Source organism: Carex rostrata, chromosome 7, assembly GCF_964058835.1.
Source record: "Carex rostrata chromosome 7, lpCarRost1.2, whole genome shotgun sequence".
NCBI classification, from domain to species: Eukaryota; Viridiplantae; Streptophyta; class Magnoliopsida; order Poales; family Cyperaceae; genus Carex; species Carex rostrata.
Window position 1 is genome coordinate 14,130,848 of NC_135924.1, and position 72,089 is coordinate 14,202,936.

The following is a 72,089-nucleotide window of genomic DNA, read 5'->3' on the forward strand; positions in this document are numbered from 1 at the left end:
CATAAGCATCATACTAATCCAACAATCAAACCCTAAGCATCATACAGAAATTAAAAAAGGGTCCATAACAAAACTTAGATAAAGTTGGACACAGTAATTACAATACAGATCAAGCAAACCACCCCCGACATGACAGGTCTATCACCACTCCAATTGCCTTATCTAAGTCACGCTCCCCGCACAGCCCCCTCACAAGTCATCAGGATCAAACCCTCTGGAAATCATATCACGTCGAATATCCATTGCTTTCTCAGTTTCACCTTTCTTGCATAGGTCATCTATAAGAGTGTTATAGGTCCCAACATCAGGTTCATGCCCTTTGGAAATCATGTCATCTAGGAAGTCCAATGCCTTTCCAATTTCACCATTCTTGCACAACCCATCAATAAGAATGTTGTAGGTCATATTATTAGGCTTACACCCTTTAGAAATCATATCATGTAGAATATCCGTTGCCTTTCCAATTTCACCATTCTTCCATAACCCATCAATAAGAGTGTTGTAGATCACAACATCAGGTTCATGCCCTTTGGAAATCATGTCATCTAGGAAGTCCAATGCCTTTCCAATTTCGCCATTCTTGCACAACCCATTTATAAGAATGCTGTAGGTCACAACATTAGGTTGTTCATACCCTTTGGAAATCATGTCATCTAGGAAGTCCAATGCCTTTCCAATTTCACCATTCCTGCACAACCCATTTATAAGAATATTATAGGTCATATTATCAGGCTTACACCCTTTAGAAATCATATCATGTAGAATATCTGTTGCCTTTCCAATTTCACCATTCCTGCACAACCCATTTTTATAAGGGTGTTGTATATCACAACATCAGGTTCATGCCCTTTGGAAATCATGTCATCTAGGAAGTCCAATGCCTTTCCAATTTCACCATTCCTGCACAACCCATTTATAAGAATATTATAGGTCACATTATTAGGCTTACACCCTTTAGAAATCATATCATGTAGAATATCTGTTGCCTTTCCAATTTCACCATTCTTGCACAACCCATTTATAAGAGTGTTGTAGATCACAACATCAGGTTCATGCCCTTTGGAAATCATGTCATCTATGAAGTCCAATGCCTCTCCAATTTCACCATTCCTGCACAACCCATTTATAAGAATACAATAGGTCATATTATTAGGCTCACACTCTTTAGAAATCATATCATGTAGAATATCCTTTGCCTCCTGAATTTTGCCTTTCATGCACAGATCATCTATTAGAGTGTTATACGAGTTTACATCGGGTACAGATCCTTCTCCTGCTTCCCCTTCTTGGCCAGAGATGGCATCTGCCTTCCCGCACCCCCGTCTCTCCTTCCACTGCTTCCCCTTCCAAAGTGGCTGACGTAGCCTCCCAATTTGACCAAAATGGTCGTCAAAATTGATGTTGCTGAGGAAGTTAGTAGATGTGGGTGGTGGAATTGATTTATTGGTCATTCTGTCGGGTTAAGATTTGGATTGGGGAAACACATGACTGACAAGGCAAAGGCTTCGGCGAGAAGCAAATGGGGATGGGGATGAGATTTGGGATTTGGGATTTGGAAGGTGAAGGTGGAAGTGAAGAGAAGGGGGCAAAAGATAAGACACGCACCATATGATTCATATTTCTTCTTAGTTGGTTTGGTCACAGTCTCTAACAAGGTTGAGCTTTGCTTGCAAGTGACAATTTTCCCTTCTATATTCAAATACCACTGACAAGAATAGCCCATAAGTAAGACAGATTGTAAGCAATAATGCAATTTAATTATCAAAATTGTGCAGCAATGTCATATTCCGGAGGAATATAAACCTTAACAAAGAGTTAATGAATCAGATTTATACGGCTAATAATCAAATGTCCTATAAAATTTTATGTCTCTGTCAAAGTAAACTAGCTACATCCATCTTTTTGGCAAGATACTGTGTGTATGGTAATTATAGAGATATTCTCACCACAGCCTACCTTGGGGTATGTATTAAACAACATCTAAACATAAATTACAATTGAACAATGAACCACTGATAGGAAGAACAAAGTATTGAGAAAAAGGGAAAACCAACAAACTGAAAAAAGAAAAAAGAAAAAAGAAAAAAAGAATACTCATCAAGCCAGGCAAAGCACAACACAGCACCAATGCCAATTATTTAAAAAAAGAAGAATAAAAAAGACTGGGTAATTTAATAAATTAAAAATATTATTAAAGACTGGCACCATATCGTCTCTTTTGATGAAATCTCGGAAATTTATTGAAGTTATTCAAGTACAGGTTCAGTTAAAATGATCGTAAGGAGAGAGAATCAATGAAGACCACACGTGCAAATGGAGGCATCCCAAGCAAAACAAATCAACGCGGTCAAAAAATTAATACAGACACCTTCAACTCTAATTATCTAGCTTTAATCAAAATTACGCACATTTATCAACTATAGAACAATCAGCCAAGAGGAAACAACCTTAAACCGCACTACAGGGAAGAAAATCGCATATTTCAGGCTCGATTTTCATACTGAAAGCTCGAAATAAAGGAACAACAACAAGGAAACAACGAGATATTAAACTTAGTACCTGATACTGATAGAGTAACAGTTCAAAATCAGAAGAAGAATCCGAGTGAGGCGAAATGCAGCGAGCAAGGGTTTAAAGGGAAAAGTATCCTCTGCGGAGTTTTTCCGTGCGGAGCTGTGGAACTTTTAATCTGGTCCGTTCGTTTCGAATCGGACGGACCAGATCAGATCTTGCCCGAATTTTAAAAAAATTCAAAATTTGATGAACCCTTAATCCAGTCCGTCCGATCCAAAACGAACGGACCAAATTAAAAGCGCCGCACAGCACCGCACAAAAAATCTCCGCAGAGGATAGCGTTTCCATTCTTCTCTCACTCCCATGTTTCTCATTTTGTTCTTATCGGTTCACTCTTTTTGTCACCCTCTTTAAACCCGAATGCGTATCCTCTGCATTAACTCAAAAAGGAAAGGAATCTTTTGAGTTAATGAATATCAACCGTTTGATTTTAAACGGAGCCAATCCGGCCAATGCTTATGATATAGGAGGCTCTTTAATATTAGTGCGGATTTAGTGTACACGAATCTCAAAACAGATCGGATGGTGAAGATTCCCTTTTGAGTTAATGCAGAGGATACGAATTTGAGAGAGAGAGACAACTTTGACATTTGGGCTCGTTGGGTATTTGGGCTGACAACAAACATGGGCTTTACTGAATACACTTTTCAGTTATCAATTTTCTGTTTTCAAGAATCAAGACTACAATTTCCAAATTTAAATTGGATTTATAATTATCGGTCTTATCCCGCCAGGCATCACCAGCCTGCTCCGTGTCCGTGTGCATCTAATTCTAATCTCGGTTTGATATTATATTGTTCTTACAATTAATCTCCCTTGATTTTTATGTTTCATTTTCTGTTTTAGAATTTCATCTTATTGTTTTTTTCGTCTGCATTACAAATTAAGCAGTCGTCATCCTTACTCTGTCTCCTTGTACTTTCTTTGCCATGCACCTCCTCCTCCTCTCTTCTTTTTAATTACCTTAATTATTAACTAAAGGAGTGAAAACTTTTAAATTTAAATAAAAGAAGGTCATATCATATGTGAATATATACTAAAATCCTCGTCAAGTATGGCTGTGCATCTCAATTGATTCTGTTATCCGAATAGATACAAACAATATATGCTTCACAACGCAATCACTCCCACTTAATTTTTTTACGTACACCTCACTATGCAAAATGAAAAAAGAAAAAAAAAATGATTGTACCAGGCATCATTACCAAGGACAAATATAATTAAGCCCTTTCAGATGAATGGTAGTTAATATGATTGATCAAAGAAATTAAGTTGGATTTGATTTTCAAAACAACTAGCTTCAGGATCGAGGCAAAACCTGACTGGAGACATCCATCAGTGTCAATCTGCTTCACCCTTCCTTGTTGGCACTGTAACATTTTAAATCAGACACCACAGTGGTACCCTGATGGATCAATGTTAAAGAAAAATTTCAAAATTCTTATAATATTACGTTTTTAAAGCAAAAATCCGAACTCTTGATGCACAAAATTTTCATCACATGGACTTTATTTTCTTATAATAGGATCGAAAATTTAAAAATTTCTTAAAATATTATGTTTCAACATTCTTTTGCACTTATTTATGTTAGAGATAAAATGGAGATATCCATTCTTGTAAGAAATTGACGCCAACCAGATCCTCATCAATGCCAATCAACGGAAACAAATCCTCAATTTAAAGCTATTTAGATACATTCGGTCTTTAAAAATATTAAACAGATAACAATGTAATTTGAAATGTATTACAGAAAGCAATTGAATGAATAAAAATTTATTTCCTAAAATCTACCTTCCTTCCCAATTTTATTTTATTCAATTTAATATATTTTTTTACTAGCAGGGTTATAATGAAAAATATATGCCCCCAAAGAGTACTTCCCAACTCTTGATGCACTGACATGTTCAATTTAAAATGCCAGGGACTAATTAAATTCATTATTTATTTTAGCTATGTTTGGCGCATATTTTAGATGAAAAATCATGCTCTTTTTCCACCCTTCTTTTGTCTAAATACCCTAATGTTTGTATAGAACTCGAAAAATGATTGTTTGGGCAAAAAAATTTCGTGTAGTTTAATTTTGGTTGAAATTCTTCAAATACTATTTGAAATTTCATGAAAATAAAAGAAAAACTTCGTATTCTTCACCATCAGTTAGGCCAAGTGTTTATAGCCTATGTCGTTTGTATTAGAAGAACACAGGAAAAAAGTTTATTTATGTTCATCAGAGATTAGAAATAAAGCATAACAACATACATAAATTCCAAAAAAAAAATAAAAATTCATAAGTTAGATTGAACTAAAGTTTAAACTCAGCCAACATATTTTGCTTGAAATAAAAGGAACCAAATTTTCTCAAACACCTTCACAATAGTATCATGATGTGCTCTTGAATTGAGAGATAGATAGAATATCAAAAGCTCCTCTAGATCCTTCATTTCTACAATGTTTTTCTCTACAATCATCTCCACCATGCTGTCCATGAAATCCTTCTCAGGATCGATAGAATATTTCACCACCATGGAGCTCTCTAACACCCATCTCATCTCCTTGGCTCTTGAATTGCACCTCGGCGAAATCGACCTCGCCTTGATTTTACCCCCTCTGTTTCTAGGCTTTGTCAGAATTGGCCTTAGATTCAGTTCTTGGCTTTTTGGTCCTCTTTCAAATATTATATCATGAGGTGATTTTCTATCAATTGAAGGCAATTTATGTAACATATCGAGTCGTTCTTTGCTTGGGAGGTATTGAGACGCTCTGTTTGGGGCATAGCTTTGCTTTTCTTCTGATTGTTTGGAGGTTTTTGTGCTGTTTCTTCTATCCCTTGTAGGATTTCTCATCTCTCTTAGTTTCTTCAGCCATGAGTTTAGCTTCATGTTAAACAGCCACATCTCTCTCTTTCTCTCTCTCTCTCTAGAGACACTTGTGGGTTCGAGCTTTCAATTCATGTGTATATAATAGGGGGAATTTCATGTATGATGCATGTATACCTCGTAAAAACCTAGGAAATTACGTATTTCCCTCTCTGATATTCATAATATCATATTTATCCTTTCAAATTTCAACAACTCACGAATTTATCTGTTTTAATGTTTCTTATGTTAAAATTCATTTTAAATTTTATGAAGTACCCATTTTTATCTTTATTAAATAAATAAAAACTAGTAGCATGTTTCAGAAAAATGCCGGTCTTCTTATGTTAAAATTGTTTTTCTATTTCTGATGCTTAAACAATCATATATCTAAATTAAGGTTCTAAATAATGATAATAGCACTATTGCTTTTAAGGTCCAAAAAAATTATAGCGCAGCATATATCTAAATCAAGGTTCATTAAAAAAGCTCACGCACCCATCCCTCCACTGCATATATTTGTTTGATGCACTTATTTATATTTTCCAATGGAAGCATCCAAAAAAGTATTTGGAGATTTTTTTTTTCATAACAAACTTCATTGTCTGGTAGCCTAACCTACTCTTTTCATCTTTATTTCTGACGCTTAAACAATTATATATCTAAATGACACAATTATATATCTAAATGGCACAATGTAACTGTCAGAAAGTAAATAAATGACTAATTTTCTCTCAAAAACCGTAGACTGACATTTTTCTTAAACATGTTACCTTTTTTTTTCATGAAGGATAAAATAAGTTTTAATAGAAAAGACATTAAAAATGATAAAAGACTATGGACAGTTTGTCTCTAAAAATACACACTATTTTTAACTACAAGATTTTTTTTTTCCTTACAGTGAACATTTCTTTAAATTGAAACAAACCATTTCTTATTCCAGTTCAAAACTAATTGTCGGTTGCTCTGTCACATTTTAAACTAAAATTTAAGTATATATTAAGAACTGCCAACATATGTCTTAAACTATTCAATAATTCACTCTTTCCTTTCAACAAAAATGAAAACATTTTTTTAGAATATATTGTATCCACACATCTGTAAACCAAAAAAATACACACTTAATAATTTTAAAGAAATGTTAATAATTTCAAACTCCAATAAATAAACACATCTTTAGTTAGAAATAAGCGCTTGAGAGGTGTTAGAGAGAGACGACCATGATGAAAATAACCATAATTAATTGGTCTTAATTAAATTGTCATTATTTCAAGTTTGTAGCTACAGTTATTCTACTATATTTTTGTTGTGAAATTTTAATGATTATTTGGTAATTTAGCATTTAATTTTTTTTAGCATCAAGTTATGTTTTACAGAGAAATAATAAGAAATAATAACATGGAGTTATCTTCCGCGAGAGTTGTGATAAATATTATATTTTTTTTCAGTCCTCTACAAAAGAGCATTTGTATATTGTGTTCTTAATGCTTCAATAATTTTTTGTGTTTCCAAAAACAAACTGTGTGGTATATCTTAGAAATACTTATTTTTTTCATAATGAATTGAGGGCTATTTGAAGGTTAAGGGAATTTCATGTATGCCTCTCAAAAATCTCAAAATTACATATTCATCTCTCTAGCTAAAATTCATAAATCATATTTACCCCTCTTAGATTTAAAAAACTCGCAAATTTATCCAATTTATTGCCTTTTCAATTAAAACTTATTTTAAATTTAGAAAGTAACATTTATACCTTTTATTAAAAAAAATAAAAAATTATACTATGTTTAAGAGACAAGTTCAATCGCTAATTGGCCGGTTGTGAGATCAAATGGTCATTTTCTTTTACTTGTGACATGCACGCAATCATACACCTAGATGCCACTGTGTATGTGTGATGAGTATAGAAATAAATCATTTGCTCTCAGAAACTGTCCAATTACAAGGTTGAATATATTTCTTACGCTTACTAATTTTTTTTAATAAATATCAAAACTGGAAAATTTATAAATTTAAGATGAGTTTTAATAGAAAAGATAATAAATTGCGTAGATTTGTGAGTTTTTAAATAGATGCATAAATATGATATTATAAATATTAGAGAAAAAAAAAACTTAATTCTGAGTTTTTTTTTAGCAGTATACAATAAATTCTCCCAAAAAAAGGTTCATAATGATATTGGAATAAGATCTCAACTAGTCTAAAATCCTTATTCCGGAACTAAAATTTGTGACCCAACACCCCAATTTAAACATACAAAAATAACATGTACTTATTAGTCATAAACAGTTTTGATTAATATATCAATGCAAAATATTTAATATCAATACAAAAGCTCACGCACCCATTCATACCACTGCATATATATTTGTTTGATGCGCTTATTTATTTTTATTTTTATTTTCAAATGGAAGCATCCAAAAAAGTATTTGGAGATTTTCTTTTTTTTTTCATAAAAAACTTTATTGTCTGGTAGCTTTGAAAACCTACCCTTTTTATCTTTACCAAATTAACTTGAATATTAAGCCACTATTTTGGTTACTTTTGCTTTATAACTCTCATCAACAAACTTGAATGTCGGTTACCGTTGAGAAAAAGAAAACAACTAATTTCCTTGTTTTTTATTTATGCATTAACCACATCAAATGACACGTATACATGCACTCCACAGTCCACACAGCTGCTAGCTAGCATCTTCCAAAGTTGTAACTGCCAAACACAAGACCCAAATACATTGGTAAAATTAATGTGGATGATGATATTAACACTATTTTTTTTAATAACACAATATTATTTAAATATTTTATTATATAGACAATTTTACCTTTCATCAAAGTGATACATCCTATCTCTAAAAAAAATTAAGGCACAGTAAAACTAAGCACGTTCCAACTATTTCCGAAAAGATTAAGGCATAGTAAAACTAAGCACGTTCTAACTATCTTCGAAAAAATTAAGGCATAAAACTAAGCACGTTCTAATCAAGAGATTTTAAGCCGTGTGAGTTAGGTGTGTATTTATTATGTGTCTAGACGAAACTGAATGCAAATTAGGTAGGTAATTTACTCTATCCTCTATGTATCGTTTAGTGCTGAATTCATGCATGGTCCCCTCTCTCAGTGAAACTTGAGGTATTTATAGACCAATACGTCAGTTTGGATCTTGTACGGCCCTTCGGCTGGGCTTTTCTCGCAGGCCGGGATAGTCGGTTCGAGTTTTGCATAGACAACTCGAACAGACCTAACTCGCAGACTGAAGAACTGATTGGAGCCGCGTACAGGCAACTCAAACAGACCTAAGTTGCGGGTTGTCAAGCAAATTTGAGCCGTGTACCATCAACCCGAACGGACCTGTTACTTGAGCTTGCTATTTGGACTTGCTATTTGAACTTGATATTTTGCTTGTGATGGTTTTTATAAGGCTTTTCAGTAGATGGCCCTATCATCAAGTATTTCATTTAGAAATTGATTCTTTCTCATATTTTATCATAGGATTTTCTTTCATTAAGAGTTATGTTTATAAAATATGTTACTTTTGTTTAACATCTATTTACTTCTCATATAATATTATTGTGTGATTTTTTTCCTTAAAAGTTACATTTATAAAATTAATTAGTAAATAGTTTGTTTTCATCACATCTTAAGATTTTAAAAAATACAACAGTGAAAGATTTAATTATACTAAGAAAAATTTAGCAACGCTGTATATATCAATTTATTTTACCCAACTCCACTAATTTTATTGACAATTTTCTTAAAATTCAAGTAACATTGTTTCAATTTGATTTATTAATTTATCTAACTATCCGAATTTTTTGAAAACTTATCACAATAATCTTAAGCGTATTCCTGAATTCGGTTAGTATTTTTATGATTTATCATTATAATTTTCTGATTTAAATTTAGTAATTAAATTAATGAAATTAGTATTATTCAGAAACAGCATTCCATTATATAATTAAATACAGAAAATTGAATGATAAGCTAGATGGTTTTAATTAATTAATTAATTAATTAAGTTCACGTAGATGTTCATCTATAATATAAATTGAAATTAAGTAACTAATTCAGTATTTTATACGAAGAGGTTTTGTGATGATATTAACTCAATTGTTAAATATTCCATTATATAGTTTCATCCAAGAGATATCATCATTAATTTGAAATTTATTTCTTTGATATTATTTCTGCAGAAAGTGATTCCTAGCTAGGTTGGCAGATGACATCACGGTACCTGAGTTGACATGCATGAGGTGATGAGGACTATTAAAGGGGCACTGTACGTGCAATCCAACGGGATTTGTCCGAATATTGATTGATTGGTGAGGATCCGGGCTCACCTAGCTACGACTAGCCAAACGTCTACGACTATATAGAAGTAGAACTGGTGACTGGTGAGGCTATTTGTGCCGCAGGGGCAGGCTAGCTAGCTAATTGTCGTCTTATCTATCTCTTATAACTAATTAATATCCACTTAATTTCAATGTTTAATGCAGAAATTAAGGACCAGCCTCTAATATAGATGTACCAGTCTCTAATATAATGCAAAAGGACCAGCCTCTCTGTATCAGCCTCTAGCTAATATAGCTGTACCAGCTTAAGACAGGTACAGGTACAGGTATAAAGAAGAAGAGGAATGGATAAGAATCCATTTAATAGAATGAATAAATTGGATTTATAAGGCTGGTATCCATGCTGGCACAACCATTTTGGATTTATAATTATAAGGCTAAAGGAATTTCTCTAGCAGTCAAAATTTTAAAACTCACAAATTTATTTGTTTTAACGTTTTTTATGTTAAAACTCATTTTAAATTTTATCAAGTATCCATTTTTGTCTTCATTAAATAAATAAAAGCTAGTAGCATATTTCACAAAAATGTCACTCTTCTAATTGATCGATTTTCAAAAGAAAATGAATTATTTTTCTATTTCTGACGATTAAACAATCATATATCTAAATCAAGGTTCTAAATAGCTATTATAGTGCTATAACTTTTAAGGTAAAAAAATGTTATAGTTCAGCATATATCTTGATTATCAAGGTTCAATATAAAAGCTCACACACCCATCTCACCATTACATATATTTGTTTGATGCGCTTATTTATTTTTATTTTTATTTTCCAATGGAAGCATCCAAAAAAGTATTTGGAGTTTTTTTTTTTATAACAAACTTTATTGTTTGGTAGCTTTGAAAACCTACCCTTTTTATCTTTACCAAACTTGAATTTAAGGCACTATTTTGGTTACTTTTGCTTTATAACTCTCGTCAACAAACTTGAATGTCGGTTACCGTTGAGAAAAAGAAAAAAAAAAACTAATTTCCTTGTTTTTTATTTATGCATTAACCACATCAAATGACACGTATACATGCACTCCATACAGCTGCTAGATAGCATCTTCCAAAGTTGTAATTGCCAAATACATTGGTAAAAGGTAGAAGAAACTTAATTAGAGATAATTAAGAAGATAATAACGATTTATGATATAACGTTGGTAAAATGTTAGAAGCAACTGTTAGACTTAATTCTGATATTTCGTTCTACTTGATTTTTTTTTTTATTTAATTGGCGAAAGGCCTATGATAATTCCTTAAACAAACAAATACAAATTAGAGCATTGTGACAAGTTGGAATAGTATTGTGGCAAGTTGGAATAATAACAGTAATTATCGAAAAAAAAATTAGCTGCCACCTCAATATTTCAAAATTGTGATTTCTGTAAAATTCATATTTACCACGTGTGCACCTTAATTAGTGCTGCACAGGATGTTGTGAGCCCCACAATATAAAAATGTCCAAATTTAGCTCAAATTGATGGTGAAACAGAGAATACTCATGCGCAACACCAAGGTGCGCACGTGGTAAGTTTTCAATTTTGCAAAAATTAATAGTAAAGTCAGAATTTCAAAATATTGAGATGGTAACTAAATTTTTTTTGATAATTATAGCAGAGCTCTTCAATTGTTAGGACTTTGGACATAAATTTCTCACCCAATACAGACCCAAGTACAATTTATTTAGCCCAGTAATTAGATCCAGCATGTTTTCATTTCAATTTCTTAAATTGATTTTAGCTCGAGTTCTCTTTTTTGTTTTTTTTTTTGTCTTCGTTGAAGAAATTTTTATATCCGGTATTATCCTTTTAGTTTAAATAATTGGGCTAACATTTTAAATCAGACAGTACCATAGTGATCGATGCCTCATGCGTCAATGCATATATGTTAAGGAATTTTAATTTAAGTTCTTATAATTTATATATATATAGTACACAAAGGATGAGAATCAGCAATAAAAACAGAACTGGAAACATATGAAAAATATGAAAGTTTTTCTATAATTTGTACCTTGCGGGACTCTTTGCATTCACAAGCATAGTGACACTTCTTGCCACAATTGAAACACTTGATCTTGGCTTTATTATGCTTCTTAAAATTATTCTGAGAAACCTTTCCTTGCCACGATCCTGCCCCTTGTGTTTTTTCTCTTGTTTGCCCTTGTGACCATAATTTGACTTACGCTTCTGGCCTTGCCTTCCATGAGAGCTTGAACCAGCCAAATGCATAGCAGATTCAATTTCTTGAGGCTTTGATGCCTCTATACGATCTTCCTCAAGTTCCAGATGCCTTGTTGCATCATTGAGAGTTGTAATACTCTCATTGTGGGTCAGATTCACCTTCATGTGTTCCCAAGTATGAGGAAGTGAATGAATCACTGCTTGAAGTTGTTGCTCATCAGTCAAAACATGGCCAGCGTATTTCAACTCACTAATCATATTTGACATCTCCCTGAGATGTTGGGGGCATGCTATGATTAGGACGCTTCTTGTAAGTGTCAAACTTGATGGTGATTTGTCTCAGTTTTGTAACAAAAGTTCCACCGAACTTCTGCTTCAAAGCAAGCTACATCTCTTTTGCAATCTCATATTGCCTAAACTCACGCATCACATCATTGTCCATACTGCTCAGCAATGTAATGCGAGCAATGGAGTTCTTCTTTTTCCAGGACTCATATGCAGCACTATCAGCAATGTGCTTTTCAGTTGTACCTTTTTCTGGTTCGGTTAGAATTTGATCCAGGACCGAAAGAACCTCTTGTTCTTCCAGGACATACTGAATTTTCATGGCCCAAATTTCATAATTATCGTCATTCAGTTTTTCACCCTTATTGAGTTCTGCCACAATATTCCTAGATGCAGATGCCATTTCACTAAGAAATTACAATTAAACTAAGTTATGACATATCACAGTTTTGATGGGTTAATATAAATTATTTAATACCTAGCATAACACTTCTAGTTTTATAATAACTGTGAAATAATTTAATAATAATAATACTTATAGATTAAAATCGAAAGATTACTAAGTTTCACAATCATTCTTTAATGCTATAAATTTTATTACCATTAATTATTTCACTGTGAAAAACTCCCACTAAAATTATACAAATAATAATATATATAATTTTTAAAGAAAAAAAAATTAAAAAACAGATTAAAACAAATCTGTACAACCATAAAAACATTCCATGAAATAGATATAATATAATATATAATATATATATATAAACAAAAAAATTCCAGCTGCAAAGAAAAAACTATTTTGTAGTATATATAATATATAAAATGAATAACATAACAGGAAATAGATTGTGGTATAGTGGTAAGACCATTGTCTCTTATGGTGCTTGACTACTACAAAACAGTTTTTTCTTTGCAACTGGAATTTTTCTGTACCATTGTTTTCGAAAAATATTTTTTCTGTACCATTGTATCATGCTTGACCGAAAAATGATTCTTTGGACGGTTGTGATTCATTTGGACCACAAAATTATCCAACCCAATTGTATAAGATCCGTAAAAAACTAAAGATGCATGGTTTTGCTTTGCATCTCCCATTTCCACTATACAAGATTATTGTTTTGCAATGCATCTCCAAAAGATACATTTAAAAAATCTCCAAAACAATGAATCTCAATTAAATATGTTTTATAAAAATAAATATCGTATTTATATCTATTAAATTTACAAAAAAAAATTGTAAATTAAATCTGAAAATTAACCATGATACAGAAAAAATAATTGTCTTCTTGTATTATGAAAATAGTGGTTCTGTTATTTCTGTTAAGTAACAGAGAGAGGGGGATTGGGTTTATATAAAAACCAATGCACCTTTTCATAACGAGTTAGCACCTTTTTATAACGGGTCAGGTTTTGAATTTGGGTTTCCTATAATGGGTGTACCAATTAATAAATCCAACACTTTGGAAATACAAATTTGATGTTGGATACTTAAAGTTGGACAATAGATCAATAATAGGATTGATTTCCTCGAAATAGTTAACCGCCATCTCCAATTCTGTCCAACAAATACAATCTGGATGTATAGAAGGTTCCCATATTTCTACAAGTGAATGCTCAAAGAATATATCTTTGTATAGCAAAAACTTCTTAAACAATTTGACTAGAGAACAGCAAAATTCCCAATCCTGAGACCCCTCCGACCAACTTACAGGTTGGCCCCTCGACCATTCTTCATTTATGGGAGGAAGCCCCTTCTCTTCTGCAATTTCATTGAATTTGAGTATATTACTAGGAAATGTTATAATATCTGCAACATTCTTCATATCTTCAGCATAGTATATCTATCTTTCAAATACATGGAATAGCAACCTACTATTGCATTTTTGAAGCACCGTAAACCCATGTTATGTTTCACATCTAGTAACATATTAGAATTAAGCCTTCCTGATAAGGAACGATCCAAACCCCGATCAGGATCTGAAGTAAATGAAAATATTTTATTCCCAAGTTTCCAGTCGGATATGCAACTTTCTATGATATCTGCTTCAGCTAATTAATGCCGAAGTATTATCAGGTAATTTCTTGAAACCAATTAGTCTCTTCATCAAGATAAAGTTATCATTGATAAAATGTGCAGCTATTGAGATCCACCCTGCCCAGGGGCGGAACCAAGGCCTGGGCCAGCCTGGGCCCTGGCCCCCCCTTGACCTAGAAAAATATACAGAGCTTCATTGGCATTTTTCTATTTATTCTGTTGTATTGCCCCCTTGGCACCCCCGACTCCGTCTCTCTCCGCGCCCAGGGGCGGAGCTACAGGCTACCCCTGTCGAAATGCAGTCTAATTTCGTGAGTTTTGTAAGATTTGGAACGTTCATTTGTGTTGGCTACTTGGCTGTGAGTTTTTATTTTATAGAGTGCTGTTTTGAAAATAGAACGAAAAGAGATGTGGGGGAGAAAGATATGACATGATGGGACCACAATAAAAAAAAAATAGTAAAAAAATCTGTAATTCAATTGAATGGGCCGAATTTGCTAAGATCTCATATTTTTTTTGTTGAAGCTTGCAATTGATAATTGGGCCTTTTCTTATTTACTATTTAATTTACGTTTTCATTTTAAATTTTAGCCATAGTTTGACTTTTTTTTTTTTTGTTTCAATTAAAATTTGAATTTGCTTATTAATTTATTTAATTTAAACAGTTTATAATGCAAGAGCTTTTTTTTTTTTTTTAATGATTGTAATTACTATATTAGTATATTTTATTAGTAAAATATTTCATCCTAATTTAAAAAATAAATTTTTGAATGTTAATATTATACTTAAAGCAGGTTAATATACTTATTTACACTACTGTAAGAGCTCAGTATTGTGTACATTATTGATTTCACCAAGTTTAGATTTACACCGAGTTTACAGCAACACTTTGTTCAATTAAAAAATTACCATAGCTTCAATCAAAAAATTAATAAATAAATTAATAATATTAATAATAAATTAATAATATTTTTTCTGCCTACTCCTGATAAAAATTCTAGCTACGCCACTGTTCCCGCCGTGGATTTTCTGGTTAGGCCCCCCCTACCGATCATTCCTGGTTCCGCCACTGACCCTGCCTCCTTCATAATTCCAATGCTAAAGCAAACTCGGGGGGTTAAATTCCCTAACTGACCGACCAAATCTTCTTTTTCTCGCTTATAGTATTCCAAGATCTCTTTCTCCATGTCTATGTCTGTTATCATCAAACTGCTCCAAACCTTTTTAAAGTTTGAAGAAGCAAATGGAAAGTTAGCCAAAATTGCATTCTTCACTTGGAATTCCCAAATCTTTTCTGGGGTCAAACCAAAGTTTCCATCTTTATCTCTCGTACCACCATTTACATCTTCCCCTATAAAATAAACTTGAGATTTTGTTTTCAATCCCTTGTTGGTTGTGCTTCCTTCACCAGTTTAATTCACAGCCACCCACCGTGTTAGACATGGTAACAAGAGTATATACTGTGAATATTAAGAATGATAATTATAATTCAGCACCTTCTTTATACTCATATAATAATATCTTAAATTGATAAAAATCACGTTGGCTTCCTCTCGCAGCTCCAACAGAATTTGATAGAAAAAAAATGAGGGTCTTAAGCCCTTCCCAAAGGCGGAGGAGGAGGGCAGGGGCAGTCCCCCATTTAAGTTGAAACTTTGCATTTCTTTTCTCTTTTGATTTTATATATTTTTCAAGAAAAAAAATGTTAATTAACTGGCTAAATCAATGGATCAAAAGATAATACCTGTCGGAGATGTTGCTTTTGAATAAATCAATAAATCATCCATCTTTCTAATAAGAATCCGCACACAAATTGTCAAATTAATGTAAATATCCATGAATCAATTAATATTTTTTTTTTCTTAGCGCACCTTACGTGCACAGACATTAATCGGATACAAAGCAAATCAACTTAAATTAATAGTTCTCTAATGAAAGATGCATCATTCTGTTAGGAGTATCAATCAAAATAATTGTTCTCTAATAAATATGATTTTTTAAATTTATGATATAATATACATATATGTTTAGAGTAATGTATTTAATTGTTTGTTATATTTTTTAGTTAAATTATATAATTGGTTATTAATTTATTCATCGAGTATATGTTATTTGGTTGTTAATCCTTAATCTTAAGTCTTAACGGATAAGAGCTGAATACAGGCAAGAGTAATACTTAATGAATAAAGATATAATACAAGCAAGATTAATTTTAAATCAATATGGATATGAAAAATACCTCCACCTCTAGATCGTTGACACTCCAACTATATAGTAAGTCATCTCAGATGAAAAGAGAGAAATCCTAGAGGTTAAAGAGTGATCAGTGATCTGGTCTGGAATTATGTTATACTCAGATAGTGCCAAAGAATTGTGCTTACGGTTTAATTTGGAGGCTTCACGCTTTGACGTCGGAGCTATAAAAACAAGCTGAGAGAAGGATCCGGAGATGACCTTCAAAGAGATTGAATTTGGGAACGGGGAGCAAGTATTCGTCTCATTTAATTTTATGGAAGACTACAGTTCAAACTGACGCCATGAAGCTAGAGTATTAATCTAAACTGAAGATTTGAGTTGCTTCAGAGGATCCGGACTCACCTACGACTATGTAGACTGGTGTTGTGCCGCAGGGGCAGGCTAATTGTCGTCTTATCACTAAAACTTTTCAGATTTGAGCTAGTAATAAATTGCGTAATCCTTGAATTCAGGATAACCCATTCAAGATTAATATTACCAATTTTTCAATTGATTCTCAACCGAAATGGTCACAATAAATAATCTAATTTTGTTTTCAACATAAACTGAAAGCTAATTTTGTGATAAAATAATTAAACAAAGTATATTTTTTATAGCCCTTTAACCCTTTATACAGTGATTCTCTTAGTCGCATAGATACAAAAAATTGCTTCCCAGTGCAATCAGTAACTTCATACGTACATCCTCACTATGCAAAATGGAAAAAATTCATTGTACCAGTCATCACCCCACGTACCGGAGCAAGACACCATCATTACCAAGAACAAAACCGTTGCGATCATCGACGAATCTGCAGCAAAATAACAATGATAATAATAAACAAAATAATTCAAAAGAAAAACAATAATATTACGCCTGACAGGCCACCATACTTCGTGTTCCATCCACTTTTCATCCTTTTAAAATATTTTTGCCCCTTTAATGTAAAACATATTCAAAACTAAATTTTAAAAGTGAAATGCAATATTACTTGACATTGTAGAGATTAGCAGCTATCTCATCAGCCGCCTTTTCACGGGTCCAATTCTTCCCACCATTTTTTGATTTCAGCAACACACCACTTCCTCCTGCTGCCCATGCTTCCTCCTGAAAAATATATTTTTTTATTTTGTTGTACATAAATGAAAATTTCCTAAATAGAATCTTTGTCATTTATTATTGCATTATGATTTAATAAGACCTTTCTGGGAAAAAAATAAAAAATAATAATTTGTCAGGCAATTTAAATTACCTGTGAGCGAAAACCGACATCTAAGAGACCAAATCCTCTGCTCTGCACTGGGACTTCTTCAAAATCTTCTGTTATCTGAAATCAATAAAACCAAACGCATTTAGAAAGGCATCTTTTAATTGCATTGCAACAAAATTCATTTAGGTCTACATATGCTCCAAAAGAATTCTTCACGTAAAAGTTGGCAAGTTTTACCGAGGGTACTATCAGATCACATAGTTCAATCATTTAGGTAAAATTCATTAATTATTTGCATGTAGTTTTGAAAACATACGCCAGTTCCTTTACTGAGATAAAGGCCACCGCCTCGCACTAGAAGCCAAAGACCGCCATCAGCTCTCCACCCCATGTTTTGTATGCGCCTTGCCACCGTTCTGTTATGGGGTTGCCAATAAGGCTGTAAAAATATTCAAGAACTACTAATTACCAAGAGAAATAAACTTATTAGTTGGCATTTAAAGCCACTAACCTTCAAAAAAAAAAACTTATTAATTTGGCAAATGACTGCAACCAAGAGTTGAATGTAGGTTAAAGGGCTATTTTCGAGTAATCTGGAAACTGGTGCTACCTTGGTACCGCGTTTTAAAATATATATATATGTTGCAAGATCCATCCAGCCATGGCAAGCAGGTCTCCAGATCTATTCTTATTTGCAGCAAGTGATATATAACTACAATATTCTGTTGGTATTCTTTATAGAAGTCCCTACTTTATTTTAGAAATTCAAAATTAAGTTTCTTGACAGTAGTTTATTTTTCCTATGACTTGTAACAAACACTAATGAGAATTCTCAATTTGAAAAGACAACCATTTTGAAAGATCCAAAATCCAACTACTAGAGAGTCCTAATTCTTTTTCCTCTGAAACAGGTTTAACAAAATCTTGAGGTGTTTAAAAAAAAAAGAACTTGAGATGCCTTACAACAGCTATCCATATGTCACAGAGCTTTTTCTGAAAACTTAATTTAAGCAAAAGGTACCTGGCCTGGCTCCCAGGTCAAATAGAAATTGCCACGACTTGAGACGGCAACATAACGTCCATCGGGAGATCGATTGACAGTGTTGAAAGTTCCTGTGTAGTAACTGGCACCACTAATCCCACTTGACACTGTTCTGCACAAGAGATAAACAAACAAATGGTGAGTGTAAACCAACAGTCAAAAGACTTGGCTTCTTTAGCCAGCCAGGTGCTCCAAAAGTTGAAAGACAACTTCACATGTGCCCCTACAAACCCCAAAAATTACATTATGCATTCTCGGCTTCTTACAAAACATCAAACACTATAACACTATGCATATATCTCCAGCAAACATATGTAACGTCATATGGAACCCAAAATGCATGAAAAACATCCCATACAGGAATTCAGATTGAACATTATCCTTGTTATGAAATTGCAAGAGAATACTGTTAAAGGTATTTATCCAAAATTTAAAGGGTCCCAAAAGCTCAGAGGTGGTTCTAATTTTATTCATAATTAGAGAACAAGCTCAGAAAACTGTTGGGCCAAAATTTGATTAACCTCAATAACAGCAGCGAACAACTAAAACCACCATGAAGTTACCTGTTTAATGTAGCTGAGACAGTCTCCTGCACAGCAGCTTTCCAGTTATAACCTCGATTTGATGTCACATAAATTGCACCTTGGTCGGTCACCATTTCAGCGCTTTTTTCACCAGTAGCTTTTATATAAACCTACAATAAATTTATAATATGTAATTTCACCATCTCTTTTTGTCTCCATTTTCTACTTGCCATAAGTAATAAGAATTTTGTTATTGAAAATCATTTTAAAGGATTGGTAAGAAATGTTTCTCTTGGTTTCATCAATGGTGGCAAGCATATTGTAGTGCAACTAGTGCCAAAATTGGCCTGGTTACTTAAACCCGCTTCATTAGTGCTATTGTTTGACATGTTGACTCCCTTTTAAGCCCCACTTGCTTGACATGATGTTTCGTAGTTAGATTGAGGGTGCATCATTGGTTTTAAGTTTTAACTGAAGGCACAATTTTTAAGTTGGTAAAAGGTAATACTTCGTGCAGATGAGCTAACATAATGATAATAAATTAATACCATGTCACCAGGGAGCTGGGCACTGAGAGGAATTCGCTCCCAGCTCTCACCAGCATTAGAGGTGTGGAGCAGAATAGCGGGTTTGCCGACAATCCAACCGTCCTTTCCCATGAAGCTTATAGAGTTGAACCGGTAGTTGAAATCTTCATCCTCGGCTGAGGGGATGGACCGTGGGGCCCACGTGTTGCCTCCATCCTTCGTCTCCAGTATGGTTTGCCTTGTTCCCAGGAGGAAACCTACAATTTTATGCAAATAATAAATCAAATTTGAAGTAATAGAAACATAAAAGTACGCAAAGTCGGAAACTCAAACATAGATCATGACACGTGTAATTTCCTATTGACGAAAATAAGGTAAAAAAGATAAACTATTCTTACTGATGGAGGTAAGATAGAAATCATAAGCTAATTAAGTTGATAAATTTGTTGTGCTACTCAATATAGATATCCTTTTTTGAAGGATTATTACCAGCATTTCATACTTTTATACCAAATGAATGCTCTAACTGACCGAACATTGTATATTAATGCTATATCTACAGTATATCGTGACATTTGAGTTAGTGTACATTTTTCACAGCTTGTATATTAGCAGCTGGTTAGATGCCAACTTGTCAATTAAAGTCAAATATTTCACTATTCTCTGACTCTTATACACTTTTACACAGTTGATTAAATATTAAGAGCAAACCTTAACCCAGGTTGTGCTGAGACAACTTCCAACATTTGAATGATGGTAACGCTAATAAACGCTCATATTCATTTTTAGCTAAAACAGTATCAATCAATACAATTTGCAGCTTAGCGAGTGGCTATGCCTTTGAAACAGTATACAATTATACTGTTAAATATTGAAAAGGTTGAATTTATGAAACAAGCTACACGACAGGAATCCCGGAAACAACCCATTGGAGACTAATTTTATACTTGACAAGACTAAACAACAGAAACAAAAAAACAAACCATGTGTGGGGTCATCAGGGACAAAGGCAATGTCGAGCAAAACAACACCAGGATCAATTGGGAGGTAGACACGCTCCCACTCAGACAGCTGCGGGAACCCGTCGGCCTTGGCCTCCTTTCCCAAAGGTGCAAGCGCCAGAGGCACCGCCGCAGCCACAGCCACAGCCGTCTCGGTCACAAACTCTCGCCGAGTTTTGGCAATAGAGTTGTTGGAAGGAGAGGGGGAGGAAGCTCTGGGGATGATGAAGCGGGAGGGTCTTCTTGTTGCGTGGGTTTTGTGGAGGAAGGTGGTGAATTCTATCAGATGGAGGCTAGCCATTGGAGGAGGTGGAGTTGGGAGATGTGTTCAGTGAGAGAGAGAGAGAATGTGGCTGAGCTTTCGGGGTGAAGGTGTCGCGCTCTCTGCCTGGAGCTTTCGCAATTGGAGCGTTTGGTTTGATTTGGTTTCTTATCCAGTGCAGTGCAGTGCTCGGTGTTTTTTCGCGGGCCTCACGATTAACGGATTTGTAATCAATTTCTAGTGTGTAAAATTAAAATAAATATGTTGGGGATGTAGCTCAGATGGTAGAGCGCTCGCTTAGCATGCGAGAGGTACGGGGATCGATACCCCGCATCTCCATTTTTTTTGTGGTAAGTCGGATCCTCGAGTCAAAATTGTACTTTGTTACAGCGTCAGCGTGTGCCAATTAACTTAGTTATCTTATTATTATTTGGCAAAATTGTAGTTAATTATAATGAAAATAATTAGTGATAATATGAAACATATTTTATTAAGACGAGGAATCCAATACTTCATGTTTTTATATCTTCAATTTTGAAGTCTAAATTATCGATCTAAACTACTGAATATGATATTCATACTAAAATTTCATCCCCAAGCATATTTTTAGTATGGATATCATGTTGAATAGTTCAAATCGATAATTTCGAATCTGAAAATGAGGATATTAGAACCCTCAAAAAGAGAATGTATAGATGATGTATGAAAAATATGAGAGAATCCTCCTCTTTTATTGAAAGATACTCAACTTACAAAACAATACTCCAATGAACAAAATAATTTTGAGATGACAAATTTTCTGTGTACAAAATAATTTTGAGCAAATTTCTTTTTTGTTAATTATGAGCAGTATGAGGTTAGTTTTCTTGTGGGTAGCAATCCAGAACAAAATATTAATTCAGCAGGTTCTCATTGGAAGGGGATGCCATGTCGCCTATGGATGCAAACTGTGTGGATTCTATTATGGTCAATATATCAAATTATTCGAATCTATTTATAAGGACCTGGCAGGCTATGTTACACAAATATAATCTCTATTGTGTACCTTTTTATAAGCACAAATCTAGGGTTAAATTTAGCACCCAATTACAACATTACAAAAGAAAGATTTGAACCTCTTTCTTGCAAGAAATCGTTACCGACACGATCAATGTATAAGTTTGTTTTAAATTAAGGTAAGAAGGGAGAAGGGCGCAATCTGATTGTGCCTTAAACTGACGGCCGGAGAGAAGAGGGTTGAGAAGACTTGAGAAGAGTCGAAAATTAGGGTGTCAATGGAGAGAGCATCTCATTACTAGGGTGATACAGCTGTCAGATTGGAGTGTCGGTCTCTCAATCGCTGTTAATCCTCGCCGAAGAGAAGCGCCTCTTTGTTTTCCCACGTCTAGGGAACTGTCCCACGCAGGTGAGAAGAAAGACAATAAAAAATGAAAAAGAATGAAAAGGGCTCCTTAAGGCCTCAGCTTTTGAGGGCATATTTGTCCAAAATTTCAGAATTTTGGTTCTAAGGAGGCGCTAAAGGAGACCAAATTGTTAAGGAGGGAAAAATGCTTCCTTAGTTAAGGAGGTAAATAATCTCAACTAAGGCAACTTTGTTCGGAGAGATTAAGTGCTAAGGAGCGTTAATGAGGGCTAAATTTCGGTGCCGAACATGTACTTAAGGGTTTACATTCTTTAAGTGTCTAATTACCTAATTTAGACTTGCTACAGAGGAAAAAGAGGAAGAAAGGTCTTTGTTGAGCTAATTACAAAGATTTTAAGGGCTTTAGCTATTCTATCTCTATAGGCAGAGAGTTTGTGTGTGTATATGTTGTTTTGAACTTGGTTTATGGTGCCTTATATAGGGCAAGAACTAGGGTTCAGGGTTTGAGTTTGCTGACTTGACTTTCATCTTGCCCAGCAGCTGTTTGATCAATGGTCTTCATGCATTTGCTTCATATCATGTGCCTTGCTAGCTGGGATCACCCAATTAGATTTAAACATGTCATTAATCTTGTGTTGTGAATTTTTTAGTCTTTGGATAATCTTGAATGGAGTGCATGGCATCTCAAACCCTTGATTTACTGTCATTCAGAAAGGGAATGATGAATTACATGACTCCAAGCCTCCAGGAGAAGATTCTTCTATTTTGGAGTAATCTCAGACTCTATGGACATGTGTTCAAGGGACCAATTAGCGCAATATGTGTAATATCTTACTAGAGTTGTATATGGTTTTGATTGATAAATAAAAATAATATAGCGATAAATTTTCACTATTGATTATTGCAGTATAGTTTTAAAAAATGTTGAAATAAATTAGAAATTGCAAACTTTTGGTGATTAATAAATTTTTAAAATTTGTATGCCCCTATATCTAATATCTAAATATGAATTATGAATAATTGATTTCTTCTAATATCTAACATCCAAATGTTTTATTAAGTCTTTTAAAATCACAAGTGGTTAAATTTTGGAATATAATGTCTTCTAAGTTCACTAGTATTTTTTTTTCTTCCTTTATATTTATAGTAACTAAATTAGTTATTTAGGCAGTAAAAATCATGCAAAGAAATAAAAAATGCGTGTAAGGAGGGCAAGAAATGAGTGATTTTGCATTGTACATGCGTGACAAATAAACTACTCTCTATTATTTTCTAAATGCGTGGGAGGAGAAAAAATGAGTGATTAATGCTAACTTATTATTGTTGTTGTCAATGTGTATTTTTACCGAAAATTTTAAAAATACCATATCTCCAAAAAAAAAAAACTAAAAAATCGCGGTTTATGTACAATTATAAATCTACCACGGCTGTATCTAGCGCATGCGGACCCTTTTACTAGAGACCACATTCGCTAGATGCGGCCCCAAATTGGAGTTTGCACCTAGGGGATGTGGCCCTATTTTTTTTTTTTCAAAACTTTCAGAGATTCTCAGATAATGCGATTTAATTTTGAGATATAATTGGTTTATTTTATTTTATGATTATTTTTTACCGAAGACTCTAGAAGTTTATTCATCGATAGTCATAAATTAATTTTTATTACAAGGAAGTACAATTACATATATATTATTTTATTTTATGGTTATTTTTCACCAAAGACCTTATAAGTTTATTCGCCGATATCTTTAAATTTATTTTTATTTCAAAGAAGTCCAATAATATATATATTATTTTATGGTTATTTAGTAACTTAAATTGCAAAATTTTAAAATTAAATTTGAAGTACCTAGTTATTTCATAAAAAAAAATACTGGACAAATTTTGAAATAAACAAAAATGGATTTATCAAGGACCTAATTGATAATGCACCTCCTAACTATGAACCACAATGCAGCCGTTTGGTAACTAACATTCATTGAATAATAACAAGATGATCCGACAAACAGAAAAAATAATCAGACCACTGAGCTTAGCTTCATGTGATGACCTCTGAGAATCTCTGAAAGAACTACATAATTGAAAGAAAAAGTACTAAAACAGAAAAGTTAAAATGGAATGCCAGATTTGATGATTATTCAACTTCATTCATATCAGCTTCTTGTCAGTCAAACAAGCAGCAGTACTAAAATTGAATTAAGGAAACCTCCCCAACAAAAGACTGAAGCTTTGCTCCTAAAATGTAATAACAATATATTTGACAGAAGAAAAACAACCAATAGAAAACAGCATTCAAACTTCCACCAAAGTGGCAAAATGCCCTTGTGTTGTTTCAATCCAATTAAGAACATCATCAAAATCTTCATGCTTAACAAAATATTTATTCTGGGTCCGGTACAACTTCATCTTTTTGCTCTCCTCCCCAGCACTTTCCTTACTAATCTCCAGATCTCTCGGCACTTCTTTACCAACTCTACCATGGTAACAATCACAAACAAACCCCACAATTTCATCAAAATTCTTTGAAGCATCTACCCACATATACGTTTTCTCACTCCTGAACCAAACCATCTGCCGCTTGGCAAAATTTCGCGACGCCTTCTGGAAGGTCGATAGAAAATCATTGAAGTGCTCACCAGAGCTCTTACCACCTGTCGTGCGACAGTTTGACAAATACGTCATGGCCTGTCTATACCCAATTGCACGGGTTGCGGAATTCATATTGGGTTTAAGCCCGATATCAAGAAGCCACGAGGCCTCTGATAACAACCCATTGGGGCTTTTTACCATTTCTTCACATCGCAAGTCAATTGAACGGTACAATTCAACACGGGGCATGGTAAGAAAAATGCAAATGAAATCGTAATCCAAATCCTTTACATCGAGATCTGTGCTGGGGTCATTCTTGCTAAATTCATCATATGGAATAGGGAAAGCTGATGGAGGGGTGCCCGCTGACCTAATAATCTCTAACTTGCGTCTTAGTCTGTACCAGTCATTGACTGGCAAGGCACGTGCACTTGGGTCCCCAGCCTGTACCACATGCTCAACACCCTCATTCCAATCTCCCTTTCTTTGAATATCCTCCATCTCAGCCCAAACTGCCATGGCACCCTCTAGTGTACCCTTCGGTACACCCGGCTTGCCATACAAATACCACCTTAGATACAATCCCGTGCCGCCTGTGACAATTGGTACACGTCCCTTATGCAACACCAACTCCGTAGCAGCACGCGCATCTCGGTAGAAATCTCCAGCAGAGTAGTCCTCAGAGGGGTGCAATATGTCGAGCAGGTGGTGGGTGACCTCTGCTTGGTCAGAGGGAGATGGCTTAGCGGAGCCAATGTCAAGCCCCTGGTACACAGTTACTGAATCAGCACATATTATTTCACCATTTAGCCGCTTGGCAAGTTCTAGTGAAAGGCGGCTCTTGCCGGAGCCTGTGGGGCCCGAGATTACTATGACCTTTTGTTTTGCAGGAGAGGACAGTGTCGACACAGTTGCCAGGATTCTTCGGGATCGGAGAGAGAGGGTCTGAAGACGTGGAGTGAGTGGAGAAAAAAACTTTGTGCATGCACTCATTAGTGAAAGAACATCTACATAACAATTAAACAAAACAACATTCGTGTAATGATACAAAAAGAAACCGTGAGTTATTGCTAGTATGTCCCATTAAGTATATAAAATCTACTGATCTGTTATTGGTCAGATTTATTCCTTGATTTGTTCTCTGTTTTCTTGGGGTTCATCTGGTGGTGTGCTATCAATACCAAACCAATTGGACTGGTACTAATACAATGCACCAACATGATAAAGAGACAGCACAATTCAATCCGGTAAAAGAATATCTCCTAACCAGAAACAAGTAAACATAATGATGCAATATGGTGATGATACAATGCTCATATTAAACAAAAATCATTCATTCAGGCAATTAATCAAACACATGGTGAGCGCCGCCTACATTGACCTATAAAATAAACTTACTACCAAAAAGATATTACTGTGCATCTACAGTTGTAAGAAAGAAAGAAAGAAAGAAAGAAAGAGTGGTTGATGGAGAGAGCCAAATTAAACCTGGTCTAACAATCATTTGATTTGCATGGAGCATATGTAGAGCGATGAATTGGAAACACAGCTCTTAACAATTGAATATAGTTGTGGTTGGATTGTAGTCTTGTAGATTAGATTTTGATTGTAAACAAAATGGACTGGAGTCTGGATTCTTTCCTTTTTCTGTTCAAGTTGGCCCAATATCCTCCTTTTCTGTTCTACAGGGAATAAATTGCTGTATATAATATAGGGCTATATCTGTAAATTCGCACAGTTCATCTTTTATTTGAAGACCTATTTTCTATAAAATTAAAATTTCCTCTCAGTTATTTGATGACTTGGCTGACACCGAAAAGAAGCGCCAGGTGAGTTAAATTGCTAAGTTATCATTAAAACAAACAAACAAACAAACTCTGATTCATATTTATTTTTATTTGTGGTTACAGTCACTTTCTATCTGCCTCTTTCTAAGAAAGTTGAGCTTTGATTCCAAGTGACAATTTGCCCTTCTATGCTCGAGAATAGACCATAATAAAGGCAGAAAACTAACCGATGAGTTTAAACTTTAAAACAAAGAGAGAATGAGAAAACGAACCGAGTGTCGGAGAGAATGGAACGGCGGGTTTGGCGATAAAAAGATACAACCGAGTGTCGGAGAGAAATGAAAATGGAAGAGAGAGAATCTACTTTGACATTTGGGCTGACAACGAACATGGGCTTTAGTGAATCTACTTTGACCTGTAACAGAATATATCTATCTATCTATCTGTTTGGATCTGGACAGTCCAATTAGAATTCCCAGCAGCAGCAGGTGTGATCAAAGAGTTTCGATGATCTTTTGGTTCCATTGTAACCAGAATCTTGTTATGGCAACTTTTCATTTCACAATTGAGGATAATGTAGGTTCAACAGATATGACACTGAACATTAAGTGAGTGCTTCCGTGCGATCAATCTGTCATGTCATTCGAACGGACACCGCTTGGAAGGTACGTACAATGAGTCAATGATGTATGTGTATTGTGTATGTATACAAAATAACTCGTATAACAAGTCCATCGGCCAAAATCAAAACCAAAAACAATATTTGCCGGTTGGGTTGGATGACTTGGGTTCAGATTTGCAATTTTTAAAACCAAGTGTTAAAGTTAAAACAAGGTCTTTAATACTTATTTATCTTTTGATAAATTAGTAAACAATCATCACAACACTCAACACACAAAAAAGTTTGTTGGTCCACAAAGCAACTAACCAATTTGCCATTTATTTCAGAGTTTAATTTTGCACAAAGCAACTAACCGCATAACATTGAGCCGTACGTTTTGGGAGAAAAAAAAGAGAGTAAAGAACCGTTTAAAAATTTAGTAATTTATACATGAGAACGCCATTTATTTATACCCGTTAAAAAGGTGGTTTCATATATATAATTAATTGCTTAAAATATAATGGAGCATCATTTTGTCAGAAGGTGGAATGGAAGACAACGTTAGAAGAAAACAATTACAATACCGCGTTGACACTTGGCAAGCAATAAGTGTCTGTGTCTGCTCATAATTGACCAACAAAATCTATTCCAATATTTTTCGTTTTATGGTACCAAACCCATGTGACTCTACACTTTCATTCTTTCATTATCATGCTACATTGCTACCAACATTTTAAAACACCGATCCAGTAGGAAGCTTTTATGGTTATTTTTGTGTTACAAATTCCCAACAAATGATTAGTAGCTTTAGATATGGAGCCTATTTGAAAAATAGAGTTTTAGTTGAAAGAGAATGATTTTTTATTAAGAATATAAGATATGGTTGCAATGACATATATTCAAAGACAAAAACTTTCATATATAATCTAACTTGTTTTGTGTAAACTTTCATATATAATCTAACTTGTTTTGTGTACTAAAATCCAAAATTTTATTTTTTATATTTAGAAAAAAAAAAGGTAAATAAGCTAGAACTATTAAGTTTGTTAATTTTGATCTAAGTTCAATCATTCTGTTATTATTATTATTATTATTATTATTATTATTATTATTATTATTATTATTATTATTATTATTATTATTATCATCATCATCATCATCATCATCATCATCATCATCATCATCATCATCATCATATATTTTTTGAAAATTTGGAACATGTATTTCTTTGTAAAAAAAAAATAGTAAGGTGGTCACAATAAGTATTAGGCATATACTATACAATGTACCTATATTATAATTCGTGCTATTGTCTATCACATAATATTTATTTATTGAAAAGTTTTAATTGGGTAAAGACACATAGTGAGTCCTTCTTACAGGTATTTGCATAAATATAGGAGTATTAGTATTAGTGTGAAATGGGGCCTAATTAAAGGTCCGATTGAACGAAGAGTTTGGTTAATTATAAAGGGCAGGCACACAATTACAAAGATGTATTATAAATTAAAACAAATGGGCCCAATTAAAGACGATAAAGATACATGCATGTATATACGGTACTCATACAATGCGTATCTTATTATTTAAATTAATTTGACTTACGGAATGATAAAGATACATGTATATTAGTGGATCCATGCACCATAGAGTCCAAACATTTCTTAACATACACGTATTTTTCTAATTCATCTTTTCACATTTAATTTTCTCTGTGTAGACCTTTGTAAAATTCAAATATATATGTGAATATATGCTTTTATGTATTCTTATATGTTAATAGGAGAAACAAAATTGGTACAATTTTCAAAATAAAATGTGTTATTTTTTATGTTTAAAAGTAATAAAATAAATATATAGAAAAAATGATGAACATTAACTCTCTCTTTTTATGTTTAAATTATGTATATTTACATCGTATCAGATACAATAAAGAGCAGACCTACATACACTCAAAAGACTGCTTAGTCATTCTTATACTTTTAAATTTTAATTTTGTGTATTGAAATTTAATTGAATTTTATAATTTGAACTTTTTATATAGATCAACCCCATCATATAATATATATTAATTGTTTATTTGTAGCGTAGTAATTAGAGTTCTATCTTGAAGATGTAATATTTGAAAAAATCAGTGTGGAAAGTTTCAAATTAAAATAGATATACATATACATAATACTTTTAGTATTTGTAGATTGAGTGGGTCAACTGCATGCGGTACCATTCCTCCTTGTGAGTTGTGACTAGTTCTCTATGGAAGCTTACGGTATATATATCACCTAATACATATATTAATTATTTGACACTGTCAATGAGACATACAGATTAACAGTAAAAGAAAAGAAAATTATATTAAATGGCATTCCATATTTTATGGGATATTTAATGTGCATAATATGTTTGACTTTGAATAAAGATTTTTTTTTTCCCCACCTCCTATCCCTCATTTATCCCCCATCTAACTACCTTTCTATTACTAACTCATTAACCATTAAAAATAAAGACTTCACTGTTTCTAAAAAAAGAAAAAAAAAAGTTTTCAGCAGTTTTCTCTCTTCCAACATCTCTCCATTTGTCTTCTCTCTCTTTCCTCTCCATTTCTACCTTCTTTTCCCTTTCTCGATCGCTTTGAATTCCTCTGGTATTTTTTTTCCAAAAGAGAAAAGAGTGGTTCAATTGGGAGCTAATTAGAATGATTAGATGGGCGTGCATCAAAAATTTTGTGCAATAAAATCGGAATTTAATTGTGATATTTTGCTTTGTATTTGACAAATTATCTCATAGAGGATCAGTGGTCAAAATTAAAAATAAAATAAAATAAGATCTAATAGATATTGCATAATATACGTGTCTACAAAAAATGGATGCATTTTAATTTCTTTTTCAACTTGGCATTCAATAAAATATTTATTATGAGTTCTGGCACAACATACAAATATGAGATTCTGATTAAATGTCCGTATTTCATTTGCATGTTGCAGGAATCGGGTGTAGGAACCAGAATCTTACTGAATTTCTAAAACTATGCTTATTTGTATGATTTTGTGAAATCGTATCAGACTAGACATCAATGGTTTGAAATCAGATGTTGAGAATTTTGTTATGACTTTTTGCTCTGAAATATTTATTTTTAATTTATTCTGGCAAGTAAAAACATCACTCGAGCGAATAGGTGTTGTTTCTTTTCGATATTTGTTATCATACTTTCATTTGGAATCTGTGCTTAATTTCAAGGACATAGCTCTTGGTTTCTATGCTATTTTGGTATTAACACCGGTAATGTACCAATTGGGTTGAGTAACCATGTTGCTTCAGTGCTTTGTTCAAAATTTTTGTTATAATGGAAACTAGCACTAATTGGGTTGAGTAACCAATTGGGTTGAGTAACCATGCTAGCTAGCATTGATATGAATACTTGCCGGTGATTTTAATATAGCTAGCCTTTTGGCCTTTCTTTAAAAAAAATGTGACAAGTAGCATAGAAAAATCATCAAACTTTATCAATTTTTATTTGTATCGTTGTGTTGAATTAATAATGTAATTAAAATAATAAAAAATAATATATATAATAACTGTATTGCATTATAGATTTTTGAAAATTACCGTATCGTCGTATCCTTATCGTATCTGATATGATATCCGTATCCGTATCCATGCAACATAGTCTACAACGTAAATATTAATACATAAATGTATATGTGTCAATACTTTATGTATTACGTACTAATACAATCAAGCACCAAATAGAGTAATTTGTAAAAACAAAAAAATTAAGATACTTTTCAACGTAACAATTCATACTTTAGTTATAAGTATAAATACTTACATTACGAGGTATGAATACTTACAATACTTGATATTAATATTTTCAAACGTCATCTAGTGCCACAAGGAAAAAAAAAAAGATAGAGAATAAGTTAGATACAAATACTTAATACACGAACTATTCACATTTATATGACGAGGTATGAATACTTGCAATACTTAAAATTAATACTTTCATCCAGTGCCATATGGAAATACTTGCAATACTTACACTTGCATGACGATATATAAATACTTGCAATACTTAATATTAATATTTTCATACGTCATCCAGTGCCATATGAAAAAAATAATAAAATATGTTAGTTACAAACACTTTAGACATGATTTATTTACACTTGCATTACGAGGTATGAATACTTGCACGACAAGATATGAATACTTACATGACAAGATATTCACGACGATGTATGAATATTTGTATAACGATGTATGAATATTTGCATGATGGACAACCCGAAAGTACGTCATCATGGATCTTATTTGAAAGAGAAAATTGCGTAGAAGATATTTGTTCGCGTGAAAGCGCAACGCAAGTTTCGGTACGCTTGGGAGCGTACCTTTTAAAACCGCGGTTACACCTTCCGATTTGTTAGTTTGTAATAATCTAGAAGTCAATAATACGATAATTTATCATAAAGCTTTGTTCATGAATTGAATGTTTATTTATATAGCATTTTGTTGCCTTGAGTATTATTGAATTTATGGATCATTTCGAGTTCATGACTGAAATTGTGAAACTCCATAATATAGATGATATATACTCTTAAAAGGTCACTGACCAAGGTAATTAGCAGGAACACTAATTACCGCGATAAGGTTAGTATGTGGATTAAAAGATGGTTAAGTTTTACAAACCACCTGACACGAGATGTCATTTTAATCACATAGATACATGTTTTAGAAACATGGTATTTGACAGACCCCGAATGAAACATTAAATAGAATTGTGTTCGTGTCATTTATGTTTTCATTCAGTGTCACGTTCTACAGTATGAGGTATTTATCGTTCCCACTGAGAAATATGTATGTGTGATTGTTATCCACCGCTGTCCGTAAAAAGCAGTCATAACGGTAGCTTTTCCATATGTATAGCTTAGCTGAGGAAGTGATAGTTTACCAAGAATACTATTTGTCCCTCGTATCTCTATACGAGCTATAGCATCACTGGGCCCCTTGATAGAGTAAGATTATCTGCTAGCGGTATAATTACAAGAGTAATTATATTTGATAATCTGCTCAAGATCAAGAAAAGATTAAGTTAGCAAGGATGACACACATCTACCTTGAAACTAATCTGATAGCTATGAGACAGAAGAACAGACACAAGTAAATTGTTTACTGGATCGTGATATTGTACAGTACAGCATCATCTGTGTAATTGGATGGTCATGATGTGTTGCCAGATGCCACCCATGACTAACAGAAGTTAAAACAGTTTTAACTCTGTTTACCAACATAACACAGATCCTATTGGGTCACACCATATAGGAGCTACTCGGAGAATCTTACTGATTAATTATAAATTGATTATAATTAATATTAAGATGGTTATAATTAATTATACGTGTTATAATTAAATTATAAATGTTATGTAAAAATAACAAGCAAAAACATTGGTTAATTTATAAACGTGTATGACACGTTGTATAAAAGTTAACCGGTTAATTTATAAATGTGCAGGACACATTGTATAAATTATCAAAACAACAAATAACCGCAAGAAAAATATATATAATTATTCAGAATAATTATACGAATATTATTTGTGTTCGGGCCGAGGGCATTCGAGTCTTTTCAGATTCGTCCTTATCCGCATGACACGTCATCGATCCTATCCAGATGACACGTCATCGATACCGAAACAAATAACCGAAAGAAAAAAATATATATAATTGTTCAGAATAATTATACGAATATTATTTGTGTTCGGGCCGAGGGCATTCGGGTCTTTTCAGATTCGTGCTTATCCGCATGACACGTCATTGATCCTATCCAGATGACATGTCATCAATCCTATCCACAAGGGCAAAATGGTCATTTCACACCTATGCCACCTTGCATGTGTAGAAGCATGGAGAAGAATGTGGAAGGGTGTGGAAGGGGTATTTTGGTCATTTCACATATAAAAGGATGAGGTGTCAATGGCATATCTTGTAAATAGGCCGAACTTGGAGGGCATTTTGGTCTTTTGCAACCGAATCTAAACACTATAAATAGGGGTGGAGGGGTAGAGAGAGAAAGATATATTCACATATATACATATGCACATTCACATGTATCTTTTCGTGCAGAAACGAATCGGTATTTTCTCTCTTTCTCGGTTTCTCTCCCAAATAGTGTTTCGGTTGAGAAAAGAAAGTTATACGTAGTTGACGTATAATCTTGCGGGTTGTTGTGGAGAATATTTACGGGATCGATGAATAGTGTTTTACCGAATTTAGCGGTATGTCAGTTTTGCATATTGATGAAACTGAGCAACCGAAAATTCGTGTTTACGGGTTTTCGTCTTTTCCCCGTGAATAGTGTTTTTGCAGAATTCCGCGGTTTACGGTATTTCTGGCAGAAGAAATAAACCGCTCTCCGGTTAGTCCTGGTGGATAACCGATAGAGGCATCAGACGTCTGATGCTCCGTTCCGAGTCGATTCCTTCCCTGGTGAGGCTCTACTCGCTCGGTCTGCATTCCAACTGTGATTTGGAAACAAGGTATAAATATGTTATATTAATCTATTTAATTTGTAAGTAGATTAAAGTTTTAGAAATCAATCATGGAGTAGATCTGTAAAAGGATTAAATTGGGTTTTGATGCCAAAGGAATACTGAAGGTGGACCGCCTTGGAAAGTTTCCTGACATACCCCGTTTAATCCTGAGCTTAAGTTGGCCGTAGAAATTTTTGTTCTGCGGTCATTCCGCACCTTAAGCCTAAAAGGGGTTTTGGTTATAGCACCGCGCGTAAACCCCAACACGATTAGGGTTGCAAGTGCACAACTCTATCGAGGAGTATAATCGGGTATCGATCCACAGGAACGGTTTCTTTTTCTAGAACCTACTTATCTTGACTAAAGACTAGAAGTGAGAAAGAAGGAGTTTTGGTATTTAATCTTCCTAAAGAATCAATTCAAGCAATCAAACAATGCAATAGAATAGTGACTGTGCAAGAAAAGGTATAAGCTGTGTTTTGATTTAGGATAAAAGATGTTTCAAGGGTTTCAGACTTCATCTCTGATTTGCCTCTAGTGGTACGGGTCTTACCAAGTTGGTACGGCTAGGCCGCACCAACCTGGTCCGACCAAGCCATGTGGGGCTTGGTACGGGTAGGCCGCACCACTCTTGTAAGACCCGTACTGATTTACCAGAACAGAGCTTACAAGTTCGAGTTGATGCATTTCTTGCTGGTACCTCGTATAAAACTCTTGAGAAATGTTCAATTGACCATACTTAAGGTTCCTAAACCTCAACTCTCGTTTGTTGGTTCAAGATCTAGGTTTGGGAGTCAATTTTTCACCTTCTAGGGTTTCTAAACCTCAACTCTCGTGTTTTGGTCCAGATCCTCTAGTTGATTGATTGGAGATCTAAGGTATCCTCTAATCTGTCAATTAGGGGAGAATTCAACCTTTCGGCTTCAATTCGAACAAGTCTACCTAAAGGGATTAGTTTGGTTGAGAGAAGGCAATGGTCACATGACCTTGTTAGGGTTGATCTACCACTATAGGCACACCACATGCAATCACAGCAAGACAAAGCAATCAAGACAAGCAAATACACAATCAATACAATCAAAAGAGTTCATACAAGATCCAAATCAAGAAAAGCAACACAAATCAAGAAATTCCATCTACAAACCCTAGAAACAATGATCAACTACTCACAAGTCATAGATCTGTCCAGAAATACAAATAAAGAGATAAAGAGAGGCATGATAAAACTAGATCGAAGATCGGGAGTGGAGAAGGGGTTGATCCGTCGATTTTCGCCTCTTCCTCTTCCTTCTTCTTCTCTCCTTGCTCCTTTGCTCTCTTTCTCTCTTTCTCTCTTTCTCTGAGCTCTCTTTTTGGAATGGAATGGAATCCTCGAAAATGGAGAGATCCCTCGCTTTAAATAGCCTCTTCCAAGATTTGAATTCTGTCAGACGGCATCTATGTACGGCCCGTACCAAGGTGGTACGGCCAGGCCGTACAAGATGGGAGAGAGGCTGGATCGGCTAAGTCTGGTATGGCCCGTACCAAGCCTGGTAAGGGTCGTACCAGGGAGTCCAAAAATACCGTTTCTTCATGTATTTTGCTCCAATCCTGCAGAAAACAAACAAACTCTCAGCAGTACTAAACTCTAAGGATATATCAATGAAATGCACATGATTTTGACAATTTAGAATGTGAATTTGGTACGAAATCAAGTCAAATATAGGCTAAATATGCGAGGTATCAATATTCATGGTTTTAGATTTGTAAATTTCCTCACAGATCGTCAGAAATATTGGCAATATTGAACGGAGAAAAAGAACCCACCTCTAAAAACGTGTAAAAGATGAGTGTGTGATGTGTCCAGACTTTTTTTTCGAAATACTTTGTATCTTAGATATAAATACTTGATATATTATATATTAACACTTGTGTGCCATATGAAAATAAAAATAAAAATTTCATAAATTCTGTTAGTTACTAACACTTGACATATGAACTATTTACATTTGTATGACGATGTATAAATACTTGCACTACTTAATATTAATATTTTCAGACATCATCCTGTGTCATATGGAAAAAATTTGATAAAATATGTTAAGTACAAACACTTCAGACATGAATTATATATAAATGCATTACGAGATATGAATACTTGTACGACGAGGTATGAATACTTACTCGACAAGATGTGAATACTTACACGACAAGGTAGTCACGACGATGTATGAATACTTGCACGACGGACAACTTAAAAGTACATCATCATGGATCTCATTTCAAAGAGAAAATTACGTAGAAGACGTTCATGGTTTTAGATTTGCAAATTTCCTCACAGATCGTCAGAAATATTGACGAGATTGAACGGAGAAAAAAAAAACCCAACTCTAAAAACGTGTAAAAGATGTGTGTGTGATGTGTCCAGTTTTTTTTTTTTTTGAAATACTTGATATATTATATATTAACACTTGCGCGCATAGGTATCCATATTTGCACGCATCAATTTTAAAATCTATCAAATATTAGATGGTCCCCCAAGTAATTAATGAAGTTCAGTTAGTTAATTGTCCCCACAAGTAGTTATTGATTGGAGAATGAATGAGAAAAATTAACTGGAGGATAATTAGTTGATCCCAATAGTTTAAATGCAAGTAATATTTTTTTTTAAACGCCAAACCAAGAAATAGGGCTTGATATATACAATATACTCCTCAAAGCATTTTATTTATTTTTAACTGAAGAATTTTGTACAATGAAACAATCAGAAGGTAAGATTGTATGAATCTTTTATGTATATAGAAAGATAATCTGTCATGATCTAGATTGGTTGCATTATTGTAAATATTATTAACTTTTGAGAAAAAAACATATTATTATCTTCTAAAGAACCTCATAATATGTTATTTTCTTTTCGATTGAAAAGGCAGTCATCATAAAAATATGATATTATAATTTTGTAAATTATTACATTTGATTCAATCAAATACCTCTATGTATTAAACACAGAGGAAATTAATGTAACATGACATTAATTATCGTTAATTTGAATGATATATTAACAAAAATGTAATAAATTGGGATATCTTATGACCCTGGTGGCCTGGTAGCTTCACCGACACTATTAGAATGTGCATCATATCATTTGATCGAAATGATTGGGATTAGAGCATTATTGGAACTATTGAAATAATTTGATCAAAGCAGTTCCTTCCGTATGAACAATACTAAAATTAAATGATATCATGTGTTAAAGGAGGTAAAAGTACAGTCCCTCCAAACTCTATGCACATGCTTTGGAATGGTTGATTTTGAAAAAAAGGAAGGGCTAAATTGAAAATTGTATTTCTAAAGAGAAGGAATAGTAAGCAAAAGTTGCATGGAGTTGGCTTTCCCACGTGGAAGGTGGAGGGAGTCCAAATAACGCGTCAACTTCCACCGAAGACACAGAACCTTCGTTAAGGAAACAAAAAATGATAGCTGTTATTTCGACGTATAAAACTTTACAGATAATATTACTTACTTGGGAAAAGGCGCAAAGCTCCTTTTATAGCATGCACATCACAACAGACAGCACTACAGTCAGCAGCCATTAGTTGGTAGAAAATTTGTAAACTTCTCATGTGGCTATAATTTTCAAAAGCCTGGCTTCCATAAGTGTGCGTTCAAAGCTTCTATATTAGACTTGGAATCAAACCAAACCTTCTGTAATACTCTCTCTCTCTCTCTCTTTTCTCTCTCTGTCCACCGAGCGCGACCCACCACCACCAGAGCTGCCTAATTCTCGACGAAATCACGGGAAAGAATCAACAAAGCTTCCATCTTTAGCGCAATTTCTGGATCTCAAACTCAGACCTTTCTACTTGGGTCTAATTAAGTCACCAAAGCACTTGTTAAGTGGGGTATTTTGCTCCTAAAAATGGGAATTAGAAGAGAGGAGGTGATTTCTCATCCCTTCTCGGAGGATTTCAGCTCCGACGGGTCTAGTTCACCTGAGAGAGAGTTTGATATAAGTTCGCATGATTCGGATTCGTTCTCTTCTTCTAATATGGGTTCTTCCGATTCGGCAAATTGTACAATCCATCAAGTTTCTAAGTTGGATACACTAGCTGGTCTCGCCATTAAATATGGTGTCGAGGTAATTTTAATTTCAGAATGAATTTTGTTTTGCAAATGTTGTTTACTTTAGATATTCTTTTCTCAAAAAAAGTAAATTAAGAGCATTTTTGGAGACTACACACATATTGCGTAAAAATTACACAAAATTTGCAATAAATGGTTTACTCAGAATATATTCCATTTTGGTGATTCTGATAGTGAAAAGTAGGTGCTAATTAAATTGGTGAAGTTGACAAATTAAAATTTGATGAGTTGGATACTAATAACCGGTCAATTCCAAATGTATTCAATTTGGTGCTTTAAATTGTGATAAGTAGGTGGTATTTTAGACAAAGAGCTCTTGACCAAGTTCAACAACCTTTACTAATTATTTATAGTCTTAAAATTAGCTTCTTCTTTTTTTATCTTTAATTGGAATGTCTCTTCACCAAATTCAACAACCTTTACTAATTATTTTTAGTCTTTAAATTAGCTTATTTTTTTATCTTTAATTGGAATGTCTTCTTTAAATTTAATTTATGAGATCAAGTTGCTACAATAATGCAATGATGCAATCAAAGATATTAAACAAAATAATAAGAAATTTAAGTTAGTCAAGAAATATTAATCAACCTGAAAGCTATCTTACAATCCGAAATGCAATGTATTTAGGTTTATTGTTGTGCAATATTGGGCAAGAAGAAATCCATTTGATTTATAATTATTAATATTTCACTGATGAATATATTGGTAAATGATCGCAGATCGCTGATATAAAAAGGATGAACAATTTAGTAAGTGATCTACAGATGTTTGCTCACAAATCATTGCTGATTCCCATCCCTGGATATCACACCCAGTCGCCTCTCCATAGTTCTTTGACCAATTCTAACAATAGGTAGTTTGTTTATCTTTACTTTATTCTTTTATTATTATAATATAAAACCCAGTAATAGTTCTTCTACCACTAGTTACCAGTACTGTTCATTGAACTCAAAATAGAGGAAACCAGCATTTAGAAAGAAATTATCATGTTAGAAAGTTGAATTGAAGTAATCTATCTTTGTATCTCATATTTTGTTTGAAAGAGAAGCTTAATTTAAGCCAAGAAACACCATGGTTGGCTTAAATATTGTACTTTCCCATCATTGAGGTTTAATTAAAAAACACTTTTTTGTGTTAAGCTTGGTTTAGGATCACTCCTACTGAACCTTCGAGTTACTGGTGCTTCAAATTCTCTTCAAAATTGTAGTGACACTGCTAGTTTGACCACCTAAAGAAAAGAAAACAAATACATGTAACAACAGTCATGTATAAGGTGAAATGTATAGTATTCAGAAAAAAGAAAGGTGAAATGTACAGTTACCAGTAAAATCTTATGTACTTCAGTGCTGGAAATTTCATGTGGATCTTCCAACATTTTATATATGGTCTTATTAACATCATGTACTTTATTTTCATGAACTGAAATCTAAATGATTGATGAAATATATTTTACTGCAGAAAACTGCCACCTAAAGCTTTCAGAAAGAAGCCGAATTCGAGTTCAGTATATTCCCCTAAAACTAAATCTCCACCCCATAAAACCTCTTCAGCAATGAGCACTCTGCAGAGATACTATGGCCTCTTGCCCCCGAAATCTGACCCGTTAATAGAACAGTGCACTGAAATGGCACTCTTTGGTGAAGCCACTTTCACCACCAATTCAAACAAAAGCTCAGAGATGTATTCAAGGTGGTCCAAGAAGAGCGATAATGATCCATCATACGACTTGACAACACCTGAAATGGGAGAATCTAAAGGGTCTTTTTTGCGTAATACCGCTAGTGAGAACTTCTTAACCCACCCGTTATTGGTTGATGGGTTTAATTTTGTGAGGAGGTCGGCTAGTGCTTCAGGTCTTAGACTGAGGTTTTAGTGAGAGGCTATTATGGATTATAAAGCTCTCTGGATTGGTGCTTAATTAATGGCACACACATGTTTGTGTTGCATTGATTATGTGTGTATTTCGGGTTTACTTGTGTTCAAGCTCCATACCCGGTTAAAGGCACAATAGTTGGGAGCTTGTTACATTACAGTTATAGATTTGTTAATTGTAACTTGTAAGTCTGGAAAGGGGAAAATGGTCCCAACTTAAATACATAAAGGTATAGAGAATTATGAACTTCTGTATTCTTTTTATAAATGGAATCTTTGGATGCATTGAGAAAAAGGTTATAGTTTCCTGATTTTTCTTAAAATAGAGGTTTATTTGCTATTTTGAAATAAAATTGGGATAGACAGAAGAAAGATTCCATTTTACCAGTATGTTCAGCTATGTAGCATATATACTATTTACAAAGCCCTTTGACATGGTATTTCAACTCCCTAAAATAATTGGATTGTTGGTGTGTAGTGTAGTTTGTTAGCTTTTTAATAAATTATTGACTTGTTCTCCTGCAAATAACTTGGACCATGACGATCAATTGATTCTCTGGTAATCTGGCTTGTTAGGGAAAGAAATAAAAAAAGAATTCTGAATAATACTTAATCAACAATTGGTATTTGACTTGGTCGAGTTGAACTATGGATATTTTTCTTTTTTACTTGGCTCAGTCAAAAATATTAAATTGAAGTGTTTTGCTTTTAAGTCTAAAAAATATAAAAGTGTGCACTTTTTTCTATGACCCGGAAACAACTCACAATTATGATTTGACATCCATAAATATCCAAGTCAAAAGTACAATATAACCACTAGTCGTATAAGTCCACAATATTGATAATATTTTCGAATTAATTAAAAATAATTCAAAATTAAAAAAATAATGGTTTAAAAGTTTTTTGTTAAATAAACAACCTAACTATCATATTATACAATTCCCAAAAGAGCAATATTAAGAGACAGTTCACAAGATGTATTATTAATCCCTAGCTCATATGCTACATTGTTTTCCTTCAATTGTCCGTGTGCTACATGAAGCAAAAACTGCTTTGTCAATATATTTACCTGAAAGAGAAGGGCTTTATTGTCATTAATTTTCTTAATCAAAAGTTAATTAATTGTGCATTAATCATAATAAAAAAAACAATTACCAGCAGAGTAATAGTTCAAACTTCAAAATAATTCTGTACAGTCTAAAATTTATTTAATGAATATAATACAGAAAAACTCAGAAATAATTCATTTTTTTATAACGCATCTAGTGATGTTTCAAATTAAAAAAGTTCCATGAATAATATCGAAATAATTTTGCTTATATATTTGAATTCAGCAAGTAAATTATTTGAAAAATTAACATAAATCGTTTAGTTTGTTTGTTCGTTCAATTAATATTTAATAGGGAGCCCTTATATGTCAATGGAGTCCGTCTAGTATATATTAATCCAATTGCATATATTATATTGAGAAACATTTAAACGACCAGTCCTGCCTATCTGACCAAAAAAACAAAAAAATCTTGCAAGTTGAATAAAAGAATTAAATTTGAATTATATATGTCATAAGCTTTCGCTTTAATTGTTTATGAGTACAATGGCGTATTCGATATGCCTATCAACCATTCAAATCGATCTTACTCCATGGCTACGCAATTGAAGGGACTGACACATACCTAACAGTTCTCTGGTCAAATATTAAATTAGGCTAAATTAGGTGTATACCTATTAAATTTCTGATATTTAGATATTTCTTCATCAAAAATTCAAATATTAAAGAACTAATTTTTGATCCAGTGGAAAAAAAGGCAACACTCTCCGTCTGAGAGGTCGTGATTTCGAAACCCTAATGAGAAGTCCTTACGGACAATTAAATGGAACTTTGTAGGCTAGACCTCCATTTATAAGCTAAATATATGATTTGTCATAATTAAGGTCATATGCACGTGTAGTTAAGTATATAATATATTATATATATTTTATCACTGACCAGTGGTTGCTTCAATATGCACATTAGATGTTAAAATACTTGATTGTTAGAATTTCTTTTGCAAATTTTAGATTAATTTAACTGTACTTATTGATAAATTTTATTGAAAAGTGCCTCATCACCTCATTGGTATCATCTCAGACCAGTACATGTACAATCCAATGACAGTAATTCTGAATCATGTATCATTTTTGAACAAAAAGCAATGAGGTAGGTAATTCTTAGTGAATATGTGCAAGTAAACATGTAGATTTTAATTTCTAGACTAACCCAACCAACGTAAGAAGATAATTAACAGTGAAATGACATGCAAAACTGAATCAGGCAATACCACAAGCAAGATAACTACACATTCACTAAGAGTTGAAACAATTAATTAATTTGTGGTTGAAGATGATAAGTCTATCTCAATGTTACAGTTAATTAGGAGCAAATGTCAAGTGCAAAAGAACTAAAAGCAATTGTTAGAGGGTTGGGAGATTGAGTAAATGCTTCTTTGTTGTCCAAAATGTCAACAACACTTGTTTCAGCAAGCATGGTTTCTCTATTTTAGGAGATGAATGGAGTGCACGATTGCAACCAAAATTTTTATGTCAAATTGTATTTTAAGACTTGGAGAAGCCCAGAATTAGCAAATTTGAATGAGTGAGAATGAGGAATACATAAGGGAGAAAGGGAGAAGAGAAGACGTATCACACCCCGGGACAACCCGCCACGTATTTCTACGTAAGGCGTATGCACATCACATACACTATCAAGAAAAATATAAATAAAGCCACATTTTATTTCATAAGCAAAAGAGTTTTCACAAGTGATCATGGCGGACATGGCTAGTAACACAGACACTGCCATGCATGCTCAATGTATCAATATATAATCATAGAAACAAAAATTAAACAATATGTGGCAATTTATCACTAATATGTCTTCCCGCTTAGTCTCACTCTTGTCCTTGCTCGAATCCTTCCTTTTCGTTACCTGGAACCCACATAAAAGTGGAACGGGTGAGAGATCGAACCTTCTCTCAGTGCGGGATTTAGTTCCAGCCCAGAGTTTATAAAACCTTTACTTATATTCACAAATATGATAAGAAATAAAATGCGTATGCTTCTTCTAATGCAATGCATATCCTATCGTTACTTACTTCGTTCATTTACTTTAAGAAAAATCCGTTAATCTTGTTCGTTTTCTTATTTTTCTTGTTTCTCCGACCGCGGAACTCCCGCCCAACGCAAGAAGAAACCACTTAATTTCCTTGTTTCTTCGACCGCGGAACTCCCGCCCGACGCCGAAAGAAACCGCCAACCCAACCGCGGAACTCCCGCCTGACGCTGGGGGCTGTCGCCCTAACCGCGGAACTTCCGCCATACGCTAGGGTTAGACCCGTGACAGGACCGCTTTCGCCTACAATCACTTTATCGAGGGGTCCAGTCGAACACTAGACCCAATGTATACATCTCAATATGCAAGCATATTGGCCCCCTGTTCAATTACCATATTCGTTCTTTTTCAAAATCACATTTATTCAATCACACAATTCATGCCATGCTCAACACATCATATTCATGCAAGTCCATTGATCAATATATGAATCCTATCATTTTATGTAAGTTATTTGTGTCTACTCAAGTCATACGAATGGTTCGACAACAACATGCATAAATCCAACTAATGCAATAATAATAAACAATTGAATGGCAAAAGGAAAGTAAAATAGTTTTATAAAATCTAGGAAACCCACACTTGTTTGCGTAGTAAATTCTTGACCGATATCTACGTCTCTCAGTTCCTTGAAAGTCGAACCTAAGAAATAAACATATCTCTAATTAATAAGATTTGAGTTCAGATATTCTTATTTTCTAAAATTTTATATTTATCATTATAACCCTAGATTATTAGTTCTAATTTTTAAACTTTGGTCACTGATTATTTTGATTCACACTTTATAACTCTTTTATAATTCAAATTAAATAAGGTATATAAGAATCCAGAACCTGTTAAGTTAGGAATCCAAAATCTTTGATCAAGGAAATATATATTGTTTTCAAACTTCATTCCACAACTATTTTTAGATGTAGTTTAATGAAATAATAATTATAAACTATGAAAAGATGTTAAACATATAGGATAATTTAACTACATCTATTTAAACCAAGTCAAACTATTAATTTGAGATGATACATCCAGCAACCAAATCAAAGTGAACAAGTTTTCAGATGTATCACGAATCTGAAACGATATTCATTTAATATTTATTAAAAGAATAATGAGTATCTATAATCAAAATAAATATATTTTTAGCTTATTATAGAAAGAATACAACTTAATAGTCAAGATTTTATCATTAAGAAAAATGAGATTTATGATTGAAACTCTATTACTTGAAATTTGCAGTTTAGGAAAGGTAGGCGCAGCAGTCACTGTTTTGGACGGTTCTCAGCAGTCGAGACTCCGATTGGGATGAATCCAGCGCTCAAGGTTCCGTATCGCCGAGCACTACAACTCTCATGTAATCGCTTCTCCAAAATCCGGACGTACAGGCGGTGGTTCTCTTCGGAAGTTGGCTGGCCGGTTTGGGTCCAGCAGGGGTTTAGATCTGAAATGAGGGAAAGGGTGCTGTGGCGGCTAGGGTTAGGGAAAAGAAGGGGGGTGGCTGTGGAGAGGCTTTATATAAGGTAGGGTTAGGTTTAGAAGAGGATTTGTGATTTTTGGGCTTGAGTTTAGTGAACCAACATATTATAAAGAGAAATGTTCTTTGTCCACTGATGTTTGTCCACAAATTGTCCACCACCTTATCCACTCTAACTGATTTTAACGACTTTACTTTCCTTTTATAAATCAGATCCCTCTTTCTCAATCCTCCGCCTTTCTATTTTTTTTCTCTCTTTTGAAAATCCTGGCGAGGCTCTGTCTCTCACTCTAGCAGCTTTTCTCTCTCTCTCTTGTGAAAATCCTGGCGAGGCTCTCTCTCTCTCTTCTCTTCTGCTCCGGCAGCGACGGCCGCAACGGCAACGACAGCGACGGCCGCGACCTAGTGGAGAGAGACGATCTGTAATCTATCACCGTAGGACATGATCGAGCATGATTTCCTTGTGTATCTCTTTTACTTTAGTGCCAGATCCGACCCCTTGAATCTGTGCCACTAGATTTGGGCAAGTGCCAGATCCAACCCCCTTCTATGGAGACTCGTGCTTCCCTTGGCACAATGTCAAAGGTAAAATCAACTTGATTCAATCTTTGTTCAATAGATTCACATTGTCGTACTTTAAGTAACTGGTTTTTGTAAAAATAAATATTGAAATTTGATCTTACTTGACACTTTGACTTGTTTGAAGTTATTTTGTATGAAATATGAACCATGTCGTCTCTTCTATATATGTTGATTTTCTTTTTTTACAATGTCGATTTACCTTCTCTGATTCATTTTTCCTTTCCGATCTCTCCTTCCCCTTTTCCAGTTTAGATTTGCGATTTTGATATTTTTAAAAATGTGAAGTACATTTTTTGTAGGATTTGTTATTTAAGTTACAGTTGAATGATGAATTTTATAGTATTGGTGCATATTGAAAGTTTCTGGATGTTTGAAAATTTGAATGACATTTTTTATAAGATTTGTTATTTAAGTTACAGCATTGAATGATGAATTTTACAGGATTGGTGCAAGTGAAATGACACTTTTTCTTTATGTTTGAAAATTGTTATTAGATTATTTTACATAAGTTACAGTTTTGAATTATGAATTTTACTGGATTTACCTTCTCTGATTCATTTTTCCTTTACAATGTCGATTTTAATTGAGATTACTGACTCGATCTCATTTTTTATACATGATCGCAATGGAACCTTCAATCGTGGAGCGCGATCGAATAGAAGTTGTTTTTGTTGAAGAGCACGGCAAAATTCAAATCTAGTATTCTATTGAATTTGTTGTTTTCGTTGTATGAAGTAACAGATCTAGCATTTCAAATGAAATCTGGATGAAAGAGATGATAGAGAGGCGATATGGAGTATTGATATATTAATTTTACTATATTGCCCCGTTAATTTTACAGTATTCATCTTGTCATTTTACAGTATTCATCTTGTGGAAATTTGGAGGAAATAGATGATAGAGAGACGATATGGAGTATTAATCTGTTAATTTTACAGTATTCATCTTGTCATTTTACAGCATTCATCTTGTGAAAATCTGAAAGAAAGAGATGATTTGTTAATTTGACAGTATTTATCTTGTAATTTTACAGTATTCATCTTGTAATTTTACATTATTCATCTTGTGAAAATCTGGAGGAAAGAGAAGATAGAGACGCTTTTTACTCATCCGAATAATGAACATAAGAGGTTTCTAATGTAAAAGTTATTTGTTCATAGTTTTTTTGTTACTATTATGCTATTCTGTAAAAAAAATTTGTTACTGTGGATTATTGTAAGTGTTACATGATTTTTTTAGTTATTTTGCAGTTTTTTTTACTGTCATTTTCATGGGATAGATATATATATGAAAGTTCATCTGTATTTGTGCAGTATTAAGTTACTTAATTTACAGTATTAAACTACTTAGTATATAGTATTGACTTTCTGATATGAGTTGTTTATGTATTCAACAAGTAAAAGGAAGTTGGTCCTTGAAGATAGTGCAATTACAAAAGAAGGCAGAATAAGAGAGAAGCGATCAAAGAAAGATAATGATGCATTGCATCCTTCTTTTAGCCTTGGGATCGGACTTACACAGGATGAGGATGAGGAAGAGGAAGAGGAAGAGGAGCAAGGTGAAGAGCAGCAAATTATTGTAAGTCAAGAGCAGAATGAGGAAGATGACGAGGCTGCTGGAAACATTCAGGTAGAAGAGGAGGCGGATGGAAATAACGAGGCTGCTGGTGAAGATGGGGCTTATATGGAATTTCATTGGCATACGATCAGTTGGCTCAAGACTTTTCTTCCATGGAGAACTTGTGAGTGTTTTTTATTTTATTATACTTTCTTCTTCTTAAATTTTACAGTATTACTGTACTAGTTTTCCTTTATTTGTGGGAATTAACTGCAGTTTTAATAATTGAACTTTTTACAGTATTGCTGATATTAATTTATCTTTCAGCCAAACCTGACTGGGTAGATGTTTGTGTGGATTCTAAGGAGTGCCCAAAACAGGGAGAAAATTCAAAGGATTGTGCTATCTTCGTGTTGCGTTTTGTGTACAACATTATCAGAAACAGTCATATGATTTTTACCCAGGTAAATAACTTGTAATATTATTTTCTAATTCTTATTTGATGACAAATGCAATTTCTTTTTGTTTAATTGTTTATTTTATTTTATTGTTATGCAAGATGATATATCAAAAGAGCGTGTGGTTCTTGTGATGAGGCTTCTTACTCATCCCAACAATGCACACCGAAAGTTTTTAGTCTGAATGTTGAATGATATAGTTTTGTATTTTTGTGGTGAATATTGGGGTTGGGGTTTGTATTGGATGATTTTGAGGTGGATATTATTGTTTGTTTCGAACAGTTCTCGTGTGTGGTGATTGTTGAACAGATGATGAATGGATGTATAATTTTAGACGTTTTACAGCATACATGGTATTATCTTATGGCTTAGAAGTAGAAAGTTTACAGTATTCAGGATTCTTTTGCAGGTTGTTGTTTAAGCTGAATTGTTGCAGTATTTTGTTTACATTTTATTTTATCATTTTTGCGATATACAAGATTTAATTGAAAATTCTACTTTATACAATATGCAATTTTACAGTTGTACTAATTAAATTTTACAGTATACAAGATTCAATGATAAATTTTACTGGTTAGATTCAATTTTACAGTATACAAGATACAATTGAATATTTTACTGTATAGAAGATTCAATTTTGCAGTATACAAGTTTCAAATGAAAATTTTACTGTGTACAAAATTCAATTTTACAGTATACAAGATTCAATTTTGCAGTATACAAGGTTCAATTTTACAGTATACAAGATACAATTTTACAGTATACAAATTTCAATTTTACAGTATGCAAGATTCAACGCAGTGCGTTAACTGATAATAACCGCTAATAACTAACTCTAACTGCCAATAACTTCCTATAACTGTAATTTCCGAAAGTACAATTTGAAAATACATTTATTTTGTCCTTTTGTGCAAGTTGCAATCTTTTTCTAACTATCATGGGACCACTTCAAATAGTTGCTGAATTTTTTGTTATTAAGTGATATATTTTATGTGATATATTGTATAATTATACAACATATATAAGTAATTTTACAGTATTCGCGTAAGTCAAAGCTGTGGACAAAAGGCTGTGGACAATTAGACGCTTCCTATTATAAATTCGGATTTGAGACCATGACAGAATTTTGTTTTAATGTTTGTCTTCTAAGATTGAAATAACTGGAATTATAAGTTGGAAATTTGGAGAAAGTCAAAATATAAGAGTTGTAATTTTTTATGTTACGGTTCTAATGCAATTAGTTTCACCTTAATCCTAATTTCCAGTGAGGAGAAAAGATAAAAATGATCGATGAAGGTCTGCAGTCTCTGAACTGAAATATTTACTGACTTTACAATTTTATGGAGAATCCTACGTTTGGAATTTAGGATAGTCTTCTACACGAAAGTTGTAGATCATGAAGTTATATTTTCAGGTATTAAATTTCATTCCAATCCGAATTGATATGAGTAATCTGTGATTGAAATACTAACAGTTGTCCATCTGAAAATTACAACTGAAGCTAAATTCGAAAGGTTATTGAAAAGAAGTAACTCAAATCAAGGTTTTAACTAAGGATTTGATTTGTATTTATTTCGTAATTGCTGAGATCCACTAAAGAATATATTTATTTTAAAAATTAAATGGGATATTATTTGAATTTTTGTGAGAGTTCCTACAATATTTTCTATAGGGACAATCACACGTGTGATCCTAACTCAAGACGTGTATATAATTATTATTTGTTCCTAAATTTATCGGTATAAAAATAATTATCGATGTAACAGAATATTACAAGACGGAACTAACAAAAAAAGAAAGAAAGAAATGAACAGAGAAACAAACATAATTGTTTTCTAATATTGTCTAAATGGAGAGTTTTCAACAGGCGTTGTTTTCTAATAATTTACAGAATTTTTTCCCCATTCCGTTAGTGCTTTGTAGACTGAGTTTGAGGTATACCTTCCCGACGTCTGCCATTTCCATGTCAGAACATCCGAGTGGTCCGACGACAGCAGCAGAGAACAAAATTGGCGCCACCGAATTGATGATTGGTTGAGCCTGTCTAAGAGTTAGATTCCAAAAATCTTGGTCTTGGATTTATCATGGTAACCAACAATAGGACGTCGATCCGTCCCATAAATTAAAGCAAAACGAGATAGCTTCCCCATTACCAATCTGCCATACCCCACTCCAATTGAACAAAGATCTGAGCTTGTGCTTGAATTTCCAAAAGAAGTAGCCTGAGTGTGACCAAATTCTGGGACCCTCTAAATTCCTTCCTCTTTCATGTAATTAGGTACAAACTGAACTCTAGAGTGACTCCCTCTCTTCATACAACCGCCACCGCCATCTCAATAGGAGAGCATTGCTCTCGAATTTTTTTTTTTTTTTTTTGAGAGAAAAACATGGTTCTTTGCTCATATTGAATTGATAATTGAAAATGCGGTTATAGAGTCTGTATCCACTGCTTACGAAAGATTTGATTTTCTCAAACCGTTGAGCCTTGAATAAGAAATACTACCTAAAACAAAAACAAATTGTGAATGTAAATGAAGGGTATTAAACTAAAAATTCCAAAAGCAAAATCATGTTTGAAAACTATTTATTTGAAAAGGAAATGTAGAACGTCCCAGTCTCTTCTCCTTCGTACCAGTTACGCTAGTACCCGACCGGTACAGTGCAGCTGTGCATTTTCATCTCTCTCTCAGTCTGTACCAGTATCATGTCGGTAACGCCCATCGCTGTCAATTATCATTCAATATGAATCTTGTTTAGAATATCTTTTGTAAAGAATTAAACTTTATAATGATATAAATACCCTTAATTAGTTGGGAAGTTGTGTATTTGGCTAAACAGTTGGGGGGGGGGGGGGGGGGGGGGGGGGGGTCCGTCCTCAATTTGGAGTTGAGAAACAATTATCTTTTGCTTAGATGGTGGTGGAAAGCGACGACCCAAACTGATAGCTTATGGTACTCGGTTATATGTATTCTACGGACACATTGACCGCAACAATTCAATCCTAAAACCTGTTAATGAAACTTTCTTTTGAAACCAATTGATCAAGCTGTACGCACTATTTCAATGGTGTATTCAGTGGACCGTAGGTAATGCAACAAAGATCTCTTACTGGTACAATTGTTGGGAACCAATACCATTAAGGCGGATGAAGGATGGCTTGCCAAGGCCGATTTCTCAACACATCTTGCTTCAGGAAACTTTTTCTGATAGTTCCCGTGTTATTTCTTCCTTCCCATGGAAAGGCAAAGAAATGTTTGGATCATTAACTTCATGTCTGTCTTGTGGTCAATATGAAGACAGCGCAATGAGGTAATCTTTCGTTGTAAGAAGCTTCTTCCTTGGTTAGTTGTAAACTGAGCTGTTGAGAATGCGAAACCGTGGCAGAAGTTTTGTGGAAAAGAAAATCGAACGGCAACAGGGGTTGTTTTGAGCACAGGTGCTGTAAATGTGAGAACTGATGCTATAACATAATGCAATATTGTAATAGATTAGAATTTGATGTTGTAAACAACTTTAACAATATAGTTTTGGCAGTCACTATCAAGTTTTTAAATAACAAAATCTTATTCATTGTCATCCTAATAAATTTGGTACAAATTGCAAATTATTCATTATAACATCTAGCATTCAGAACCTTCTTATGTATTCTATTCTTGTACTAACCGACGTACATGTCTGACCAAAATACACACAAAAAAAATAGAATGCACAAAATGAAGCCAATAAGAACACAATTAATTTTTTTTGAAAAAAAATACTCAAATAACATGCCATTGCAGTACATATCAATATATGTTAAATTCAAACATTACATAACATGAAATGCAAGCATAATAAAAATAATAATAAAAAAAATCATCTGCCCTTGACATCTCTAGAATTATTTAAAAAAACAATAATTTTGGACCCATCTCTCATAATTTATTGTCAGTTGCAACGGAGTCGCTTGAATCAATGGAAGAGGTCACCGCCACAGTACCTTCTTGTTTCTCCTGATATGACCGTACTTCATCTTTCCACCAATCGCTGAGACTATCAGACGCTCCAGTCACGATAGTCCCGTTATCGAGATGGAAAGAGTACACAAAGCGCGCATTGAACTTTTTCATTATTGTGTGGAATTGTTCTTCCACCGTCTCCTGGGCTTCTTTTAGCACCCGTTGCTTGGAATTCTCACTGTCACTTGTTACATGGCCTCTTGCATGTTTTTCTATCTTCTCAATTTTGACCTTGAGCTTTGTAATTTTGTACTCTAATTCTTGTCTACTCATCTTCTTGTGTTCCGAAGATGAGGGAGATGACACATTGCTATTACTGGACATTTTTTTTTTACACCTACAGTGTTAAACCATGAATTAAAAATTGTGTAGAAGTTTAATATGTATAAAACACAAATTCTAATTATACATATATATAAACAAAGTTCATAGATGAACGAAATTGTGCAGAAGCTTGATACATGACCAATGCTAGACAAAAAATTATAGTTAACTAATTACTGTTAAATTGACAAACAGCATCTCCCCCAATTTAATTGAAGAATGAGATTGGTAGCAAGAATGAAAGAAAAAGCAAAATATATGTTCAACTATAAAAGTTTAGAGAAATATGCCTTTTTCTCATTGAAGATCATATCCCAATATACTAATGGTGAGATAAACTAAACAATTTTTGATGCAAAATATAGAAAATTTGAAAAATAAATTGTCATTAAGCCTCACATACCTACGACAAACGAATCAACCAAAACTTGCATTTTTCTTCAACACTTGTATTTGACGTTTAAAAAATATCCCACTCCAAACTTGGAAAAAACCTTGAATACATCTATTTGTGGTACTTTCAAAGGTTTAGTTATAAAAAAATTTACTGTATTTTTCCATTCCCATAGGACAGGTTATATAGGCCGGGTAGGGATCGAGGAGAGGAGACTAATTAAAACTCTAGCTAGACCTAATTAATTAAGACCAGAAAGCACATTTCTAGCTATAGCCAAACCGTCTTTAATTTGTTAGTGGTTTACAGCACATAATTCTTTCCAAATTAATATATCTTAATCACCGAATTTTTTTAATTCTTGCGCCTATTCAATTCTTCTTTCCAAAATTAAAAATATACAAAGATTAGTTATTTTGTGTGGCCGGCGCCAATTTCAATATGAGTGAAATTAATATTGAAGATCAGAAACATATATATTGCAATTCTATTGTGTTTGTTTTGAATATATACAATCTTAATAATTCTAACGTCACCCTAGCTAGAAGATATATAATCTCACACTAGGTTGGGATGGTACATATAATTATATCTTAATATGTAGGTTTTGAATACATACATACATACATACATACATACATACATACATACATACACATAAATGAAGAAGCAATTGACCATGCAAAATAAAAGAATTAATTGGATACACAATTAAGTTGGAGCAGCAGGTATTGACTACATCGAAAAGAAAAAAAATGTTTTAAAAAAGAACAAATTTACCTTCAATAAGCGGGGAGAACAGGAATAATAAAGCAACCGGAGGAATCTTCTAGCACCAATAGAAATAATAATAAAAAATGTCACATATATAGCAATTACAGTCTGATGAAAATGTTAGTTTCTAGATCAAGTGATCACTGCTTCAGAGACTAGCTAATATATATGTAGAGGGCAAAGAATGGTTTCAATACATTTAAACCATCATATAAAGCCAATAAATTAATCATGTTTGTAAAATGTGTATGATTGTTGGCATTGGGTACACAAAATGGTACATATTCTTCTAACTTACAAATATAATCAATTTATTTTTCTATTGAAGATAAAAATTATACAGCTAATATAGGTCTATAGATCGATCGGTTATTAGTTCGAAATAATATCTAAAAAATATTACCAAATGAGTAGCAGATGCACCAGGAAGAAAGGAATAATCGCTAGAGCTATAGAAAATAAATTTTTGAAGATAAATTGAGAATGATAAATTTATAATGTGACGGAGAGGCGGTGCGGCGCGAGTAAAATATATTCGGGTAAATTAGGGTTTTGAAAAAATTTAGATGAAATTTTTCATTTTAAAACTTGTCTATTTTTCACCATATATTATGCAGCGTTAGTGTATTTAATTAGAATTTTTCATGTATTCATTTCGGTCTTGACGCCTAGTGGCTACTACTTTCTGTTTAAAAAAAAAAACTACAACATTTACACAGAAAATTTGAAAATAAAATTCAATTTGGTGAAATAAATAAAAATATCATAATTTGGAATATTAATTAGTTTTGAAATAGGAAATTAAAAACTGCGGCGTTTAGGAAACAATAATTTTACTATAAAGCATATATAAAAGTGTTAGAAATTTGGAATTTGGTTTTCCTCTTTGGGAAATAAAAAAAGGAAATGTCAACTTTAGGAGGGAATTTTGAAATTTTCAGTTTAAAAAAAATAATGAGTTTGGCCTATTTTCAAAATTTGGAATTTGGAATTTTGGCTATTTGAATATTGCATATAAAATTTGGTTTTAGAAGTCCTGCAGCCGAAGATTTTGGTTGTTTCAAATTGGACCTTGTGGGCTGAGATAATTTTGAATAAAGAGTGGCATGAACCAGGCCCAACTTAATTACACATATATATATATTCTAGTTGCAAACTGTTAACTTGATAAAATCCAATAAATTGAATCAAAAATATCAATTGAGCGGAAAATAATTCCTCAGTGGCAGGTTGAACTGTACCAATAGCTGTTGAAACTGACATGAAAGCAAAAAATCAACCAGTAAACATTAGAAATAGGGGTCCGTCCGTATTCAAATGCTTTTATTTTTTGAATTTTTAATAACAAAATATTTTGAAATTTAAATAATAAAGTAGAATTAATGATATATAGCTATATTAATTTTTTTCCGTGCATAAATAAAACTTTTAGTGGCATTTGTATCGTTATAACTTATAATGGTTGATCCTGAACAAAAGATACAACTTAAATATATCATTCAATGCATGTGTTTTAGAAAGATACATACAGTTCATGCTTCATGCATGCACTAAAATAAATGCATTTATACATGAGGAGGGTTCAAATGCCTCCATGTTTTTGTGCCTCCATCTCTCTCCATCATTTTCAAAGTTCAAACAGTCGATCCGAACCGCTCAATCTAACCTCCATACTAAAATATGTTTGGAGACCAAATTTTATATTTTTAGGAATTTTTTTACTATTTTTTTAGATAGGTACAAAATCAGTAAATCTCAACCATCTAAAAACAGTATTTTTGTACCTATCTAAAAAAAATAGTAAAAAAATTCCTAAAAATATAAAATTTGGTCTCCAAACATATTTTAGTATGGAGGTTAGATTGAGCGGTTCGGATCGACTGTTTGAACTTTGAAAATGATGGAGAGAGATGGAGGCACAAAAACATGGAGGCATTTGAACCCTTCTCTTTATACATTGCACAAGATTCATTGAATGATATAATTAAGCATATCTTTTGTAAAATTTTGAATGATATTATTAAGCATATCTTTTGTAAAATTATCATACAGTCACAAATTTTATGCTTAATGCATGCACCAAAATAATGGCATGATTTGTGCCAGTTGGAGCTGAAAATTTGTAGAAAAGGATTTGACAAAATTTTAATGAAGATTTTTTCTTGAATAAATGTTCGTAGCTAATTAAAAAAATTAAACCAGTTGACCTACTGATCCGACCACTAAACACCTACTTGATCTGAAACTTTACCAGGTCGATATCCGGTTCGATTCTTATAACGTTGATAATTTCAATGTGTCCAAAATAATCATAGTAATTAAACGACGACATATATCATGATTTCTAATAAAGCAAGAAAACAGAGCATTTAAATTAATGTACATAGAAATTACTTGTACATTTCTTTTCAAAAGTTGCCGCAAAACTTTACAAAATAATTTATCTTTTACGGTGACGTTAGAATTATTAAGATTGTATTCAAAACATACAAAATAAAATTGCAATATGCTTCTGATCTTCAATAATTCATCCATATTGAAATTGGCACAAAATAACTAATCTTTGTAATTACGTACCACAGTAATTATTATATATTTTTTTATTTTGGAAAGACTAATTGAATAGGTGCAATAATAAAATAATTAATTCGGTGATTTAGATATTTTAGGAAAGAATAATTGAAAGGGTGCAAGAATAAAGTAATTAATTAACTCGGTGATTTAGATATTTTTGGAAGGCATTATGCTGTAAACCACTAAGAAAAAAGCAGTTTGGGAAAAAAAAAATGGCGGTTTCTGGTTTTAACTCTAGGGTTTTAATTAGGTAAAGTGAGATGTGTTCCCTCCCTATATATATATACATGTTCTATGGGAACGGAAAAATACAGGGAAATTCTTCGATAACGTTTTAGAACTAAACCTTTTAAAGTACCACACAACAGATGATCATCTTAATTAAAAGGGTTTTCAAGGTTTGGATGCATGGAAGTTTAGGCTAATTCGTTTCTCTTAGGTATGAAATTAAGTATAATAACAATTTATTTTTCGAATTATCTATATTTTACATCCCAAATTATTTAATTATTTATCTCATCTTTAGTAAGTTGGAATACAATATCATTGAGATAACAATTTAATTAATTAAGGACCTGACCATGCATACGTACGGTTCGGTTCTGGATTGGGTTGGGGTACATGTACAGATTGGCGCCTGGTGGTGATTATATCTTTTACTGATTTATATATCTTGTCTTGTCATTAATTTTTACTCTTCTTTTTGTTCTCTTAATTTCTTCAGTAGAATATATAGATTGGATATCATCATATCAACATATATATACAGAGAGCTTTTATTCGAAGAAAGAGGCCGGGGAAGAAATTAATTAAATTCCTGTGCTAGCTGTCGATCTCTAGCTAGTTGATGATCGATGTGCATGCATGGAATTAATGTCACATGATGAGATGATGATCGACCATGATTGCATTTGGACACAGCTTGCCAAAGGGGGCAACAACGTACCTCGATCATCATATTGGTAGATTCGGTATTGGGTACTTTCAATTAATTGGGTTAATTTGTATACTGGTGTATTTATTATATATTTTTTTGTTTGTGGTTTCGTGCGAAGCATTGAAGGAACATGACATATATATAGAAGGAAATACCATGTTCATTACATATAGCTAGGCTAACTAGCTAGCTAGCTGTTATATATAATATTTTGTAATAATTATTGTACTAGCCGTTAGGTTTTCTTATTGTATAAAATAAATTAAATCTAGCTAGCTAGCAGATTGATTATAATTGATTGGATATTAATTAATGTGATGGATGTTGTAATCTTGGAGTGCCTAAATGGGAAGTATTAATTCTATAAATTATAGTCAAAGACTTCAAGTGCCACCATATATACATTGAATGTTGAAAATTCTAAATATTAGAAGCCCGCGCGATGAACTTAATTAGGAACACTCTAGTTCTACTCGTTGATCCATTTAATTTGTATAGGCATGGTGCATGGAGACTAACATTATCCGAATATATATATAGGTTTTGTATTTTACTGGCGGCCATACTTAATTGCAAGTTAATGTAGGACAACGAAATTGATTAAGAGTATATATCATTGTACAGCACTAGAGTTGGGAGTTCTTTTAATTTTCTAAAATCATGTAAACAAAATTCTTTATTTTTTATTAATATATTTGTTAACGGTAATCGCAGCTGATCATAAGACAAAATACACATAATTAATAATAACAAGAATTTCACGAGTAAGATCAGTATTAGTTCACTCGAGCACGAATAATTAATACGAAGCTTCTGGACTTTTTTCAAATAAAACATTGTGGTATATAATAGTAGGCGTGCAAACAGATTGGATACGGATCAGATAGTGGTAAAATTAATCATATCTGTATCCGCTTTTATTTTTCGAATAAAGATATGGATAAAAATTGGATATTAAATGAATATGTACGGATATAGATCAGATATTCAATATTCGTTGATATATACATAAATATTTTCATAATATATATTAAACTATATATATATATATATATATAGTATATATCTACTATTTGGATACATATAATTAAAATTAAAACTATATCCGCACGGATATTTGAATATCGGATATCCGTATCTAATTTTCGGATACGGACAGATAACATCCGATCCGTTTGCACCCCTATATATATAATAGTGATTAGGTAATACTTACTAACCTTGATAATTAACAAGAAGTCTCATCATCACTTGGAGGTTGGAGCCTTCTTCACCCTAATGTTGACCAGACGGAGATAGAGCACAGATATTTGTCAATCAATGGCCTCAATCTCCACATAGCACAGATTGCCAAAGGTCGTATATCATTTATGTTAGTTCTTGTGGAGTTCTATTTCAATTTTCATCAACTGAAGTGACAACAATTAATTAATAATCCATGGTACAATGTTGGTATTATATTGTAGATGATGAGCTGGGTACTGTGGTTTTTCTTCATGGGTTTCCACTTTCCAGAGACATGGTACTCATGGCGCCACCAGATGATTGCAGTTGCCAAAGCTGGGTACAGAGCCATTGCGCCCGATTGGCGTGGTTACGGGTTATCGGATCAACCCCAAGACCCGGAAAATGCTTGATGCTCTTTCCATCCCAAAGGTAAATATATCACCATATCTTGCTTTTGTTTTGACCTTATTCTACTATCTAATCTATTTTAATATGTTCTAATCCCAATTGTTTCTGGAAATAATAGAATGATGTTTCCTCTTAACATATTTTCCTTTGGCCTTAATTCAGGCTTTCTTAGTTGCCAAGGACTTTGGATCAACTCCGACATATTTGTTTGCACTTCTATATCTCATCTGATGTTTTGCTATTGATAAGGACCTGATTTAATTTTTAAGCCAAATTACCCGAATAATTAAATATCTAAGTGATCATCAAATGTAAAAGTTTCAGGGGTTTGTTTGCACTGTATCATCAAATCCGAATTATCTAGAATACTCGATCGGTGCCAATGTAAAAGAACCACAAAGAGGAGGATTGTAGATAATAGATTGTAAAAGAATTCCAGGGGATGCCATGGATGTGTTCATTCATCTTTTCTTCTCATGTTAATTTCCCCGGCCATAATTACCTTAATAATTACAAATTCTACTTTTATTTCAATTCAATTGTTGCCTGCTTTCACTTTCACTTTCACTTTCACTTTCACTCTGATAAGATCTCTATTCTCTAATGCAGTAATGCTAAATTCTTCTTTTCCAATTTCATTTGCTTAATTAATTCCTTCAAATCTCAATTTACCTTTCTTGAGCAAGTAAGTGGCTCTAGTTAGATCCAGTTAGACCTTACGTACAGTCATTAATTTTCTTAATACAAATAATAATTATATTGTATTAGTCTGCATACTCATACATTAATTAGAGTTAAAAGCTTTTGGTCTTAATTCTTCATGCTCTTCAAGTTCAAGGCCATACTTGCAAGTTAATGTAGGCCTTTTTAGATGGCCTTAATTATGAAATATGGGCCATTGTTTAATTTATTATTAATTTCTAGCCTAGGCCCTAGGTCAATCTCTTCATCCTTAATTACCTCTTAACACTTCACGCCTTTTTAAAACCTTTAGATGGGTTAATATTCAATTAGCTTCAAAAATATTATGGGGATATGTCTAACAACTTGAAATTTAAATGGGTTAATATTCAACTATAAAATTTTAATGGAGAAATATCTAAATAGTCATTTTTTTATGGGTAAACATGCATGTAATTTTATCTAAATTATTTTACCATGACTACCTCATACAAATTATATGCCAGAAAACCTCATAATAATGAAAACTGTTAAAAAATGTTAAAAAAATCCTGTCATTGATTGCTAAAGATTTCCCCTTTCCAAAGAAAGCTAAGGCCAGATTAGACTAATTATACTTAGATTATTAACACGTGAAAGGAGCTTTAAAGGAGATGTTTTGCTCTCTCTCTCTCTCTCTCTCCAAGCAAATCACTGTCAAAACGTGGCTAATGTGATAAAAGATACCTACTCGAGATCTCCTTTTTTAATTTCAAAAGGACCAGATCTGATAAGGATCCAAATCTTTTGTAAATTGTTTAAGTGTAAGGTGAAAATTAATATTTTTTTTAATCATTTTCAATATGGGTATTACATTTTAATCATGATTTTTTTTTCAGGATAGACAATATTTTAATTATATATAGTATGCTGAACGCTTCTGTGATTTTATTTTAAAAATGATATCTTAAACAAATATTTAAAGTGATTTTTTTTTTTCTAAAGCAATGCTATCTTAGTCAACACGCTCTATCATGGAGATTTTATTCTTTATATATTTTCTTTTCATCAGTTGCCTTTTCTTTTCTCTAAACTAAGCGCGCATGTGATACAACATGCATGAACCTGGTCAACTGTGCTATTTTTTTTTTACAAAAAAAAAAAAAACGAAGACAATTCAACTACTTTTGAAATAATTAAAGAGAAAGTTTGTTACATATATATTTTATTAAATGCATAATTTAGTGGGCCCGGTAGAAATGTGCTGATATATAGTCTGATGTCATAGCGAAGCAGATGCAAGTATTATTCAACTATTCAAATGAATAAGAAAGATGTATATGTTTGCAAACCAAGTAAGCTGTTTGTATAAAAGAGCCACTCAACACACGTTTCTCTAAGGATCATTCTTTCTCTCCTTCTCCCTCTCTTAGATTTTGTATTCCTCCTTTCATACACACAATAACAATAGTTATGCTTATGCACACAATGGATAAAGACATGAGATCGCAATTTGCATCCGAGACCGCACCTCCAAAGCTCATAACAGTCGTAAGGCCAAAAGTATCGAAAAACCTCGAAACCATAATTGAAGAAGATGCTGAGGTGGATGTCAAGTTCCAAAAAGTTCCGTTGTCTCGCAAGGAATTTTTATTGCGTCATTTGGAGCAAAATCATCCGGAGTTTGAAAGTATAGCTTAGATATATATGTTCCTGTCTTTTTTGTTCAAATCATGTCTTTTTTCTTAAAACAGAGAAATGGTGTTTCTCAGCTCTGTGCACATTAGTTGAGCATGGGAGGACCTAAAAGAGGTATTAGCGTACTTTTTTTTTTTTGAGAAGAGATTGAAAATCAATCTATTGGATTAATGTCAGATCTATGTAAAAATATGTATAATTTTGTCAATTAATCAAAGGCTTAAGAATTAACGTATTGTTGTAGATTAGCTTAAGAATATATATAGTTCTCATGGCTGTTATTATTGAACCGCATTTTGATTGTAATGTTATTTGTTTTATTTTATTTGTGTGTAATAGAAGTCATAAACTAATGAATCCTCTGTAGTCAGATGTATGAAATGATATTTTTTTTTTCCTTTTAAGCCAAAATTTGGAAATTTTATTTTTTAAGAATATATAGACTTTGTCTAGCACTGAAAAAAAATGTATTAGCAACTTCAGAGATAAAATGGAATTAAGAGGTGAAGGTATCATCATGGTTATTTCAGTCATAAGTGATAAAGAGTGATAAACTGAAAGGCGCAATTTAAAAGAATAAAATTTATACTGGTTACTGAAAATAGACAATACTTAATTAGTCATAATTGCCATTTTTGTCTTTTTCCAATCCGATATTTAAAATACATCCTCACAATATATATGTATATTGTGCCGATATTTGTTATATGTGATGTGATGTAGTGATAAAGAGAGAATTAAATATTGTACATTCTTGTGGTTTTTATTACATGATTAAATGTCTATTTGTAGACTAATATATTTGTCTAGAATTAGTACAACAAACTCACTCGATCACTTTTCTCTGTCTTTCTGAATTATTTTTAGTTCAATATTTTATAACTTCTGATTTTACTATTAACTTTTACAAAATTCACATGTTACCATGTCTGCACTGTATTGTTGCGTATGATCAAGAAATCATGCGTAGCGGTAACCTGGTGTTGCGCATGATAGTGTGGGTCCCACCATATGAAAAGTTTCAAATTCAGCTCAAAATAATTGTGAAACAGAGGAAACTTATGTGCAGTACTACGGTGCACACGTGATAAGTTTTTAATTTTGTAGAAATCAATAGTAAGATCAAAATTTTGAAATATTAAAGTGGTAACTAAAAAAAATCGGCTTATGCTTAAAACCCTAAATATCTCCCACAATTATACAGTCTAATAATTTTTTTTACCTATCCTTAACGCAAAATCACGGAGTAGTATTATATATATACCTTGACATGTATGAAACGAAGGTGTGTCATATATTAGTTAGCTAATGATTTTTTCCTTTCAGCCAAAAGTTTTAATTTTTTTTTAAAATAGACTTAATTTGTCTAACACTGCAAAAATGTATTAGCAAACTTTAGAGGTAAAGTTAAATTAAGAATTGAAATAAAGATAGTAAAATCTCCTCTCTTATTCAAATTAATGTAGTTATCATGTAACATTTAATTCATGGATTCAATGGGTTTCTGCAGTACTGTGTTAATTATAAATTTTTCCACATATATTATTTTACTTCATTTCTGCAGTTCTTTTTGTCTGAAAAATAGGCAATTTGCAATTAAAGAATCACGTGTGGGAATTCCTATATATATATATCCTCTAAGATATCTCAAACTTTGCGTGACTTTACAGAAAATCTCAACCGCCGAAATTTTTAAATATACCATCATCCCAAAAAAGATAAACCCAAACACCCCGGTTTTGAAAATTTTCGAATTTTGACATGACCGCATCGCCTAGATGCGGCCACTTTTCTGCGGGCCGCATCTAGGGGCAGTGGCCCATTTTTTTGTTTTTTTTTTGTTTTGCTTTTTTCTCATGTGACTTTGAACTGAAAACAGGGTGGCCGCTCCCTCGGGATGCGACCGTGTCAAAATTCGAAATTTTTCAAAAAAAGGGTGTTTGGATTTATCTTTTTTTGAACCATGGTATATTTAAAAATTTCGGTCTCAACCGTTTAAATATGATTTGCATGAATCTCAAAGCACACATAATGCTGATCCCCTGCATCACCCCCGACACGTCAGCCATGCAAAAGTCGAGATATCTCAGCGGATACGCACTCCACGTGTGGTCCGTGTGGACTGTCTCTGACACCAAAAGAGAATAATGTGAACCGTCAATGTTGCATTTTTTTTAATTCCAATAGAATTAGCGAAACTAATAAATTGGAAGACGAATATATAAAAGAATAAAATATATGCTGGTTTACTGAAAATAGACAACACTCAAACGACCGAAACGAGAGACCACGTCATGTGGAACTACACCTACTCGGCTAGGTTTTGGAGGAGGATATGTGTGCACTACAACTTTGCGACGGCAGGAGGGGCCGACCTACTAACGACATGGATGCAGGAAAATGGTCATCTCTCGCAAAGCAAAAGGTCACAAAGGGCCAATATATGGGAGGCAGGAATCTGGGCACTATGGAGAGAACGAATTTGGAGATTGTTCTCAAATAAGAGACGATGGGTGTCTATATTAATTAATGATACAACTTTGGATATTTTTCTTTGATCTAAAAATATTTAGATTCATTTCCTGTGCTATTAATTTTTGTTACTTGCTAGTGGCAATTGAGTCTAGGTGAGAGTAACACGTACAAGTAGCGAGTGAGTTATGCTAAACTTGTAAATTCTTTAAGCATGTGAGCTATAATGTTTCGGTAGAATATATAGTACAATAATTGGAAATTTTATTGACAAAAGGGTTTTCATAGACAAGAAATAAGGAGGAATATAATATTTAGAGAGAGGGAGAGAAAAAGGGTAATTTTTTTTAACATGCATGCATGCTATGAAATTTAAATATAAACTTTTAATGGGTAAATATTCATAATAGAGGAAACTAGCTAGTTCCATACACAGATACACTGAATTAAGGAGACCTTTTGGCTCTCCACCAAAAAAAAAATGTTTAAAAAATCCTGTCATTGATTGCTAAATATTTGTTCCCCTTTCCAAAGAAAGCCCAATGGCCAGATTAGACTAATTATACTTAGATGGTTAAAACAAAACGTGAAAGGAGAGCTTTGAAGGAGATGTTTTGCTTTCTCTCTCCAAGCAACTCACTATCAACACGTGCCTAATAATGTGATAAAAGATACCTACAGGAGATCACCTTTTTAATTTTAAAGGGACCAAATCTGATAAGGATCCAAATCTTTTGTAAAAATTTTAAGTGTAAGGTGAAAATTAATTTTTTTTTTTAATCATTTTCATTATGGGTATTAGATTTTAATCATATTTTTTTTTCACAGGATAGATAATATTTTAATTATATATATTATGCTGAACGCTTCTGTGATTTTATTTTAAAAGTGATATCTTAAACAAATATTTAAAGTGATATATTTTTTTTTCTAAAGCAATGCTGTCTTAGAGTCCACACGCTCTATCATGGAGATTTTATTCTTTATATATTTTATTTTCAACAGTTCCCTTTTCTTTGCTTTAAACTAAGCGCGCATGTGATACAACTAACATGAACCTGGTCAGTTGTGCTCTTTTTTTTCAAAAAAAATAAAAATAAACGAAGACAATTCAACTATGTTTACTTTTCAAATAAAGAGAAAGTTTGTTACATATATATTTTATTAAGTGCATAATTTAATAAATGTGCTGATATATAGGCTGATGTCATAGTGAAGCAGATGCAAGTATATATTATTCAACTATTCAAATGAATAAGAAAGATATGTTTGCAAACCAAGTAAGCTGTTTGTATAAAAGAGCCACTCAACACACGTTTCTCTAAGGATCATTCTCTCTCTCCTTCTCCCTCTCTTAGATTTTGTATTCCTCCTTTCATACACACAATAACAATAGTTATGCTTATGCACACAATGGATAAAGACATGAGATCACAATTTGCATCCGAGACCGCACCTCCAAAGCTCATAACAGTCGTAAGGCCAAAAGTATCGAAAAACCTCGAAACCATAATTGAAGAAGATGCTGAGGTGGATGTCAAGTTCCGAAAAGTTCTGCTGTCTCGCAAGGAATTTTTATCGCGTCATTTGGAGCAAAAGCATCCGGAGTTTGGAAGTATAGCTTAGATATATATGTTCCTGTCTTTTTTGTTCAAATCATGTTTTTTTTCTTAAACCAGAGAAATGGTGTTTCTCAGCTCTGTGCACATTTCTTGAGCATGGGAGGACCTAAAAGAGGTATATATTAGCGTACCTTTTTTTGTTTTTTGAGAAGAGATTGAAAATCAATCTATGTAAAAATATTATTAATTTTGTCAATTAATCAAATTAAGGCTTAAGAATTAACGTATTGTTGTAGATTAGTTTAAGAATATATATATATATATATATACTTCTCATGGCCGTTATTATTGAACCGCATTTTGATTGTAATGTTATTTATTTTATTTTATTTGTGTGTAATAGAAGTCATAAACTCAAGAATCCTCTGTAGTCAGATGTATAAAGAGTGATAAACTGAAAGGCGCAATTTAAAAGAATAAAATTTATCCTGGTTACTGAAAATAGACGATACTTAATTAGTCATAATGCCATTTTTGTCTTTTTCCAATCCGATATTTAAAGTACATCTTCACAATTTGTATGTATATTGTGCCGATATTTGTTATATGTGATTAGTGTATTAATGGTCGGGCGGGTACGGGTACCCCGGGTATACCCGGGCACGGGTACGGGTACGTCTCGGGTACGGGTATGACGGGTACTAGGGTATACGGGTACGGGTATGTCGGATATTTTTTTGAAAAACCATACCCTACCCATCCTATACCCGTACCCGTGTACCCTTGACGGGTAGGGCGGGTACGGATATATTTTTTTTTTGCTGTTTTTTTCTGGTTTTTTTGTTTTTGTTTTTTTTTTCCTGTTATTTTTTTTTCTGTTTTTGTTATTTTTTTTTTTTTACTTTAAAACAATAAAATATAAATATAAATATAAATAAAAAAAAGAAATTAAAAAACAGAAATTAAAACAGAATTTTAAAAACAGAAATTACAAAACAGAAATTACAAAACAGAAATTAAAAACAGAATTTTAAAAACAGAAATAAAAACAGAATTTAAAAAACATAATTTTAAAAACAGAAATTAAAAAACAGAAATAAAAACAGAATTTTAAAAACAGAAATTAAAAAACAGAAATTAAAAAACAGAAATAAAAACAGAATTTTAAAAACAGAAACTAAAAAACAGAATTTTAAAAACAGAATTTTAAAAACAGAATTTTAAAAACAGAAATTAAATTGAATTTGGGGGGGGGGGGAATTTGAATTTGGGGTTTGAATTATTGGGTCGGGTATAAGGGTACGGGTACGGGTAAGGGTAGACGGGTACCCGGGTAGGGTAAAGTCGGGTACAGGTAAGGTCGGGTACAAGTATGGTCGGGTATTTGTCCAAAAAAACCTGTCCGGTCCGTTTTTTGCCCGTACCCGCATACCCGAGTAACCGACCCATACCCGGGCACGGGTACCCCGGGCGGCGGGCACGGGCGGGTAGGGTAGGGTATACCCTTAACGGGTATAATTAATACTCTATATGTGATGTAGTGATAAAGAGAGCATTAAATATTGTACATTAATTCTTGTGGTTTTTATTACATGATAAAATTTCTATTTATAGACTAATATTTTTTATCTAGAATATAGTACAACAAACTCACTTTATCACTTTTCCTTGTCCACTTATGTTTCTGAATTTTTTTTAATTCAATATTTTAAATTTCTGACTTTATTATTATTTTTTGCAAAATTCATATGTTATCACGTGCACACGGACGAATCTAAAGCCAATTAAAAAGTGACTAAGTCATCTCTATGATTTTAAAATTTTAATTATATATACTAAGATTTAATTAAATTTTATTTTGTTAAATATTTTATATAGTCTAGCCCCTCTCATAAATTATCACATATTCACTTGTAATTTAGCGGTGAGAGTTTATATTGTATTGAGACTTGGAAAGAGCTTGGGTTCAATTCTCACTAGCCACAATTTGTATATTTTAATTTTTAATCTCCCTTGTCAATATTTTCTAGTTCCATCCCTGCCCATGCGCACCGTAATGTTGCGCATGGAGATGTGGCTCCCACCATATGAAAAGGTTATTTAGCTCCAAATAATGGTGAAACAGAGGAGGAAATTCATATACAACATCATAGTGCACACATGGTAAGTTTTTAATTTTGTAGAAATCAATAATAAAATCAGAATTTTGAAATATTAAGGTGGTAACTAAAAAAATTCGGCTTGTGTTTAATACGCTAAATATCTCCCACAATTATAAAACCTTCTAATTTTTTTTTTCCTATCCTTAACACAAAATAACGGAGTAGTCTTGTATACCTTGACATGCATGAAATGATGGTGTGTCATATATTAGTTAGCTAATGATTTTTTTCCTTTCAGCCAAAAGTTATAATTTTTCTTAAAAAAAAAATAGACTTTGTCTAACACTGCAAAAAAATAGACTTTGTCTACCGATTTTTTTATTTATATCCAAAAAATAAATTAAATTTAAAAAAATAACCGAACCGGCTGTGAAATTTGAAATCTACCCAAACCGGTTAACCGTTAACCGGACCAAATTTCCAGTTAACGGTTAACCGGACCCTTTAAAGAAACATAAACTTTCCTATTTGTCCGTATCATCATATATTAAACATTTTAATTCAAACATGGAAGACATGCTTCTCATTGAAGCTTTAATAATTTAATGGACCGAAATAAATAAAAAATAATAATGGACCACTTTGGTGTGATAGGTACATCAAACGCCTTAAACGCTTGGTTAAAGAAAGCGACACACACAATCTGTGGCTACACAAATTTTGGAAATTTCTCAATTCCCACGAGTAATAAAGAGCAGGGGACACGTGGCCATGGCATCTCCGTCATTGCTCCTTGCTTGCTTTAGTTTGCCACTTGGTTCGCTATAAGGAACTTGACGGTTCATCAAAGAGCTTCTTTGTTGTTTCCCGGCAGTTTTTATTGCCTTGTCACTTGTCACAAGCATGATCAAATCAAAAAAAGAGAAAAAAAATGTGGTTTTGCTTGAAAAGGACAAAAAAGAAAAGGTGGTGTCTTTTTATTTAGAATTTTGTATATATGCCCTGTAAAATTTAGTTATTGGAGGGAGAAGGGGCTATAGTTATGTTAGAAATTTAGGATGCGTTTGGAACTTTTGAATAATTAAAGAAATGATATAATAATGTTATTTTCAATTAGTAGGTGAGAATAAAATAAAAAGAGTATTAATTTTGTTTTTTTAAATAATATAAATATTACTTTGATTGTATGCTTCATAAGTACTAATTAGTTATTTCTATCAAATGCTGGGTTATTGTTATAATGCTCAGAGGCAGATACAGTAGGAAGCTATGGGGTCAATTACTCCCACTTATTTTCAATTTTTTTATAATTATATATAATTTTTTTGTATATTTTAGAGTAAAATGTGACAGAACTATAAGATTGGTTCTCATTCGAAGTACAAAAAATTTATATAGTTACCTCCATTTAAATTTGATCCCCATACCTTGAAAGTTTAGATCCGCCCCTGATAATGCTAATTTAATAATATTATGAGAGGAGGAAAAGGTATTTTAATTACTTCCAAACATCAATATAAACATTATATTCATATAGTACTATTCTCATCCATTCAAATATTCTTAGTTTACGGTGTTTGAAATAATTCATCAAAAGCTTCAAGGTCATGATTTAGATAAGTACAATTAGCAAGAAATTTATTTTTAATGTAAATGATATGTTTGAATATTAATATTTATGAAATAAACAAATAAAAACTACTTGTAAATATTTTTATGAATACAAGCATAAATGTGATAGTCCCAAGTATTTTATCATATATGAATTATATTTTTTTTATTTACGTGAGCTCTCTCAGTGTCTGGATAAATATTATATTATTCAAGTATGCATTTGTTGAAATTTAAAGAGATAAAGCAAATTTTAAAAACAATTGTATCACATAAGTACAACTAATTGATTTTATAAAAGTTTTTTTTATCATTCTATTGAATTGTCGAAGGACTGAAAGACCTATATACATTTTTTTTTAAGCTTACAAATTGTTGGTACAAATATTAAAGTTGAAATTCATCCAATATTTTATGTTTAAAACAAAAGGTTGAATTCATGAGATGGACATATCAGAGAGTAGTTGTGGTCACTTAGGCTAAATATCTCTCTATTGTTATTCACATGATATGAAAAGAGTTTACTTTAGCAAAGAACAATTGATGGTTAAAGATTGTAGTATTACAAAAATGAATTATTAGCATAGTAAATAATAGTTCACAAATTATCAAATTAGTTGCTGAATCATTTGTTTAACGTTGAAATTAAATGAATTGTGAAAAATTGTAAATTCCGGTAATATGCTTACAAATTAGATATAAAAGGCATTATTCCATTTATATCTCCATCAATACTCGCTAGTATTAGTTTAAATGTTTTAAAAAATTCAAATAGCAATTGTTATTTTGATGACTTCTGTTTATGTTATAAATTAATTACTTCATTTTAACTTTTTAAGAGATATTTACCTAAATAATCCTCACTTTAGTGCAGAATGCATCTGCAGTCGTTAAAAGATCCTGACGGTTAGTTCAGAAAAAAAAAAAAAAAAAAAAAAAGTCCAAAACTTCTAGAAAAGAACCGACTCGCAAATTGCAAGCTGATCCAAGATCTGTTCCGTAAATTGTAACAAACACTATCTTAAAATTACACAAAATTCATTGGACATATCTGCAAAATCATTTTTGTATTATTTCAACTTTTCTTCCTCTTTTGGCCTCTTCGTAGTGGGACCAAACTTCTACAAGACCTCATCCAACGCGTTAAACAGTCACTCAGCTACGTGGCATCCTCCAACCAACGCTACCTAAAGTTATCCAACTTTTGAGTTTAGATGTTGACCGTTCAACCAGAATCTGGACCCTTCAATATGCGTGCCAGAGCAGATCGAATGGTTTGGATCTAAACATAAAATTTGGGTTACTTTATATGATTTGAAATCGCATCCAACTGTCAAAACAAACCCATAGCATTTCCCCAGGCTTCTTCCTCTATATAAATCCCCTTCGATTCGACCCAATTTCTCCATCAAAACACTCGAAGCGCAAGTCTTTTCTTCAATCCATTTATAATTTAAAAGCAGAAAGTTCGAGATTTACAATTCAGAGATGGCGAGAGGAAATGGATTCCAGTTTGAGATGGAGGTGGCGCCACCAAAGCTGATGGTGGTTGCGAGAGGGAAAGTGAAGAAGCAGCTGGACACGATCCCCGAGGAGGATGACGTGGAGCTTGTTCTCCAAGCTGCCACGCCGTTGGATTTGGATTTGGATGCCGATGAGAGATCGAAGAGATGGAGGCAATTAGATTTGGTCAGGGGTTGAGTATGGGATTAGAGATCTACTTGAGTCGGGGCTCAGTAGATTTTATGTAGATTTTATGAAATTTGTTAGTTGTCAAGAAATGTTATCAGGGATTAAAGTAAAAAAGTTTGGTTCCATGGGAAAATTAGTCTCTTGTATACAAAAGTCTAACCATCATTCCTTCTAGATGAAGATGATATATATATCAACATTCCTTCTGGACGACAATGTAGTGTACTAGCTTCTAGATTGACGCTTCACATATAATTATAAAGGTTTTAATATAAGATAGACAGATGTCCAACCAAACTTAATTTCAAGTTATGAGATCAAACATAAATGATGATCAATTATATTAAATTTTTTTGTTATGAATTAATGGAATTAATTTTACATTATTTATAATATTTTACTCTAAACTATATATAAAATAAGATACAAGTACAATTTTTTTTTTAAATAAATAAAGGTCAATTGATCAATCCTCTTGACTCTTGAGTGGCTCCGGTCCGTAGAATAAAATTTCAAAATATCTAGATTGTCACTTGTGAACTTTAAGTGAACAACATTCAAATTATCCGTTATGAATTTCAAAACTAACAAGTCTAGAAGCAATTCATGACCGATCCACGTAATTAAAGTCAGAGAGAACACTTGCCTCTTCCTCACTATATTTGTTTTTCAAAAACATGCTTCCATTTTTATATGTTTCTCAAAAAGAATTATAAAAATATACTCAAGGTTCAAAAAATAATAAATTATAGTCATCCTATTTTTTTTTTAAAATTATAAACATATACTTAACCAACATAATTATGAAAAAAATTATAAGCATGTACTAAATTTTGTCACATCTCACTAAAAACCTTGGTTGTTGTAAAAACAAAAAAGTCTATATACATGTCATGTCGGTTCCAGTATCAAATTGCCAACATAAAAATTATAAGCATATACAACAGGCCGAGCCGCCGAGGACAAACCAAACCAGATATATATAGCGGGCCAAAATATTGACTCGGATTTCCTGCATACATATTCGGTCGGTCCAGCCTGGTCCGTAAGTTTTAGAGCTTGACTTGTAGATGTAGATGTAGATGTAGATGTAGTTGTAGTTGTTGGTCTTCATTGGTTCACGATGGTATAGATTTCTCGAGAAGCCGAACGCCGGAGCACTTGTATTCAGGGGCGAGTACAGTACTTCACAGATGTAGGGACTTGTCTACCTCTGGAATTTTTTTTTGGACCGGGCTTTTATTATGGGCTTGCCTACCCAGCCCAAAACTCAAACCTACGCGAAGGAAAAGAAGGAAGAAATTCTGTGCGCCTCTCCTGCGCGAAGGAAAAGAAGAAGGAAAGAATCCGCTCAACCGCACGGTGCGCGTCTCTCGCGCCTCAGCCGCTCTCTCCTGCGCCTCAGTACTGCTATTCGGTAAATCCCCTTTCTATTCTTTGCTTCTTGATGTGATTGATCAATTTTATAATCCAATTGGTTGCAAAGTTTGCCCTTTTATAGGCAATATTGGTCAGAAAGAAATTCTAACCTTAAAAACAAGAGCTTGGTCAATTAATTTGCTTGAAAATTTGAGTTTAGTCCATTGTGTAATTGTTTAATTTGAAAGCAGGAACCCACTGGTAAGTCCTTGTATGAGCAGTATTTGTTTCACTGCAAAGTATCAATTAATTAATTACTTTGGTTGTATGTATAGCATCATATATTATATATTGATTATTTCTAACAGAAAAGACACAAAGTTGCATCCAATAAACATATAATTAATCAGAAGCTAATCAAGATGTACATCAAGATCACAAGTACCGGGGGGTTTTAGGGGAAAAGGGTGTCGAAGATCTGGTTTTCGGTTTTCTTCACTGGAGTACGTAGGAGTTTTAAATTGTGTACTTTGATTTGCTTATTCTTGGTTTGAAAATGAATTTTTGTGTAAATTTAATTCACAGATAGCATCACTGCAAGTCAATCTAGGTATACCCTTGGAAGAGCCAGAATCAATCCATAGGTACAGTTCAATTTCTTTATGCTATCTGGAACAAAAGAAACTTTTGTAGTTGCCTATTTGGTACAGTATTGATTCTTCATGGTATACTTCAGCAATGGCCAATTATTTAAACTTAAAAAGTTTGAACTGATTACGTTGGCCCCTTGTTTTGTGGAACCCCTGACTGGTGTCATCAAGCCCCTTGACTTGATTTTGTAGCATTAATATATTTCTTGTTTTTTGATATGTAAAATAATATTTGTTATAAACTTTTGACTTAATTGAAACCTTTGATGTTCATTTATGTTAAATTTTTTTTTACAACTATTTATATAGTTATGCTTGCCTACCCTTGATTGAATTCCTAGCCTCGCCACTGCTTGTATTACTACGCAACCGCCATGTCCGCCGGTTCGACCTTCACCTCCGGGTTAGATCCGATCAGTTTTCTTCCTACTCCAATGTCCAACTCCAATCACACGAGCGTTCCTTCTTCTTCCTCCTCTCCATCCTCATCCTCCGCGGGTCCCACTGAGGCAGT

General features: G+C 33.1%; 4 protein-coding genes and 1 non-coding gene across 5 annotated transcripts in view; 3 read left to right on the plus strand and 2 right to left on the minus strand.

Moving 5' to 3' along the window:
* Window positions 1-17,093: 17,093 nt before the first annotated feature.
* Window positions 17,094-21,276, minus strand: HCF136 (photosystem II stability/assembly factor, chloroplast (HCF136)). Its single transcript, XM_078306147.1, has 8 exons — window positions 20,784-21,276; window positions 19,822-20,057; window positions 19,313-19,443; window positions 18,729-18,861; window positions 18,024-18,146; window positions 17,750-17,824; window positions 17,489-17,604; window positions 17,094-17,308 (listed from the first exon to the last, which is right to left on the minus strand). The coding sequence occupies exons 1-8, from the start codon at window positions 21,100-21,102 to the stop codon at window positions 17,242-17,244; spliced, it is 1,200 nt and encodes a 399-aa protein (XP_078162273.1). The 5' UTR covers window positions 21,103-21,276; the 3' UTR covers window positions 17,094-17,241.
* Window positions 21,277-21,329: 53 nt separating this feature from the next.
* TRNAA-AGC (transfer RNA alanine (anticodon AGC)) lies at window positions 21,330-21,402 on the plus strand. Its single transcript has one exon. It is a non-coding gene; the product is annotated as a tRNA-Ala (tRNA).
* A 3,135-nt stretch (window positions 21,403-24,537) lies between these two features.
* Window positions 24,538-26,713, minus strand: IPT9 (isopentenyltransferase 9). Its single transcript, XM_078305558.1, has 2 exons — window positions 26,501-26,713; window positions 24,538-26,019 (listed from the first exon to the last, which is right to left on the minus strand). The coding sequence occupies exons 1-2, from the start codon at window positions 26,532-26,534 to the stop codon at window positions 24,716-24,718; spliced, it is 1,338 nt and encodes a 445-aa protein (XP_078161684.1). The 5' UTR covers window positions 26,535-26,713; the 3' UTR covers window positions 24,538-24,715.
* Window positions 26,714-37,488: 10,775 nt separating this feature from the next.
* LOC144557561 (uncharacterized) lies at window positions 37,489-40,170 on the plus strand. The gene is made up of 3 exons (XM_078306148.1): window positions 37,489-38,043; window positions 38,768-38,901; window positions 39,507-40,170. The coding sequence occupies exons 1-3, from the start codon at window positions 37,825-37,827 to the stop codon at window positions 39,919-39,921; spliced, it is 768 nt and encodes a 255-aa protein (XP_078162274.1). The 5' UTR covers window positions 37,489-37,824; the 3' UTR covers window positions 39,922-40,170.
* A 30,676-nt stretch (window positions 40,171-70,846) lies between these two features.
* Window positions 70,847-72,089, plus strand: part of LOC144557229 (BRAP2 RING ZnF UBP domain-containing protein 2-like) — a 5,907-nt gene continuing 4,664 nt past the window's right edge. The window contains exons 1-3 of the mRNA XM_078305772.1: window positions 70,847-70,983; window positions 71,511-71,569; window positions 71,885-72,089. The exon at window positions 71,885-72,089 is cut by the window's right edge and continues 103 nt beyond it. Coding sequence (XP_078161898.1) covers window positions 71,950-72,089 — 140 coding nt within the window. The 5' untranslated portion in view covers window positions 70,847-70,983; window positions 71,511-71,569; window positions 71,885-71,949. The remainder of the gene's footprint in view (window positions 70,984-71,510; window positions 71,570-71,884) is intronic.

What these genes read in the sequence shown, in the direction of transcription:
- HCF136 (XM_078306147.1), bottom strand. Translation starts at nt 21,102, where the DNA reads ATGGCTAGCCTCCATCTGATAGAATTCACCACCTTCCTCCACAAAACC. An exon ending in CCCTGATGACCCCACACATG is followed by an intron (nt 20,058 to 20,783) that starts GTTTGTTTTTTT and finishes ATAAAATTGTAG; the next exon opens with GTTTCCTCCTGGGAACAAGG. An exon ending in TGACCTGGGAGCCAGGCCAG is followed by an intron (nt 18,147 to 18,728) that starts GTACCTTTTGCT and finishes ATATTTTTACAG; the next exon opens with CCTTATTGGCAACCCCATAA.
- LOC144557561 (XM_078306148.1), top strand. Translation starts at nt 37,825, where the DNA reads ATGGGAATTAGAAGAGAGGAGGTGATTTCTCATCCCTTCTCGGAGGAT. An exon ending in CCATTAAATATGGTGTCGAG is followed by an intron (nt 38,044 to 38,767) that starts GTAATTTTAATT and finishes AAATGATCGCAG; the next exon opens with ATCGCTGATATAAAAAGGAT. An exon ending in TTGACCAATTCTAACAATAG is followed by an intron (nt 38,902 to 39,506) that starts GTAGTTTGTTTA and finishes ATTTTACTGCAG; the next exon opens with AAAACTGCCACCTAAAGCTT.
- IPT9 (XM_078305558.1), bottom strand. Translation starts at nt 26,534, where the DNA reads ATGCTCCATGCAAATCAAATGATTGTTAGACCAG. An exon ending in TCAAATGATTGTTAGACCAG is followed by an intron (nt 26,020 to 26,500) that starts GTTTAATTTGGC and finishes ATTGTTATGTAG; the next exon opens with ATGTTCTTTCACTAATGAGT.